This window comes from Xenopus laevis, chromosome 1S (assembly GCF_017654675.1).
Source record: "Xenopus laevis strain J_2021 chromosome 1S, Xenopus_laevis_v10.1, whole genome shotgun sequence".
NCBI classification, from domain to species: Eukaryota; Metazoa; Chordata; class Amphibia; order Anura; family Pipidae; genus Xenopus; species Xenopus laevis.
Genome location: NC_054372.1, coordinates 97,415,946 through 97,488,034, shown reverse-complemented (window position 1 = coordinate 97,488,034; position 72,089 = coordinate 97,415,946). Strand labels below are relative to the sequence as shown.

The 72,089-nt window shown below is 38.0% G+C and overlaps 2 protein-coding genes across 4 annotated transcripts in view; one reads left to right on the top strand and one right to left on the bottom strand.

The window, feature by feature from the left end:
- The first annotated feature begins 22,136 nt into the window (after positions 1 to 22,136).
- Positions 22,137 to 48,791, top strand: comp.S (cartilage oligomeric matrix protein S homeolog). The gene is made up of 16 exons (XM_018243708.2): positions 22,137 to 22,586; positions 23,775 to 23,912; positions 27,518 to 27,592; positions 30,934 to 31,074; positions 32,883 to 32,987; positions 33,771 to 33,878; positions 34,789 to 34,945; positions 35,653 to 35,771; positions 36,050 to 36,102; positions 40,034 to 40,227; positions 41,379 to 41,557; positions 41,927 to 41,975; positions 43,833 to 44,029; positions 45,308 to 45,480; positions 47,529 to 47,668; positions 48,575 to 48,791. The coding sequence occupies exons 3-16, from the start codon at positions 27,518 to 27,520 to the stop codon at positions 48,625 to 48,627; spliced, it is 1,743 nt and encodes a 580-aa protein (XP_018099197.1). The 5' UTR covers positions 22,137 to 22,586; positions 23,775 to 23,912; the 3' UTR covers positions 48,628 to 48,791.
- Positions 48,792 to 69,696: 20,905 nt separating this feature from the next.
- crtc1.S (CREB regulated transcription coactivator 1 S homeolog) overlaps positions 69,697 to 72,089 on the bottom strand; it is a 66,641-nt gene continuing 64,248 nt past the window's right edge. For all 3 annotated transcript variants that reach the window (XM_041579950.1, XM_041579949.1, XM_018243706.2), the window contains one exon: positions 69,697 to 70,584. In XM_041579950.1, coding sequence (XP_041435884.1) covers positions 70,373 to 70,584 — 212 coding nt within the window. In that variant the 3' untranslated portion in view covers positions 69,697 to 70,372. The remainder of the gene's footprint in view (positions 70,585 to 72,089) is intronic.

Sequence of the window (72,089 nt, the reverse complement as noted above, 5' to 3'; positions counted from 1 at the left end):
TGTCCCCTTCCCCTCTACTAATACTGCAGTCACATATGCATATAACCCCCAGCATTCTTGCTGGCACATAATCATTTGTAATCCTGCAGCACACTGACATATAGGGGATTATTTACTAAAATCCGAAAATCTCTCACTATTTTCTTAAAACCACTTCTACCAAATTCCCATGCACATTTTTACCGTATTTATCAATAAATGATGCAGTGCAGAAAAAGACTTGATAAAATAGTGAAAACTCCAAATTGTGTGATTATTTCAGGTTTGACACACGAAAACTCAGATATTTTTGGATTATCAACTGAAAACCACAAATTAATCAGATTATTGTACAAAACCCAGCGCAGATCATTATATCTTCCAACTGCAAATGGAACATCTGCTTTTGATTTCTACATGACCTCAGTGAGATTGAGTACTTTTTTATTCGGACTTTTAGCAGCCTTGGGGTTTAGTAAATCATGAAAAATTTGAGGTTTTTTTTCCTCCGAAAAAACTGGGTTTTCCCCTTTAAAATTCCGACTATAAAACTTGACCTCCATCCATCCATCTGGTCACTGTGGGACAAATTTCTGATATGCCATAGGAATGATAACATTCATAATTTAACTGTGATTGAACTACGAATTGATTCGATTTTATTTTATTTTGTTTACATTATTTTCTGTACCTTTCATTTACTTCCTTATTTACCGTTTATGATTTTTGTTTACTTGTTGGTATATGCTTATATTTCCATAAATAAAGAGTTATAAAAAAACTATTCCGACCATAAAAAAATCAGACTTTAATAAATAACCCCCATAATCTTGAGTCATTTTTGATATAAAGTGAAATGCACATTGCTCCCAATAATCTCCACATAAAGGCTAATTTACCAACAGTAGCACAAGTGCAAAGCACAAGATTGACTTCACACTTTCTGCAATTCACTGTCCTAGCAAGGTGCAAAGTACAAGCCTCACAGGCCCAGAGGAGTTCTGGAATTAACATTTGGCACCTTACACACACAACTGACCTATTGAATTGCAATGTACAGACATTGTTGACACAGCACAACAGAAGCAACAACATTCACAGAAATAAAAACATGTGCCACAACTTGTGCATGATTTACTAATGCAAAGACTAATTTGTTCTTACAGTAATACTGGAATTCTGGGAAACATTTTGCATTGTAGGTAAGAAAAAAAACATGGCATTTTGCTGCCACCATCCAGCCTCCCATTGTCATTTTGAGCCCCTTTTTCTACCTGCCTCTCTAAGCCATTCTGCCTTTTCCTCCCATTCCACTGCTTGTTAATCAGCCCTGGTGAGAACGGTCCTTTATTCCCCTTTCATAGTTGATCCCACATGTCATGATGTGTCATTCAAGCTCAACATTTTATACACTACTGGGTCTTGATAGCACAATGCAATCATCAGATAAATGGAGGGTAGAGAAGTTGCTGAGATGGGGGAATGACAACATACTTGTCAGGTCTGACCCAGAGTAGATACTACAAGCTTAGTATTTCTAGCATAGATGACGGGGTCTATGGATATTTTATTTTAACCCTTTAAGGCCTCAGGCTAAAAGGGCAATACAGAGCACATGCACATTTCAGCTTCTAGTTTATTGGTGCAAAACAAAAAAAAATGCTCTGTAAGGCTAAATTAATTGTTATTGTTATTGCTACTTTTTATTACTCCCATATAATGGTCCTTAACTATTCACTTCCAGCTATAGTATTCAAAGGCTGACACCTCCCTGTGTAGTAGCATTTCTTGGGATGTGACCTGGACATTGGTTTCAGTCAGATGACTTAGTTTTAGAAGAGAGAGCTTGCCAAGGCCACAGCATTGGTTTCACAAACTTAGTCACCCCCCCACCTGTGGCTTTTAAGAGAGAGAGAGAGAGAAAGAGAGACTGCCCCTGGACTTAAAGAAACTGCACATGAATTAATAATGCAGTAGGTAGGAGACTACCACCTGCTTTGCTGTACAAATGATGTATTTAGTGGTGCTTGAAATTTGTGAACCCTTCAAAATATTCTATATTTTTTATGAATGTGACCTAAAACATCATCTGATTTTCAAACAGGTCCTAAAAGTAGATGAAGAAAACCTAGTTAAACAAATGAAACAAAAATGTTATAATGATCCAATAACATATCTGTGTGTGGCAAAAGTAAATGAATCAAGCTCTCAGGATTTGGTGTGACACCTTGTGCACTAAATATTCTGGTAACTGTTGATCAGTCCTGCATATCAACTCGGAAGAAATTTAGCCCATTCCTCCATACAGAACAGCTTCAGGGATGTTGGTTGGTTTCCTTACATGAACTGATTTACTCTCGATTTAGGTCTTTCCACAACATTTCAATTGGATTATGGTCAGGACTTTGAATTAGCCATTCCAGAACATTCACTTTGTTTTTCCTTCTTTCTTTGGTAGAACAGCTTGTGTTTAGGATTGTGGTCTAAATCAAATGACAGAAAGTAGTCGAGGTCACAGGCCATGGTCAAACAAAACAGCAGTGTGTTACAGAATCAGGAACCAGAGAATAGTCAAATGCAGGCAGAGGTTGGTACATGCAGCAGAATGGCAAGGCCATAAACAGGCAAGGGTCAGTATCACTAAGGGGCAAATTTACTAAAGGGCGAAGTGACTAATGCGGGTGAAAATTCGCCAGCATGACGTCATTTCGGTACTTCGCAGATTTACTAATGGTCGCTGGCTTAACTTTGCTAGCAAAGGAGATAGACTCTAGCGGTACTTCGCTCCCTAACGCCTGGCAAATTTGCGCTCTGGCAAATGGACGTAACTACACAAATTCACTAAGATGTGGATTTTACTGAACGTACCTCTTGGGCCAGACTTGCCTTCGCCACCTCAGACCAGGCGAAGTACAATAGAGTAGATAGGAGTTCCTCAAAAAATAGTTCCCAAAAAACACTGGTGTCTCTTCCTTTTTTCAGGGTAATAGGCTGTAAAAGCGTAAACTTTTTTTGGGGTAACCGGCTTCTCCCCTACATTTCCTAACATATGGCACATAAACTATACACTGGGCTCATGTGTAGGGCAATATAACAACTTTTTTTTATTTTATTAAGGTTTCTCGGGCTTAGTGTAGTGTAATGTATTTGCTGCAACAGATACATCTATTGAACTTTAACTTCCCGCTGTATGCTAGCCAACGCTAGAGCAACTTTGCTTTGCTTGGCGCAGTAACGATAGTGCAACATTGCCAGCGTTGGGCGCACTGGACGCAACTTCAGATTTTAATGAATTAGCGTTGTCATGATGCTTGGCGAAGTGATGTGCTGTGAGCGAAGCCATCGCTGGAGAATTTTCAGAGGTTAGTGGATTTGCCCCTTTATGACAAGAGAAGCGCACCTAGGAACTATTGGAATAGACCTTTAGGTTGTGCAATGAGAACAGAATGTTTGCGTCCATAAATATTTAAATTTTGTGCCAAACCGCAACAACGTCCCTCGGCACTCTGAATAAGTCTGAAGCTACTCAAGCCCGTGCGGACAGGGAACAGGCATCCCTGCTGCCCCACTAGACCACCAGGTATTCTTATAGATAATACGTATGTGTAAGGAGCACCCGGAGGCACTCCTCTCAACGACGGCACTTCCGGCAAAATGACGGCGCCCAGAGGTCGCACACATTACGTCTTGATGCCAGCACGACAAAGCGTCCACAGGCATCATGACGTCAGAGCGTCCGTTATTGGCTTGAAATTGTCCCTTTAAATAGACGTCAGTAGCTAGAACCATTGCCCGATTATAGGTTCTACTTTTGTGTTCCTGGATGTGTTATTCTACTATTGATTCTGATTTCCAGATCTTGACCTCGGCCTGTTTTACTGACTAAGAACTAAGGATGCACCGAATCCAGGATTCCGCCTTTTTGACCAGGATTCGGCTGAATCCTTCTGCTCGGCCGAACCGAATCCGGATCATAATTTGCATATGCAAATTATGGGTGAGGAGGGAAATTGAGTAACTTTTTGTCACAAAACAAGAAAGTAGATGTTTTCCCCTTCCCACCACTAATTTGCAAATGCAAATTCGGATTTGGTTCGGTATTTGGCTGAATCTGTCACGATGGATTCGGCCGAATCCAAAATAGTGGATTCGGTGCATCCCTACTAAGAACTCTTGCTGCCTGAACTGACCGTTGCTTGGATTGACATTGCTACTTCTTAAAGCCTTGGATACCTCGACCTGTGTTTTGTGCCTGCTGCTTTCTCCTTGGTCCGAAATTTCTAACCGGAGCCCTCCGGCCCTGACAGTATGTGATCCAGATTTGGTGCATTACAGGACCAGATTTGGTGCATTACAGGAATGGATGAACTGTAAACATGTTTTCTAATATAACTGGCCACATAAAGGAGCTGACACACTTGTTGGTTTTTGTGGGTGTAAAAAGAGGTGATAAAACTGATGAAGGATCTGTTGATTCGAAAAATGACATGCATTTTATAATCAATATAGCCTGCTGATTGACATGGTTCTCCAGAGTGATATTTTTGCATAACAGCAAACATTTGCTAGATTAATTTAAAAAATACGTCTATATGGTGCTGTTCCATTAAGCTTGGCATGAAGCTTGAGCAATAAAAGTTTAGACATAATAAACCAAAATTAAAATTTAACAGGAAATTATGTACCCTGTTCTAAACTTGCTATGATTATCTTAGTCAATAGCCGTATCATCTTAGTCTTAACCGATAAAAGTATTGCCTTTATACCACCTTTTTGTTATTTTGTTTTCCCTGTGACTGGCTAACACTGAACAACAACTTTCCAGAAGGATTACTAAAACTTTTAACCTTGGTTTTAGATTGTATGCACAGTACTATCTGAGTATGCCTAAAGGGGGCCATACACAGGGAGATCCGCTTGTTTGGCGAACCAAACGAGCGGATCTCTCCCCGATGTGCCCACATTGAGGTGGGCAATATCAGGCTGATCCGTATCAGCGAACAGATGTGGTCCGCAATCCGATGGGATTTTGGCCAGATATAGATCGGGGAAGCCCGTCGGAGGGCCCCACATGGGCCAATAAGCTGCCGACTCTCTGACTGTCTCTCGGCGGCTTTTATCGGTTCGTGTATGGCCAGCTTTAGCACATAAAGGCATAGGATCTCTTATTCCAAAATTAGTTTTTTTAGGATTTATTAAAGTGTGATGATGTTAAAAGTCAGATGAAAAAAGTACTCCAACTCAGACCTGCCAAGAACATGTAAAAGTCAATGGCAGATGTCCCGTTAACAATTCTGAGTTATGCTGGGTTTTTCGAAAAAAATCTTAGTATTCGGGTGCAAAATCCGAAAAAATCGTAGGATTCTGGTTTTCTTTGCAATTTAATCGTGACTTTTTATGCACAAGAAAAATGCTTCAAAATGTATTGATCAATATGGGGGAAAAGTCTGTGCGGATTTGGTCACAGTAGTTTTCAGAAAATAGTGAGAACTTTCACATTCTGATTCTTAAATTATGGGGATCCATATTGCAGAAAGATCCCTTATTTCCTCCTAAATCAGTCTTTTGTTATGAAATAGTTGTGAATCTCACCTGAAAATACAAAAAACCCTCTATCTTTGATTTTTAAAATTACTTCAATACTATTGTCCAGGTCATTGCCAAGTAACTGCGATATAGAGTAGGAAATTGTCAGAAACCAAGAAACACTTTAATAAGCTGCGTTGTAGCTCAGAGAGTAGTAGTCGTTGTGATCTGGAGAGCACAAACGTTGCAGACATGTCGTATGTGTTCCAAAGAACTCAAAGGTATATGAGAATGAGGTATACTGTCAAGATGAAAATAATTCCCTTTGTATATATAGCCCTCTTCTGCTACTGCGTGAGATCTAGCACACATTTAGTTGCGTGTGGCGATACAGGAATCCGGTGCCTCCGCTATATGGGAGAGCAGGTACACTTTAATATGGCGAGCCTCCACCCAAAGTAAGGACAGGCTGAACTGTAATACCCCTCCCTGGGAAGTTCTCTGATTCGCATTACATAAACACAGTGGAACGGTTGATGGATTTATTTTGCAGGACACTATACCTTTAAATTACAGTGATACAGGTAGCCTGCCAGGAGCAACTTCACTGAATAAATGCAGCTAGGGTTGCCACCTGTCCGGTTTTGACCCGGACAGCCCGGTATTTTGAGGGGCTGCCCGGGTCTATACTTCCTGCCGGTTTTCCAAATAAGGAAAACTGGGCGGGATTCCCTTGATTGATATGGCGATCGGGCAATCGCTGAGCCTGCGTCATAGCCCCGCCCACTGACATCAGGGGTCCGCCCACTGACATCACAGACACGCCCAATGGCGTCACAGAACCGCCCCCCCGCGCCCGGTCTCCGCCAGACATAAATGTGGCAAACCTAAATGCCTGATGATCTCTGAACTGCAGAGGGGAATCCCCACTTATGTGGCAGTTGCTTCAAAGTCCTGAGAAGGACTCCCTTTGGTTATCCGTGCCCTAAGAAGAGCACGCTTTGCTCTTCAGAGCCCTGACAAGGACCCCCTTTCCTTCCGCACCCTAAAGAGAGCACGCTTTTCTGCCACTGGGGTTCCCTACTAAGTTTCCCACACACAAACTCTGGGATTATGTACACTTCATTTGTAGTCTGCTGATTCTATCTCCCAGCAGCCCTCTCTCCCAGCAGCACTTTCTCTCTCCCTCTTCCTTCCTGTCAGCTCACAGAGGGTACAGAGGGTACAGAGGGTGGGGGTGGGCCTGTGGGTGGGTGGGTGGGTGGGTGGGTGGGCCCTCCCCCCCTCCCCCTCCCCTCCCCCCCCTCCCCCTCCCCTCCCCCCCCTCCCCCTCCCCTCCCTTGTCGAAACAAATGGGATGTTAAGATTTTGAGCAATATAAAAGAAAGGTTTTAAAGTCACATGACTGTAAGAGCTCTGAATACTAATCTTCTTTTCAGTGCATCGCTTCTTACTGTACACAGGGCCTAACTATGTTTGGGCAGAAAAGGTATTTGCCTAGGGTGCAACAGAGCAGTGGCACTAGACACAACCCATCTACCTGCCTCCAGTTGGGCCTTCTATTATTTCATATGATTGGCTGAGGAGGTTGAAAAGTTATGTGGTCACTATCATACATCACCTCTTATTCCTCCCTCCCCAACACCTGCTCATCAAACTCATGCTGCTTGTCAACCAACTAATGTGGTACTCTACACCTCATGGGGGGGACTGAGGGCAGGGGCTTGCCTTGGGTGCCCCTAAATTGAAGCCCCACACTGACTTAACACCTGACAAGCAAAAATATTTTGAAGGTCAAAGGCAGGGGAACATCAAGGTTATCAATAAATTGGTTACAGTTTCTATACTTTGCTACACAAAGATGAGTTCGAACTTCTGGAAATTATCTCAAATCCTACAGAAAAAGTAATAAGAAGGGGGGAAAATTAAGGTTGGATCAGTGTTTTATGTATTGTAGTCAAACGTAACCTCCATCCAAGAAATTACAGCAGTGGAAAAAGAGTAACTTCATAAATAGAAGCAAGGAGACTTTGGGCAGGAGTCTCAATACACCAAGCAAAGAGAACATCACAACATGCTCTCAGTAGCACTCCTGTCATCTTTCTGTATTTTCTTGGGATCATGCCAGCAGTTATCGGGAAGAGGTATGTAACATACATTGCTTTAAGTTTATAATAAACTGCACATAAGTGGATTACACAGTATGACTTAAAGAGTGTACAGAGAAGTACCAATACAAACTCTTAGTTTTATTGCTTTCATTGAAATAACTACAAAGCTTTGGAATGTAGAAGATGTAATGTATTAGCTCCACTACCAACTGTAAAATATGTTTAACAGAGGGTAAGTCAATGTGTATTAGGTAGGGTTTCTTTCATATGCTTGTGAATCAGCTAGCAGTTGGGCAGGATTCACTTAGATAAAGGTTTGAATTTTGTGGACATCAGTCTTCTTATTCTACTTCATCAACTATGCAACAGGTTGAACCACCAAAACCTATAGGCAGAGTAAACACCCATAAAGCTATACCTGTACAAAGCCAGCTGATTTTTTTTTAAACTTAAAATATTATGAATAACATTGATTTGTATGAAATGTGAATCTTTGCAAAGGTATATTTGTCTTTCTCTGCTAATCTTTTTTTCTACCAAATAATGGAAGACATTTAGCCATGATTTTTTTTCAGACGAATAACAGACTAATGCATATTTATAGAAAATGTGTCCTTGTGGTTGTGAATGCAGATTCAAAATAAGCTGTACAAAAATATCTTTATAATCGGCATATACAATAGGTATATTCAGCCTTTAGTTTACATGGTACATTTTCATAGAGGTCTTGTATAAAGTGCTTTCTACTGTCAAGTTTTAGTTTTTGCTATTGTTTGCATTCATTCTCAACCAACGTGCTGTACAGTGCTACATGTTAAAGAAGATCTCTCATTTCTGTAACCATGGAGCCAATTAGGTGATATATTGCTTACAGTTTTATGAGATATACTTGGTTTAATAGTGCAGTTCTTCAAAGTAACATTTTATTTCCTGCTGCAAGACCCCCTGTCATGCTACTGGATTGGCACCACCAACTCACAGCATGACTCACAGCATGGGTTGTTTGCCGCCAGAAAAAAAATGTTAGGTGGAAGAATTCATCAATACATCTTTAAATACTTAAAATTGGCAAGATGATAAATTAAGACTACATGTGAATCAACTTTATTAAACTAGTACAGGTATGGGATTCATTATCTGGAATCCCATTATACAGAAAGCTCCAAATTATGGGACAGCAATCTGCTGTAGACTCCATTTTAATCAAATAATTCACGTATTTAAAAAATATTTCCTAATTTACTAATAAGATAGTAAAACAGTACCTTGTACTTGATTCAATCTAATATATAATGAATTCTTACGTGAAGCAAAACAATCCTATTGGGTTTAATATATATATGTTTAAGTGATTTTTTAGTAGACATAGTATGGTGATGCAAATTATGGAAATGTCCATTAACAGGAAAACACCAGGTGATGCAAATTATGGAAAATGTCCATTAACAGGAAAACACCAGGTCCCAATACTGTTTTTTTGTTGTTGGGTTAATTATTCTATGTGATTGCTCTTTAGTTAGAGTTCTCTCTAATCTTTGTAGGCCATGTAAGTTAAAATACTTTCCACAACAGTTTGTGGGCATCGGGGACATTGATGAGCATTGTTTTTCATCCAAGTGAAAAAAAGTCCCTCATACTAGAAGTCTACAATCACATTTAGTTTGGCTTGGCATAAAATCTGCTTCTGTTAGAAGTGGCAGTTTAGTGGAAATGTGTAAATATTAAGTAAATGTCACAGGGTGGATTTTTATATAACCACATTTAATGTTTAGGAGTTATGTTATGACTATGTCCTTTTGAACATTAACTACACCATAATCCACAAATTATTACCAACAGAGGCTCTTGGTTGTTGCAAGCCTGAAACTTTAGGTCAAAGGCCTATGGCTGACATTAAAATGCTATTTACTCCATTCAAAGTTAAAAATGAACCACATTGCCTTTTGAATGCTCTATCACACGTCATGGGGTTATTTATAGGGTCACCTCTGACCATTTAAGAGCTGCAATCAATTTCCTCTAAAAGATCAGGTAATGAATATACCCATCTGTAAAAGACATTTATCTAAATGGCTTTCCAAAAGCATGGCATAAGCAGAAAATACATTTGAATGATGTGATCCCTAGAACAATTGCAGAATAATGTCTATTGGTACTTAATAGCTTAGACTGGTTCTTAATATAGTCTGTGAGACTGCTGCACACACTTCAAAGAGGGTTAATGCCCTGGTGCTATCAGATAAAGTATATACAGATTGAAGAAAAGCTGTCGACGTTTCGACTCTCACTGGAGTCTTTATCAAGATAACAACACACTGATATAAATGACAAATTTCTAACCTTGTAGGTGCACACCCCCCAGACAGGTGCTAGCGACAGATGTCCAGCATCAAGTCAATTAGTCCCATATTTCTTCTGTAGATGTAGTCCGACATTGCCACCTAAAGGTGAAGCATAGAAACAACCCAAAGTGAATGGATACAAAAATGTCACATTATATACACACACACATATATATACGTGTGTGTGTGTGTGTGTGTGTGTGTGTGTGTGTGTGTGTGTGTGTGTGTATATATATATTATAGTAGAGCTACTTAATCTAAAATTATCTCTCTCATTTCTACATGATTTATAAACATTGAATGGCCTTTATTGCAAAGACTGGCATTTCAGCTGGACTTTCTTAAGGTGAAAAGATCAATCCAACAACACCATATGTTAACTATGCCAAGATGGGGTAAACCATAGTATATGCCTAATATCAGATCAGGCTCAAGAGGTATTTGGAGTTTTGTCTGCTGGTCATCATGGACAAAATGAGATAGAAGTTGATGCTGCAGACTGATTATCATGTTTCTTTGCAGAATGCACTGCTTTCTGAGCTGCCTTGTACTGTAATTAGCCTGTATTTAGTGTGACTGCTTTATTAAATATATACAGTATATTGGGAGTCAGTCCCTAAGATTAGGTAACTGACTAAAGCCAAGAGCATGTGCAGTGAATCAGCCAAAGAGAAGATGGGGAGTTACTGAGGGTATATTCAGTTCCATAGATCTTCCCTGCTAAAGGGTTGTGGTCACCAGGGACTACTATAGAAGCCCAAAACATAATATGTAACATTTCTAGCATACTTTTTCTACAGACTATTGTTTGCTGCAGGTGTGCTGCCTGGAACATGATCACCTTGCCTTGTGGCTAAAATACTCCTGTTGTACACCATCTCATCATTTCGATGTCAATGTCAGTAGAAAAAGAAAAATCTATTTAAGACAATTTTAGAGCCCACATATAATAAAATATAAGGATATTGGAAGGTCTGAAGAATTTCCATGAACAATCCAAAAGGCACAAGGCTATGTATGGATATAATGTGTCATGGATCATATATATATCACAAAGCACCATTTATAACTGATGACATCAACATTCACCCTTTAGAAAGATATATTTGACATATTATTAAATGTATTGAAATTATAAGGTGATCGAAACCTTTAAAATCGCATGGAATGATTAAACAAATAAATATTTTCCTTTTACAGAGGACTCCACATTACAGAAGTCCACTCACAGATGACACAATACAGCAGCGCTATCCAATCTTTCTAACTACTTCAGAGAAAAATCTGATTTACCAATGGCTGCAGCAGCGTTTCCAAACTAGGAATCATGCTGGAGTAGCAATTATGTTGATAACTAAATAACAGGTTGAAATCGCTGTATTGCATGAAATTACTGCCTGTTTGAAAGCACTCTCAGTAGATTATCAGCAACATGTCATTATTCACTCTGGAGGCGAGTGTATATGGAAGACTGGTAGATGATAACCTTAGATCTTTCAGCGTCGGCCAGTGACATGTTGATCCCTGCTTTTCATATCTATGTTGAAAGCTCAGCAAAATGCCTGAGAACCAGAAGTCACAAAAGCAGTAGAACTGATGAAAAATATGGGTTTGTTTCTATGGGCGCGTCTTTATTGGACAATCTGCCATGCCTGCCTACTGTTATATTACATTTTATAATTCAAAAAATAAATGTCTCTTTTGTATTTTAAAATAGAATATAACAGTAGGCAGGCATGGCAGATTGCCGAATTTGTACAGCACATAAAGAAGTGCATATAGAAACAAACCCATGTTTTTCATCAGCTCTACCAGGTGTGTATCCGTGACTTGATTAAATGGATGCTTTATCCAAAATTGGTAAATAACGATAAAGATAAGCACTCCAAACTTTCTTACTAGTGATGGTTTATTCCACTGTGCATGCCAACGTTTCGGGCCACGTTTGGACCTTTATCAAGGATCCTTGAAAACTTAACATTGAACCGAGTATTCAATGTTACGTTTTCTCAGCATTGTAAAACAATAATTTATTGAGTTAAATACAAATGATTTTTATTTGCTTTTATTGATATTCATCTCGTGTATGGAATAAAGTAGATAAGCACATGAGGAAATGTAAATATAGGTATGGTACCTGTTATCCAGAATGCTCAGGACCTGCGGTATTCCGGATAATGGATCTTCATACCTTAGGGGGCATATTTATCAAGGGTCGAATTTTGAATTGAAAAAGCTTTGAAATTCAAAAAGACCAAGCGAAATTAAGTTTAAGGTTTTTTTTGGTCAAATAGGTCAGTTTTCGATCGAATAGGTCCATATTCAGCTGAATTCAAATCATATGTATCGAAGGAATAGCACATTCGATCGAAATTCAATTCAAAGCTTTTCCCAAAAAAAACCTTAGATTTTTCAAAGTCCACCAATTGACTCCATATGGGTTCTAGGAGGTCCCCCATAGGCTAAAAAAGCAATTCAGCAGGTTTTAGATAGCAAATGGTCAAAGTCGAATTTTTAAAGAGGCAGTACATGATAAATTTCGATATTCGAATTTCGGATTTGGACTATTCCCTAGTAGAAGTACACAAAAGATAGCTCGAAATTCGAATTTTTTCATTTGAAAATTCACCTCGACCTTTGATAAATCTGCCCCTAAGTCTACTAGAAAATCATGTAAACATTAAATAAGCCCAATAACCTGATGTTGATTCCAATAAGGATTACGTATATCTTAATTTGGATCAAGTACAAAGGTACTGTTTTATTATTACAGAGGAAAATTAAATAATTTTTAATAATTTGAATTATTTCATTATAATGGTGTCTATGGGAGACAGCCTCTCCATAATTCAAAGCTTTGTGGATAATGGGCTTCCAGGAAAATGGATCCCACACTGTACCTGTTTCTCTGTTTTTACTGGTGGGGAAAATATGCTATATTTTTCACAAAATAAATATGTAGATAAGTTGCACATGTTATGAAATATAAGTTATAAACGCTCTACATGTAAAGAGATTTAATAAGTTCTCTCTAAATAAACACTTCTAAATTCATTTTTATAATTATTTTAGGAGGAGATGTTGGACCACAGTTACTTACAGAGATGAAAGAAACAAACTCAGTGCTAAAAGAGGTTCGAGAGCTTCTTAAACGAGAGGTATATTTCATTATTCTAAAAGAAATTCTGAGGATTATTTCAGTAATCTATTTTTGATAATTTCACATTTAGTCACCCAACCCTAATCTGCTCTTAAAGAATCAAAGTGTCTCTATCCACCCAAGCCCAAATTCTTTTGCTCTTCCTTAAACTGAACCAGTAGGTGACATCATGTCATGGGAGAGTGACTTTACTAAGTGGGAAGGGCATTAAGGCCTAAGCCTGACTCCTTAGGTAACCCAGTCAACTACATTGCCCCGTCTTCTGCGCTCAAGTAGAAGCGCATGTGTGAATGCTCAGAAGAGAGCACACGTCAAAGATGCTCTGCTGGTGGGGGACATAAGAGTCCGAACTAGGGGAAGGCAGCAGAAGAGGTACATGCCTGGCGACCCTCTATCTTTACACCCTGGGCATGTGCCTCTTCTGCCTACTCCTATTTCCGGCCCTGTGAGCAGGTACAATAGCTAAAGTGTCATTTCTAACATTTGGTTCATTAGTGTGTAAGTTAGTTATACAATATTAATATAAAGTTAAATGTGGGGTTGCAGATTTTTCCAAGCGCTCCATTTTTGTTTTATTATCCTATCTGAAAACATATGCAGAAAACCAAACGTGACACTACCTGGCGAGACATGACTTAAACGCAAATAGAAACTTCTTGGGGATTATAAATTTCCTAGGCATGATTGAATAATTATCCCATAAATGACAAGAAATCTATCATTTTAACATCTGTGTCCAAATAGCTGAAACAACATACCAGCACAACATTACTAGCACAGCTATGTCTATTGAAATGTATGAAAGGAGAAAATTAGGTAAATATGATTCATTGTGTTACATCTATTTTCACTCCAGAACGTTATTCATTAAGTCCTCATTTCCCGCACATTTGTAGACTGAACGGGAAGCTTGGAACTCTGACAAAAACATTTATATAATTATAAATAATTATAATTATAATTATTATAATAATATCCTTATTCATTACCTTGTTTCATCATCCTAATTCACAAGTCACTCTGGGAGTTAAGTGAATGAACTCCCTTCTCCTCTGTAAACAAAAAATAAATATTTGTCAATTTGCTTAAAGGGGTTGTTCACCTTTAAATGAACTTGTAGTATGATGTAAAGAGTAATATCCAGGGACAATTTTTTTATATTGCTTTTCATTTTTTATTATTTGTGGTTTTTGAGTTATTTGTCTTTGTATTAAGCAGCTCTACAGTTTGCAATTTCAGGAATCTGGTTGCTAGGGTCCAAATTACCCTAGCAACCATGCCTTGATTTGAATTAGCAACTGGCATTTCAATAGGAGAGGGTCTGAATAGAAAAATGAGTAATAAAAAGTAGCAATAACAATACATTTGTAGTTTTACATACTGTAGTATCTGTTTTCAGATACTGGAAAAAGTCAGAAGAGAAAGGCAAATAATTCAAAAACTATAAAAAGGTAAAAGTGAAAACAAATTGAAAAGTTGCTTAGAGTTAGCCATTCTATAATATACTAAATGTTAAAAGGGTGGTTCACCTTTAAGGTAACTTTTAGTGTTATAGAATGTACAATTCTAAGCAACTTTTCAATTGGTTTTTATTATTTTTTTTTATAGTTGTTTTAGTTATTTGCCTTTTTCTTCTGACTCTTTGCAGCTTTCAAATGGGTGTGGCTGACTCCCTTCTAAAAAACAAATGCTCTATAAGGCTACAAATGTATTGTTACTGTTACTTTTTATTACTCATCTTTCTATTCAGGTCTCTCCTATTCATATTCCAGTCTCTTATTCAAATCAATGCATGGTTGCTAGGGTAATATGGACCCTAGTTACCAGATAGCTTAAGATGCAAATTGAAGAGCTGCAGAATAAAAAGCTAAATAACTCAAAAACCTTCAATAATAAATTAAAACAAATTGCAAATTGTCTCAGAATATCACTCTCTACAACATACTAAAAGTTATCTCAAAGGTAAACAATCCCTTAAACTAAAAGGTGAACCACCCCTTTAATAAGTGATGAGAGAGATGAAAGGGCTTACTAAAGAACGAAAAAAAAAGGTAGTACATGTGCTTTAACATTGCATTGAGGGATATACAGTAAGTGCAATTGCAAAAGGTTTTGTGGCAGAGATAATGAATGGGTGCAACTTTGCCAACAAGGGAAAGGGAGTTATGTGAGTTTGACATGGGTGTACACAAACATAAATAGGGGCTTCTTTACTATCTCCCAGTGGCATAACTAGATATTACTGGCATTGTGGGTCCCCTATACCTCCTGCACCCCCCTGCAGCGGCAGGGTCTGCTTCCTCTCTAGTTACGCCAATTTCCGATTTTCACGATTTTTCCGTGAAAACTTTCAAATTGTTTTGATTTTTTCGTGAAACCATTCAAATTGCTCGATTTTTTAGTGAAAACTTACCAATTGCACGATTTTTTCGCAAAAACGTTTGAATTTCACAATTTTTTCGTGAAAACGTTCAAATTTCACCATTTTTTTGGTGCACTTTCCAATTTCACAATTTTTCACGAATTTTGCGGGAAATTCGCAAATTTTTCGGCGAATCGAAACGGGAGAAATTCAACCATCACTACTTGTCAGATAACAAAATTGCCATTATGACACTTGCAAGTCCTAAAATTTTTTGCTATAGCAAGAGCAGCACTGTAAGTGATATACCAAAGAAACACATCCATATTGCAGCAGAATAGCCAGCCTTTTGGGTTCTATGTATTAATTTTTTGCAATATCAAACAGCCATTTATCAGTATTTATAAGACATTATTTTCATTATTTGCTTTAAAAATTTCAGATAGACAATAGCATATAATTAAGGATTTTTCCCATACCCACAAAAGCAACATTTTGTCTTTTGCTTTCTTTTTGTAGATTGAAGAAATAACATTTCTGAAAAACACTGTCATGGAGTGCAATGCTTGTGGTGAGTATATACTTTTTACCATTTTTATTTATGTGATCTCTCTACTTATTCCAGTCCTATCCAGCCTGATAATTACAGAAAGTTTTAATACTGTTAGTATTATTATCCCCTTGTATCCCCTTTTGGGAGTGTCATTGTTCTGTACTGTATGTGCTAATATCAATATATTCATTAACATGCTTAAATACTTGGCAGCTGGATCTTCTGTTATGACTCAGTTGCAGTGGAATGAGCTAGGGTTGTATCACTCACTTGGTTGGACAAGAGTGAAGAATAACAACTACTTCATGTGGAATATGGGCATCATTCTCTCACTGTTTGGAGAATGTTCTAATTGGAACATAAACAGAGACTTTATAATCAGAGGTGACAGCAAACAGGAAATTGGACATGAAGTTGGAAAAAAAAGCCAGACCTGATGTATGTCCAGCTGTATGTCTCATTTAGGTAGTTTACTGTACACTGGGAAATTAGATATACTGTCTCGCAGTCCTGCACATCATTTGCTTTCATACCGCCACAAGAAGTGCCAACACAAAGTCTTATAAACACACTCCCAGGCAAAAACTAGCTTCTGCCAATGTATGAAAAACATTGTCTGTTCCTTGATATTACTACACCAAAGGGCCAAAAAAGACCTGTGGTGAATAGTTTCCCAGGGTAACCCCCTGTAAGCAGAGGAAGGAATGGCATTTCAATGAAACAGGCAGCAATTATTGTAATTCCATCTAAAGGAGTACACAGATATATCTATAAGGAAAGTATGTATTTCTCCAATTAGTCCTTGTGGAGGTCTATTTATTAAAGGTCAAATTGAAGTGGTTTAACAGGTTTTTGAAACTACAATTAAACTGTATTCCTCTAAAGCTATGAATTGAAATATTAACTATTACTAGTTTTATGGGGGAATGTAATATGTTTTGCTAGTGCAAAAAAACCTGCGCAAAGACGCTTGAGGACATTAGCGACCATGTTTGCATCCTTTTTTTGCAGAGGAGCCCTAGGCAACCTGGCCAGCAAGAGAGACAGCAGCAGCAGGAAAGCCTGGACTAGGGGTAGGCAGACAACTGTTTAAAAGGTACCTGCCAGCGCCCCCTCAATGTTGCACCCCTAGGCAGGTGCCTACTCTGTCTACCCCTAGTTCCGGCCCTGCCTTTTGACTGATTAAAGATCACAACAATTTAATCTCAAGTTTTGCGACCAAATGGCTTTTGCAAACATTCGTAGCGGATGATTTGCAAGCACAAAGTCTTTTTAGAGTCAAAAACAAAACTCCAGAGTAGGTGTTAACGCTAAACCATTGCTAAGACTTTTTTTATTGAAAATGCACAATTTAGCAAATAAATAGAATTTGTGAAAAACATAGCAATGTTTAGTAGTATTCCGCAGAGTAGCTTTCTGCACAGTTATTATGCAACTAGCTCTGTCAACGTAGTGTTGCTAATGTACTCTTTCACTCAGAATTCATTCAGGTTCAAAACTGATGATTTAATTTTTTGCAGTAAGTCCAAGAGGTTAAAAAAGATTTTCAAGCCCTTTATGACAAATTTGGTGCCATTAAAAATGAAGAGGGCCCTTATCCACTTGTTATTTTTAAACAATTGCAATCTAAAGCGGAGACTAATCCAGTTTATCATCAGCTATCAAAATGTATTTGATTAATTTAGATCAGTGAACAAAACAGGAGTCATAACAAAACTTGGGGCAATACCTGCTACAAAATAACTTGTTTAATATCAATTTGGCCCTCTCCATATCATTATTCTCCGGAATGCGCTTCCCTCTTCTAAATAAAGAATACACCCATCAAAGTAATAAATTAAGAGTGGTAACTGCCATAAGTGTCTTGGGAATCTATCATATAAAGTTTTGTTGCCCTATACACTCATGGCCTGATGATTTTACCCACCTAGGGAACTTCAGCTTGCTACATTCTGGAGAGTATTGACATGGAGAAGCCAGGGAAAATTGTGATACTTAGCATGATTTTCTGGTCCTTTGCATATTAAGAATTTGCCCCTCCTTGGTATGGTGTTATGGAGTCTATAAAAACTTGCTATATGACATCTATGATAGGTATTAGTAATTTATTGGTTTGGTGGGTGGAATCTTCATTAAGGAGATGGGCTATCCTGGAGATGTTCAGGAGAAAATTAAGGTAGGTATGGTGCAATGCTCCCTTTTTTTGTACATTCAGTAATTGTTTATGAGCACTGGGATCATGTGTGCATGAGTAAGTGAGCACAACTTAGAGGGAATAATTTATCCCCGATGACAGACTTATTTAACCATGCTGTCTATTTAAAATGTATTTTGTTCTTGAGAGAGAGTTTATTTAATGGATTAAGAAAGCATAGGAAGCATAGTTATTAATATTTTATTAATAAGCCATGTTCCCACAAATGCTGTGGTGCTGAATGCTTATTACAAAAAACAGGACTAAAAATCCACCAAAATTTGGTGAAAGGGACTTTTTTGCACCCCAGGATAAACCTGAGCTTTAACAGGCAACTGTGCTAGTTCTAGACAAGCGAGCTTTATTTAGTCCACAGTGTGAAGGATGAATATAAGAGGAAGTAAAAGGTTATATTGCACAGAAGAATAAAACCAATAGTTTAGAGCGGGGCTTTCCAACAGAAGTTGGACAGCACTGGCTTAGAGGAATGACCGCCAGAGGAGAGAGGCCCAATTTTTAAAATTTAGAGAGAAATTATTATTGTCATAAGAACCCAGGTTTACTATACAGAACAAAGTGAGTGTCTTCCATAAAGAGTTTTCTCACCATAACGTTGTTTTGGTATGCCAACATTTATTTTATATCCATTACTTCATGATTTACGGTTCTTGTGCACCAGCTGATTCAGCATGTTTACAAAAAAAAGTAGCTTAAAAATTAGCTAAATAAAAATGTTCCTTGTATGAAGAAGGGAAATAAGTACTTATTTCAGGAATTGTGTTTTCAAAAATGACCACTGTTCTCTTTCCTGTCACTTATCCAAGGGCCAAGAATTACTATTGGAAACAAATGCAACCCAAATCCCTGTTTCTCTGGAGTAACATGCATTGAGACAAGCACTGGCTTTCAGTGTGGGTCTTGTCCAACAGGCTTTTCGGGAAATGGAAGTCACTGCACTGACATTAATGAGGTATGGAAAAACCCTTTATATGGGAAAAAAAGGGTGTCCAAGCATTTTGGAAAATAAACCCTAGAACTGCACAAGTTTATAAAGGTCTTAAATGATTCAAAGTTTTTCTCAAATTGTACCATAACTGCAGACACCTCTCTTGTGTTAGTAATTTTAAGGTATTGGAGATGCATTTTTAAATAGAGTTCCATATTTGGTCAATACATGTTTTAATATGGGTAAGCCGGAGTATTGCAGCTTATGCGTAAAAGGGATATACACATGAGATAAATGAATGTGGTTACCCATTCACTACTTCTTAACTGTATTTTACCGTCCTCTGGGCATGGCCTGTAAATGCTAACCAGACCCAGAGAAGAATTAAATATTTTTGACACACCTACTTTGTAGTCACACCCCCACAATCATGTCCACGTAACAAGCCCAATTTACATGGTTACAATGGCAGCATCAGTGTAACAAAGCACTAGGTACACCTGCATTTTATGTAGGGTTGCCATCTTCCCACGCGTAGGTGACTGGGCAGAGGGGTGGGGCTGTGACATCAGTGGGCAGAGTCATGACATAGGTGGGAGTGTCTGTGATGTCAGGGGCGGGGCTATGGCGTGGAGATCGGCGATTGCCCGATCGCCGTGTCAATCAAAGGAATCCTGTCCGGAAAAACCGGGCAAGAAGTTTTGACTAGGGCAGCCCTTCAAAATACCCGGCTGTCCGGGTCAAAACCGGACAGATGGCAACCCTAATTTTATGATAAACACAGTTTAGCCCCCACCATTTAATAGAATAGTCTGGCCCACAGCATTTCATGGCACATTTTGTCCCCAGGCATTTCACTGCATAGCCTGGCCCCCAAGTATATAATGAAACAGTCTGGGCCTAGGCATTTCATTGTACAGGTATGGGACCTGGGGGTTTCCAGAACACTCGGGACCTGGGGGTTTCCGCATAATGGATCTTTCCGTAATTTAGATCTTCATACCTTCCGTCTATTCGAAAATCATGTAAACATTAAAGAAACCCAATAGGGTGGTTTTGCTTCCAGTAAGGATTAATTATATCTTAGTTTGGACCAAGTACAAGTACTGTTTTATTATTACAGAGAAAAAGGAAATCATTTTTAAAAATTTGGATTATTTGATTATAATGGAGTTTATGGGAGATGTTCATTCCGTAATTCGGAACTATCTGGATAACTGGTTTCCGGATAACATATCCCATACCTGTATAGTCTTGCCAGCTAACATTTCATAGCAATTTCATGGCACAGTTGGGGCCTAGCCATTTTAATATATAGTCCTGCTCCCTGCATTTCATTGCACAGTTTGACCCCAGGTAATCATTGCATAGCCTGCCCCCCAGCATTTCATGGCACAGTCTGGCCCCAAATGTTTATTGTATAGTCTGATCTACTGCAGACTAACAAACTGCAAAGCTATGTTAAAAATATGGCTTTTTATGAAAATTCTGAAAATAATCACAAGGCTTGCATTTTACCCCATTATATACTCCTACTGAATGTCTACTTAACAGTAGAAATGAATTTACAAAATAAATTTACCTATATGGTGTATAGAGACCCCCAAATGGATATACAGCAAACAAAATTACCATGAACAAAACCAAGTCAAATCAAAGAATAATGCGGAATGCAATAAAATTGCTAAAATTCAATAAAACCACTTAAATCAATGCTTTTTTCTCTTTTGTGTAGTCAACAGTCAGAAACACAGTTTAAATGAATTTTGGCTTGACCAAATAAGTTTTAGGGACAAAAACAAGTAAACAAAACCTATGCAGAACTGAAAATGCAATACAATGGCTAAGAATTCAATGAAATGGCTAAAAATTCAACAAAATCACAGAAAATGTAATATAATAACCGAAATAACATACAAAATGTATTGTGCAGTGCGGTTAGTGAATATGTTATTCACAATGGCAATAAAAAAAAGTTTTTCAGGCAAAACAACACATGATGCAGTTGGAAAAAAAAGCTGCTACATTGTGTAAGTGTGTATCTCTGGGTGTACCCTAGGCAAAATGTGTGCATGTGTGTGTGAAAGTATGTGCGAGTGTTATGAATGTGTGAACCCCCCCCCCTGATCCTCCATGTGTGTAAGTGTGTAACAGTGTAAAAAGTGTGTTTGTGTGTTAACACTAACCTGGGGAGTTGCAGGCAGCAGTTATGTCCTCTGCGATGTAGGACCGGCTGGAGGAAGTTGTCCCACAAGATCCAGGTTGAGGGTCATCACTTGGGGGTGGCAAAGTGCGGGCAGCAGGCACACGTGTCTGCTGTGCCTTTGGGGCCCCTGGGCGATCGTGCCCCAGGGGCCACTTTTACGACAGCTCAGCTTGTTGCCTAGGGGCTTCTGAGCAAACAAGGAATGAGTGAGCAGCTTTAAAGGAATTGTTCAGTATAAAAATAAAAACTGGGTAAATGGATAGGCTGTGCAAAATAAAAAATGTTTCTAATATAGTTAGTTAGTCAAAAATGTAATGTATAAAGGCTGGAGTGACTGGGTGTGTAACATAACAGCTACAACACTACTTCCTGCTTTTCAGCTCTCTTGGTTTACACTGACTGGTTACCCTGGTTACCAGGCAGTACCCAATCAGAGACTTGAGGGGGGGGGCACATGGGTTATATCTGTTGTTTTTGAGTCTGAGCTGAATGCTGAGGATCAATTACAAACTCACTGAACAGAAATGTACCATGTGGCCCCCCTTCAAGTCGCTGACTAACTCAAAGTTATAGAGCTGAAAAGCAGGCTGTTTTATTAGACATCCAGTCACTCCAGCCTCTATAAATTACATTTTTGCCTAACTAACTATATATTAGAAACATTTTTTATTTTGCAAAGCCTATTTACACAGTTTTTACTTTCACACTGGACTGTTCCTTTAAAAGCCACTCCTCTGCTCCCCCGCCCAGCAGTGCTGCAGAATGTACTTTGGGTACTTTTATCCACAGAACGTAGATTCTGCGTTCGGTGGCACTTAAAGGGTTAATTACTGGTAGTCTGTCCTTAGACATTTCATTGAGCAGTCTGCCCCAGGTGTTCATTGCATAGCCTGCCCCTCAGCATTTTATGGTACAGTCTGCCCCCTCCCCCAGGCAGTTCATTGCACATGGCACAGTCTGGCCCAAGCATTTCATGAGACAATCTCTGCACAAAAGACTGCTCCTCTCCAGGCAGCTACAGGTCATACCTGCTACATGGAATCTACTCCCTTTTCAACACAGAGCTCTTTCACACCAGACCACAATCCATTAGGTTCCTATTTCCTCTTCCTCCTAACCCTGGGAGGAGTCTTCTTCTCAGCCCTCAATGGAAACAGCACAATGATGACATCATGTGGAAGACATTAAGCAGCAGCCATTACTGCAGGTGACTCATCGGTTATATCCTTATATCCAGTATACTCTATTTAATCAAATGCCAAAAAGTGGCTAGTAACTGAAAAACATGACATTCTTTAGGCTCTGCTTTTGGGCAGGATGAAAATCTTTCATATACACTGAGTAAAGATTATTTGCAGTTGATTCATATATTTGCACTTGTTTAATGTGCAGATTCAAGTTTCTCATAAAAAGATCATTACAAAATAAGGATGTGTATTTTATCCTTTACATGTTATGTATGCATCTGTGGTATTTTAGCATGCAAGTACAAAACACATCATAAAAGGAATCTGCAGTGGGGAATAATAGCTTTTCCTGGTAATAATATTATCATTTCCTCTCTGTCAAACAGAATGTCTGTTGTGCCTTATATATACAGGTATGCGATCCGTTATACAGAAACTCATTATCCAGAAAACTCAGAATAACGGACTAGACTATATTTTAGGCAAATAATCCAATTTTTAAAAAATGATATCCTTTTTCTCTGTAATAACAAAACAGTAGCTTATACATGATCCAAACTAAGATATAATTGATCCTTATTGGAAGCAAAAACAGCCTATTGGGTTTATTTAATGATTACATGATATTCTAGTAGATTTAAGGTATGAAGATCCAAATTACAGAAAGATCCATTCTGGATAACAGGTCCCATGCCTGTACATATATATAGTTTCAGCAGGAGAGCCAGTGTACCACAAAAGCACAATGACTAAATTAAACAGAAGCACTTTATAATATATAAATACATGAATGTAACCTGCTAATATGGCAAAAATAACACAATACTGTTAAACGTTCATAAAAAAAACATTCACACTAATAATAGTGTATAAATTAGGGATGCACCAAATCCAGGATTCGGTTCGGGATTCGCCAGGATTCGGCCTTTCTCAGCAGGATTCGGATTCAACCGAATCCTTCTCCCAGGCCAAACTGAATCCAAATCCTAATTTACATATGCAAATTAGGGGCGGGAAATCATGTGACTTTTTTGTCACAAAACAAGGAAGTAAAAAATAGTTTCCCCTTTCCACCTCTAATTTGCATATGCTAATTAGGATTCGGTTCAGTATTCAGCCGAATCTTTCGCAAAGGATTCGGGGGTTCGGCCGAATCCAAAATAGTGAATTTGGTGCATCCCTAGTATAAATTGTATTTTTTTCCACAGTGCACAGTGAACCCATGTTTTCCCAGAGTACGTTGCATCAACACTTCTCCTGGCTTCCACTGTGAACCCTGCCCTATTGGTTATATAGGGAAGAACGTAGATGGCATTGGATTGGAGTATGCAAGAGCTAATGAGCAGGTAAATATGAAAGAAAGGAAGCACTACACTAATTATTTAATCAAAGGGCAAAAGTAATGTTTGTCTGTTTCCAGATCAGATTTGAGTGACTGGACTAATATTGTGGAAAATGAATTGGATATCTGTGTAGCATAAACTACTGTGTATAAAATAATTCTCTTACTCACAACAGATTTAGCCACTATGGAAAATTCCAGTTGTTATTCCTGTACAAGCAGGTTTAAAACTTCCTGCCCAGATTCAGAAGTCTGAAATCCAGGACAGGAAGCAACCCTGATTGATGCACATTTTGGCATCATCGCATCATAGCTCCACCATTGATGTCACTGCTCCTGTCAACAGACATCATCTGCCCAGCATCCCTATCTGGAGAGTCTTACAAAAGTGGCAACCCTAGTTACATTATTAGTGATATATCTACATTCTTATATAACCCCCCCCCCCAAAAAAAAATATGGTAAACTAGAAAGGGGAGGAGGGTACTGACTTTTAAGGGCCCTATGCTTGTGTTTCAATTATTTTTTTAAACATAAAGAAGTAATTTGAGGAATACCCAAAAAATAAACTGCATGGAAAGCAAAAATTTCAAGAACATATGAGGAAAATAATAATTATTAATGTATTAATAGAGTACTAGCATGTTTTAATACTGTTGTAGAATAGAAGGGTGTACTACTAAACAGATTTCGCAAAAATACTGATAGATACACAAGTTAAGGAGAGCCCTTCCTAAATTAGTTTAGTTGCATGAAAGAACAAGATAAGAAATATTTAGTCATGAACTTTACTCTTTAGGAACAGGAACTTTTTTCAAAAAAGATTTGAATTTTAGTTCAACTGCACTTGTCAAACATGCAGAAGAAACTTGAATTTCAAGAAATAACCATCTGCATTTGTCAATGGATCCACTAGGTGTCAGGATGCAAGCAGTTGTCACAGAGTATCAGAGCCAAAGGGTATTTTTCTGAATAATAAGATGGTTTTGGCATCTGGATCCCTTGTAGGAGATTGGATTTAAGAGCCTTAGTTGTATAATATATGACATTAATTTACCATCAAACATTAATAGTTTTAAAAAAATATATTAGTGATATTGAAACTCTGGGAAACACATGTTATGATGTTCTTTTCATACTTCTATTTCCTACTGCTGACTATTATTGGTTTCTTTGTAGGTCCTAAATGAAACAAGTGTTATATATTTTTATTGCATACATCAAGAGTGGCCAAACTGTAGGCCCCATCTGCCATTAACAGGTTAAATCCAAATATAAAAAAATGCCAAGGTTTCCATAAGTTCACAATTCTTATGCAGCTTGCACTTGTATCCCTTCAAGTGCAATTAATAGTGCCTAAATTACAGCCAGCGCATAAGGCTCAAGGAAAAACAAAAAAAACATAAAGGGACCGATTTACTTAAGGGCGAATTGACTAACGTTAGCAAAAAATTCGCCAGCGTGACGTCATTTCGTTACTTCGCCAATTTACTAACGGGCGCAGGCGTAAAGGAGATAGACTCTAGCGGTAATTTGCTACCTTACGCCTGGCGAAGTTGCGCTCTGGCGAATGGACGTAACTACGCAAGTTCACTAAGATGCGGATTTTACTGAACGTTACCTCTTGTGCCAGATTTGCCTTCGCCACCTCAGACCAGGCGAAGTGCAATAGAGTAGACAGGACTTCTTCAATAAATAGTTGAAAAAGTCCCAAAAAACGCTGGCGACTTTTCATTTTTCAGGGTGAAAGGCTGCAAAAGATTGTAAATTTTTTCTGGGGTACCCAGTTTCCCCTCCTACATTTCCTATCATATCGCACATAAACTATACACTGGGCTCATGTCTAGGGCAATATAACAACTCTATTTTCTTTTATTAAGGTTTCCCGGGCTTGTGTAGTGTAATGTATTGACTGAAACATATACGCCCATTGAACTTTAACTTCCCACCGTATGCAAATTAGGCAACGCTAATGCAACTTCGCTTGCCGCAGTAATGCTAGCGCTACTTTGCCAGCGTTCGGCGCCCTGTACGCAACTTCGGATTTTAGTTAATTAGCGTTGTCCTGGCGAATCTACGCATGGCGAAGTGTTGCGATGTGAGCGAAGCCGTCGCTGGTGAATTTTCAGAGGTTAGTGAATTTGCCTCATAGTGTGACATTTTTTGTTATATACCATCATTTATTGTGTTAAAATTAAAATCAATATAGACACCACATGTACAGTACACCTTTAATGGGTGTGTACTCACGGCACTCAAGGCTGGTGGGTCGCCAGAGGGAGATAGAAGCCACAGAGCAGTCTGTTCCTGCTTGATCCAGGGAAAGCAACCTTTGTTTTGGTTTATGCTGAAAGGTGGGTTTATACTTCAGGACAGGATTTTCTATATGCAAGCTGTGAAAGTGTATGTTTGTGAGTACCCACCTATAAAATGTGTACGTTAAGAGGAGTAAAGTTCTGGGTGTAACGGTTATTTAGCTCTTTCATATGGAGGGGGTGTCCATATTGATTTTATTTTAAACACAATATCACACTGTACTATGTCTATGTTTTATTTGTTTGTTTTTCCTTGAGCCTTGTGCTCTGGCTAATTTAGTTACTCCATCTGCCATTACCCCACATCTCATTGAGAACTCAACTACAGATGGAGAAAACAGATTGGACAGTGATTTATATAACATTTTTTCTGTCAAATTTTCTCCAAAGGGGATATCTTTTCAAACTCGAGCTGTGGAAATAATATGGAAGTTTAGTTGACACTTTAGGATTAAGTCAGGAATGTGTTAGAATACCTAGTGGTGTGGGGGGACGCTGCATTTGATGTCATTGCGCATTGATGTGAAATTTGAATATTTACAGGGGCCACGACCAGTAACACATTGGCTAACGTAGGTCTACAGTATTTCTAATAGTTCCTGGTTGTGATTCTAATGTGTTTAAAATGTTCTTGATCTTGCCTGTCCCTGACCTTGTCTAGTTTGCTGCCTGTCCTGACTCTTGCCTGTTTTTGACTATCCTCTTGGATCATGATTCTGTACTGCGCTACTGATGTGTTTTGACTTGGCCTGTCACCTCGACTACCCTCTTGCCTTCTGATTTGTTACTGGTCTGCCCGATTGGTTTTGACCCGGCCTGTTCCATAACTACGCTCCTAGTTTCCCATTCTTCCTGTCCCATTCTTTTTCTTGCCTGCCCAGAACTCTCTCCTTGGTCCTCTCACTTTAAGACCTGGCGGCATCCGAGTAGCGGAGGGCTCCTCCTGCAGGCAAAGGCGGAAGCGTGAACTGAGGTTGGGACCATGGGGTTTGTTCTGGGTCTGGCTTACCATACATAACACTAAGCAGTTAAAGCAATGGGGTGCTTTGCTGAGTGTCCAAGTCACCATTCAGATTTATTGGAATCACATGATGCCTTTTGAAATTACCCACCCAGACACATATTCTAATAATATAAGTAATTCATATTTAGTAATATACTAAATATAAATACTTGATTCATTTATTTACTCATTTATTTATGATTTACATAAATATGATGGTTGACCATCCTCTAATCATGATTTTTATTTTGTAAAAGTAAAGTGCAACTAATAGTTTGTTTTATTCTCCAGATGTGTGACGATTTAAATGAATGTGAGAGTGAAGCAAACCCCTGTCCTGCCAACTCTTTGTGCACCAATACCAAGGTAATGATGGTATCCAAATAAAATTATCTTCAAATGACAACAAAATACAGTACATCTATGCTCCATGTGTTCTGTTATTTTTGTTAGATTGATGTCATGTTATATTAGGGCACTTGTATGATAGGTTCGGAGCTTATTGTTATGTCTAAAGTCATTTTAAAGTTATATAATAAAAGACACAAAGTTCGCCCAGGTGCAGTTACCCATAGCAATCCTTGATGTTTAAAGGAACAGTAACATCAAAAAATTAAAGTGGTTTAAAGTAATTAAAATATAATAAACTGTTGCCCTGCACTGGTATAAGTGGTGCGTTTACTTCAAAAATACCACTATAGTTTATATAAACAAGCTTCTGCTTAGCCATGGGGCAGCCATTCAAAGTTTAAAAAGGAGAAAAGATAACAGATAAGCTCTGTAGTATATTATGGGATTCTACTGAGTTTGCCTGTTATCTACTATGTATTCTTTGCCCCCATGGTTATACAGCAGCTTGTTTATATAAACTATAATAGAGGTTGTAAAGCAAAGACACCAGTTTTACCAGTGCAGAGCAGAGTACATGATATTTTCATTACTTTAAATTAATTTCATTTTTTGATGTTACTGTTCCTTTAAAAGCAAACATTTTATGGGTTGCTTTAGGTTATTGTACTTAGGCAGAGTTAGTGCTTTTTATTACATATAGGGGTTAAAGGGGACCCCTCACCCAAAAAATGATTCATAATCCTATTTTATCACATCAGTCAAGCAAAATGAACTTTAATTACACTATATAAATTATTTGAATCGTGTTTCCTCCAGTCTGGGAATTAATAATTACAGCAAGCAGGCAGGAGCCATTTTGTGTGCACTGTTATTAAGGCAAGCCTTGTATCATCTCAGAATCTTGTTTGTGCACCAGAATGGGGGACCTGATGTCCATCCCAATGTCCTAGCTAGCAATTAAAAGGTGAAAAACAGGGGAATATGGGGAGAACAGCAATTTCTAGGAAGTACTAAATGGAAAGTGAAAGTAATTTATGCCCCTCCTCTATGCCCAGGGCATAGAGGAGGGGCAGACAATATTTGATTGACATCTGAGATGTTTAAATGAGCTTACAACAGCTATGAATGCTTTAATAAAACATAGAAATTGGAATTAATGTTTCATTTGATAAGGACTGCTTTTTGTGTCTGGGTGAGACAGGCCCACTTTAATGTGCTATGATCAGAAATATAGAGGACATGTTTAGTTGTTGTCAGGGCAGGCCTCATTCACAGCACAAACATTTGTACATTTTCCATAATGCATTGAATGATAGCCTTTCTTGCAAGTTGCATAAAAGCCTGAAGTGATGCTTGGACTGAAAATAAATATTTGTGCAAATATTTACTCTGTGGTCAAGGTAGTACAGGACACTTTCCAGTAACATCTGCTGGTTAAAGGGGTGTTTATAATACATTTATAGTGCCTGGCACTTGATAAAGGGCGTAGGCCCGAAACATGTTGTGTAACTCAGCTTCCCAATAAAGAACTTTGCAGACAAGTTGCTGCCCTGGATTTGTTCCACAAACTACTGAATGCATTGAACTATTGGGTATTATACACAGAATACCTGTGGAAGAAGCCAACAACTAAATTTGGTGAGCTTGCTCTGAATATTATATTTGAAAAGTATAGACTACTCAGCTTAAATGATCTCAACTGCTTTAAAATGGCAACCAAAACCTGAAAGACGTAGAAGAAAACAGAAAACTACCATTTAAACGGATAGAGTAATAGCTGAAATGGCAAAGACTTAGGCAATTATCAGTTCCAGGATGGCCAAAGAAGGCCTTAAGTCCCGTGAGAATTGTTACAATTAGAAGATGCCTATGTGAAGCCAAGCTATCGACAAGATGCCCCTACAAAGTCTCGTTGTTGAAAAAAAGACTTGATGAAGAGGTTACAATTTGCACATTGACTGGCCTAAAGAGAAATTGCACAACATTTTGTGGACAGATGACTACCAAACACTTAATTTAAGCTACAGTACAGCGTGAAGACAGTGGGGCTCGTTTATCAACACTAGGCAAATTTGCCCATGGGCAGTAACCCAATGCAACCAATCAAGTTCCTGCATCCATTGTTCTTCTTGCAGCTGGCTTCAAACAGCTAATCATTGGTTGCTATAGGTAACTGCCCATGGGCAAATTTGCCCAGTGATGATAAATGAGCCCCAATGAAGCATGGTGGCACAAGCATCATGATATGGGGATGTTTCTCATACTTTGGCATTGGGCCTATTTATCGCATAACAGGGATCATGGATCTTTTTCAATACATCAAATACTTGAAGAGGTCATGTTGAATTATGCCGAAGAGGAAATGGCGTTTAAATGGATGTTTAAACAAGACAATGACCCCAAACACACCAGTAAATGAGCAACATCTTCGTTCCAGACCAACGAGATTGATGTTATGGAGTGGCCAGCCCATCCCCGGACTTTAATCAAATAGAAAATTTGTGGGTGACATAAAAATGGTGTTTCTGAGACAAAACCAAGAAATGCAGAAGAATTGTGGAATGTAACAGATGCCAGAAGTTGGTGGACTCCATGCAACACAGATGTGCAGCAGTTCTCAGAAACACTGCTTATACAACTAAATAGTAGTTCAGTGATTCAAAGGAAAGCAAAATCATGAAACATTTTTCAGTTTATACAGTGAATGTTTGAGTTTATAAAGAACACAGACACTGCTATTTTTTTTAACAGCCTAATATTCACTTTTCTTCGCTATAAAGGAATAAAACAAACTGGATAATTTTCTTTTCATGTTTTGATTTGGAAAATAATGTGCAGTGTCCCAAATGCATTTGCATCTTAATATAGCCTGCTTTTAGTTCATGTGCTTGAGTGCACACAACGACATATTGGAGAACTAACCATAAAATGGATCTTTGTACAAAGTAAGCCCTACTTACAATTCCAGTATACTTTTCCTTGTACCTGAACATGAAACTGATAATTTGACTTACTTATACTTTGCTGCTAGCTAAACGATTAAGGGATAACAATGGCTTATCATCTATGTTCAAGATTCATTATACTGTCAAATATGACAAGGCTTATACAGTATATAAAGTAGCTTGAAATTTGAAAAGCACAAATCTTTTGCTATAATGTGCAGTTACCTGTTTACCTACAATACTCTGAATTCTAGGAGGTTGGTTTAGCACATGCAACTATGCCACTGGTTAGCCATCCTAGAGTTAAACAGTGTTTTCAGTTACTATTTGACTTTTGTTTAGGTTTGTAGTTTCTTTTTTTCAGTTTGGTGTTATATATTACTACTGGTTTTTTTTTTTTTTTACATATAGGGTTCCTACAAATGTACCCTCTGCAAGGCAGGCCAAGGGGGGGCCTGCGAAAGTGAAAAAAGGTGTCCCAATGGAGAGATAAGCAAGTGTCATGAAAATGCTGACCGCATCATGGAAAGGGATGGTTCCATAGTATGCGTGGTAAGTGCTAGCTTTAGTATTTTGCATATATATAAATAAACATCAAATTGACATACCTGTCCATAGACTGGGTCACAATGTATTGCAGAATAATAAACAATAAATGCACGGGCATGGATAAAAGAACAATCTCAAAGTGGGATTGAGATTATGTACTGTAACGGGACTATAGCAATGATAATAGCAATTGCAGTGGATTGCCTGTAAGCACTGCAAGTTACGTTCGTCCTACAGTTACCTCCAGAAAATGCAATAATATTAATTTTGGCCACAATAAAAACATTTTTTATTTATGATTTTTTGGTTTAAGTAAACATAAAAACATACATTGTTGTGTCATAGAACCATCATGTCATCTTAAGAAAAATATTAAGCATTAATAAACATTTGACAGCAACTCTTTAGGTTTGTTTTAGGCGGGGGGGGAGAGTATGGCATGGGGGGTGAGGTGGAGAAGATGGGATAGTAGAAAAGGGAGAGAGAAGGGAAGAGAGAAAGGGGGGAAAACAATTACACATTTTGATCCTTCAATGGGAAGCACCTTGATATCATTACAAAACTTTAAAATAGGAGAAAGTGGGGGGCATGGCCAATGGTGTAGAACTGAACAGACGTCCTTCTGTCCCGGGGGGGTCAATTCAGGCTAAATTTGGATAATTTGGTGAGCTGCCACCGATGATTCTAAGCCCTCAACTCTAAGCCTCCCCAAACCTATGTGACGCATGAAGAAAAATGTAAAACTGAAAAAAAAACCTGCTCTCTTGATGACTGCACGGGTCCGTTAAACAGGGAAGGATAGCCCTCCCGACTCTGTGCTGTAGAGATCAGCCGAATTCTGATTGGATATTTCTGCCAGCATTTTATCCAATCAGAGCACAGCTGTATTTACAGACAGTAAAATATACCAACCAGGGGCAGAAATAGGCGGGCTGGGTAAACTATAGCCTGGAGATACCGGTGCAAGAAGGAGCTGGGGAAAATTCATGCTCTGAAAATGTCTATCCTCCCAAATATACAATACTTATTTTGCACACTACCTGTGAACCCCCCAATGAGTAGGTTATCCAAATTACAATCTCAGTGCTTGAAATTTGTGTGGGAAGGTAGGCGCTCATATGAAATCATATGATGCAGCGCACTCTGGGACTCAAGGATCGCTTAGTTCAGCATCATCCATCTTTATTAGCACATCTGATTAAAACAGTGTCCGAGGTCTGACCTGTTTCATAACTGCATACTTCCTCAGAGGAGGAAGAAAGATTCAATTAGAAATGCTGATTTGAATATTTCACTGGAGGAACATTTGATCTGTACGATAGACCAGAAAGTAAAGTTGACAGAGATAAGGAATATAGTTAAAACATCTGTCAAAATGTGGTGTTTCAAAAGCTTTAGATGATTGAATGCAAATATGGAGCCAAACATTTTTTTAAAAGTACATTTGGAATAGGAGTCAAGAAAACATAAATGACCTTGGCATTACATCAGTTGTACATGATGTAAGATGTCCAGCTCAACATAACCGCTATTTTGGAAGCAAAGCAGACTGACAAAATACATCTTGAGCAGGTCCCTCCTTTTTACAGATTATATATATATATATATATATATATATATATATATATATATATATATATATATATATATATATATATATATATATATATATATATATATATATATATATATCTATCCCATTATGTAAGCATTCCTGCACAGATATATTGTTAAGGAACTGGTAGAATCAAGGATTTTTCTTTGAAAATTGAATTGAAAAGAATGTATCGTTTCTCTTTCCATTTGCACAGTGCGCAGTTGGGTGGGCGGGAAATGGATTATTGTGCGCAAAGGACACAGATATTGATGGATTTCCTGATGAAAAGCTGAGGTGTAATGAGGTTAAATGTAAAAAGGTAAGAAAGCAAAGTCTGTCATTACAATGTGACAAATGATATTGTGAAGAGACAAATGCAATATTGATACATTAATAATTGTAGTCCTGAACCATTTAATTCTCTATCAGCTCCATAGAAGGTTGAAACACTTGTCTTAAGTAACAATAAAAAAAAAAACTATAATAATCATAGATAAACACTCCAGTTTTACAAAGAAAGAAGCACAAGCATTTTTTTTCCTAACATTTCTTACATAATGTAACTGGTTTGCTGAAAAAAAAAATACATATTGATAAGACTCTTTTTTTATCTGTTACCTAGTAATTTTCTTACAATTTAACTTGTTTCTTAAAATGATTTTAGCAAGCACTTTTATTTACTTTGAAGAATACAAAAGAGTCAAAGTTGTCAAAAAATAAAAAAAAATATATTTAAAAAAAAATCACAAATAAACAATGTGTTTAAATCTTAATAAGTTTATCTAACAGTATCATCCGGAAAAGAATGGCTGAAACATTAACCTGCAGAATGAATACTTAACCAACAGAGTTTCTATATGGGAAGTCTCATGAATTTTTTATATAATTTGTATTAATATGAAACGTTATCTTGAGATTTGTTTTTGTGTTACATTATACATTACTAGGTCAGTTCTAATTAATCACCGCTTTTTTGCCTGAAAAAAAGAAAGTTTGATACACCAGTTAACAAAAACACGTAGTCACAGAGATACTCTGTATTTCATTTTTAAGGCCAAATCTCCCACGCATACTCAGATATCTATTTTTCTGACTGTTTCAGGACAACTGTGTAACAGTCCCCAATTCTGGTCAGGAAGATGCCGACAGAGATGGTGTTGGAGATGCTTGTGATGATGATGCTGATGGAGATGAGATTCCTAACATGCAGGTTTGGAAATGCTGAATTTCTATTTTAAAGAAGAGCCTTTAGTCAAGGTAAAGTTTAATACTGAGGAATCGGATCTCTTTAGCTAACCAGGGAAGCTGCGCCAATGAGGTGAGTTGAAAAAGCAGAGTTCCAGGGGCGGCAAAAAAGCTGCTGCTGTACCTTTAGGAGCGAATTTCTGGTTTTTAAACTGGAAATTCGTCTTTCTAGTGCAAAAGAGCGCAACTGCACTCTCTATACCAGTGATCCCCTATCAGTAGCTCGTGAGCAACATGTTGCTCTCCAACCCCCTTCGATGTTGCTTCCAGTGGCCTCAAAGCAGGTGCTTATTTTTGAATTCCAGGCTTGGAGGCAAGTTTTGGTTTCATAAAAAACAGGTGTACTGCCAAACAGAGCCTCAATGTAAGTTGACAATTCACACAGGGGCTACCAAATGGCCAATCACAGCCCTTATTTAGCAGCCTAATACCATTTTCATGCTAGTGTTGCTCCCAAACTCTTTTTACTTCTGAATGTTGCTCACTGGTTCTAAAGGCTGGGGATCCCTGCTCTTCACTATCAATGCACCCCCCCCAACCCCTTCCAGCGCAGAAAAGAGTAAGCAAGAACGGCAAGGTGGGGCCAGGGGCTCCTGCATTACAAACGCCGATGTAGCTAACCCAAGGGCTTTGTTTTAGTGAGAGAATGGAGCAGGTGCATCCAAAAAAACCAACCAAACACTTTCTTTAATACTGACACTAATAACATTATAAAATTAAAATGGGTAACATACAAATGTCGTATTATTCTACACTTTTATGCATGTACATATATAAATATTAATCACCAAATGAAACATTTCCAACCACAATAACAAGTAAGTTCCCGACTAGACAATATATAGAATTAATTTATCTTCCCATTATTAAAACAGGATAACTGTGTTTACGTACCCAATCTGGACCAAAATAATGTTGACCAGGATGACTATGGGGATGCTTGCGATAACTGTCGTAATGTTAAGAATGATCAGACAGATACAGACCAGGATGGAAAAGGAGATATCTGTGATGATGATATGGATGGAGACAGTATGTTCATTTCACTTGTAAACGTATAGTATAGCAATGTGTATAGTAACATTAATGTGTTATACTGTAGATAGAACAGTTGCAACATATCTGCAAACAATATCTGGAAAATATTTCATAATAACAAGAGCTTAAATTCTAGCAGTGAAAAGAAAGAACTATTTTTTTACCCAGCACCAAAGGCATTAGATGCCTTCATAAAGCATATGTTTTTGTTTGGCCGCCATAACATATTATACATTAAAGTCTTACTTTTTTTCTCTGGGAATAAGTCCTTATGTCCGAGAAAAAAAATCACTTAAATTGTGCCATTTAAGAAAGGAGAAAAAGGTGGAACTAATCATCAGACAAGTGTGCTGACTCAATAATACACATACGTAAAATATTTGCTTACAAAAGCATTCTTCATATAGAACTCATTTTAAAATGTGCCTCATTCATGCAAGAGGAGGAAAGAAAGAATGGTTTGCACCAAAAGGCTGGAATGTGTTTTTTTTCCAAATTACTTATAAAGCACCCAAGAAATCCTTCAAGCGTGAGTCAAATGAATGTATTGAAATGTGTTCTCTGACCTTTATTTGAAAAACGTTGCTGCTTTTTCAGCTATATTACTTGCTTTTAGAGAATTCATAAAATGGGGTTCATCCGCAAAGTAGAAATTTGGAGCAAACTGCATTCATCTTCTAATTTTCAATGCTTTTTTGCAGAAATTAAAAATACAGTCGACAACTGTAAGAAAGTTCCCAACTTTGACCAGAAAGACACTGATGGGGATGGTGTAGGAGATGTTTGTGACAGTTGTCCAACGATCAGGAACCCAGACCAAGTAAGGAAAGAGTGTACAAGGCAAGCCATCACAAAAGCAATTTAGAATGCTGTCACATGGTTGCACATATGCATCTGTCTAAATCTGGTAAATCTAGCCCCAATTTAGCTTTAACCTTTGTGAAAGCTCCTCATATCTAAAGTATCAATGAATTTAGAATTATAAAGAATTAAAGCAATACAAAGGTATTTTTAAAAAGTTGTGCGCCCTTTTGACACACAACAAGGTTAAAATCAATGTGTGCATCAAATTAATAGGCTTCTTATTTATTCTTTCAGTCAGATGCTGATCATGACCTGGTTGGTGATGTCTGTGATACCAACCAAGATAGGTAAGGTAAAAACACCAACCAAGATAGGTAAGGTCAAAACATAGAATATGATGTTGAGTTATGTACCTTGAATGCAACATTTTATTTTAAATGCCCATCATTCTCTATTGTTTGCTTTCCTGATGAGTTATATTATATGGATCACAAGTCTTTGGTGTATTGTGCATCTCCCAGTTATGTAATGCATTAATCTAAATAATCACTCATATAAATTAAGACCCATGTAAGGTTTATATGGCTTAAGAAAAAAGGAAGAACTGTACAAATGATTGATTAATTCTCTTATAAACAAGGACTCATCAAATTGTAGGATGGATCTTATTTCAATGGTCATCATGAAAGCTGCTGTATGAAAGTCCTTTAAGATACTAGAAAATCTTTTGTAAAGGTGACATTATTCTGTCTTGGTTTTGATTGGTAACAAAAGTGGCCTCAAGCACTGAGAAAATTAATAAAACCCTAGTCCTTCTAGGCTTCTGTACTGGATGTTACTCCTTATCATGGAAGAAGGAAGATAAGGTGGAATAAGAGATAAGAGGAATAATGTGAATGAATACAATCTATTACACATACAGTATGCAAGTGGGCTTGTTCTTGAAATTATTTTGAATCTATCAAAAGGGAAGGCCTTAAAGGGGTTGTTCATTCTGAGATAACTTTTAGCATCATGCAGAGAGTGATATTCTAAGACAATTTGCAATTGGTCTTTATTTTTTATTTATTTTGTAAACTCTCTTTATTGTTTTCAAAAAGATGAGTGGGTTGAGTACAGAAAAAAGAAGGGAAAAGGGGGGGTCATTCACATGCAAGAAAGTCATTATACATCTTACAGATAGATTTAAAGGCTTTCACCGACAACAAGTCAGTACTCTGATATTTAATCTGCTAGTAAGAGGTCTGATGAATAAAAAAAAACAAAAAAAACTCCAAACAAATATCTCCTGCCATGCCCGATTGTAGTCTACTAAAGATGGAAAATGTGTGGGGGTGATACGCAGCTTATATATCTTCAAAGTCTAATGTATGGGTTTTAGCCTCTACCTTGTGTGCTGATGTGGTTTATCCACGGGGACCAGTTTTTCCAATATTTGGAACTGTTATTGTGCAGTATATGGGCTAATTTCTTATTTCTTCGCCTTTAGCTACCCATTCCGCAAATGTAGGTGGTTGATGATCTTTCCATTTCCGCGGGATCAAGGCTTTTGCCGCCTGTAAACGGTGTAGGGTAAGGGGATCAAGAGCCATAGTTTTAAGGTTAATTGGTATGTTCAGAATAATTAGAGCTTGATTATCTGTTGAAATCGCTGTTCCTGACACTCTATATATGTTGCTTAAAACTTCCTTCCAAGAAATATTTAATATGGGGCACGCATTGCATCTCCAGCATTTGTTTGATGAGCTAGAGTACATTTTACTTAGTCTGGCTGGTGTGTAGTGCCATCTTGAGGTCAATTTATAGATCGCTTCTGTTGCCCTTGAGGCGCTGGAAGCTTTATGTATACTCTGAAAGATTTTGCTCCACCTTGGCTCAGGAGCATTAATTTTTAGTTCCCTTTCCCATGCCGAGCAAAATGCTGGAAGGATTCTGGGAATGCCATTCAATAATAGCTTGTAAGTATTAGACAGCATTTTAACATTTTCTATTGGTGATGTTAGAATTTGTTCCCATGGGGTGATTTGTCTGGACCAATTATTTGGTTTGATTGATTGTAGATATCCATGCAATTGGTTATAATTCTCTCTGGGGTGAGTGCCCCATCGCTTTTGGATCAGTGCTAATGGGATTATTTTGTTATTTTTGATAAAATCACTCAACCTAGTGCCTCGACCCTTTCAGATGCCCCATCTAGTGAAGGCACCTTTTTCTATCCCGGGGGAAACTCTGCATTATTCAATAATGTTGAGATTAAATAAGGGGGTTTCATAAGGTTGTATGATTGTTTATTCATATGCCATGCTTTTAATGTGGCTCTAATCAGGGGGTGGGCATGTGCTTCTTTAAGGTGGTTATTATCTGTTATCCATAGTATATTTTCAATGGGTTGGGAAAGAAAAGATTGTTCTAATGTGCTCCACGCCTTCATGCTTTTCCCCGTAATCCAAGTATGAATACGAACCAAATGGGCAGCTAGATAGTACAGGAAGGGATCTGGTAAGCTTAGTCCACCCCTATCTTTAGTGAGGATAAGAAGATTATATTTCAATCTAGAACTTTCCGCACAAATTTAATAACCATAGATTTAGTCGAGGAGAAAAATGATTGGGGAATAGGTATCAGTAGTACTTGAGATAAGTACAATAGCTTCGGAAGAAAAATCATCTTAATAGCTTGGATTCTCCCCAACCACGATAACTGTAGTTTCCCCCATTTTTCCAATCGTTTGTGAAGAGAGTTTAGCAGGGAAAGGTAGTTGTCTTCATAAGCTTTCCCGAGATTAGCTTGGAGTTTGACTCCTAGGTATTTAATGTGTGGATTCGCCCATTTAAATGAGAAGCTTTGTTTTAGTAGTGTGGCTGGGGCTTTATTTTTTATTATTTAAGGTTTTTGAGTTATTTAGCTTTTTATTCAGCAGTTCTTCAATTTGTGTTTTAACTAAACTGGTAGCTAATTACCCTACCAACCATGCATTGATTTGAATAAGAGACTGTATCTATTGAGAGAGTGATCTATCTACAGGTATATTGAATAGATTGGTTAATAAAGGGGTCTGACTCACGTCAGTACATTATTGTTATGATGAGTAGAACAAAAGATACCCCTTCTTTCTCAGTTATATTGTATTGAGAATAAGCTGAAGGAATCTATATTACAGTTTTGAGAAAAAACAAATTGAGTTAGTTCCTTATACCAGATAGACAAGGTAACATTTGAGAGCACAGTCACAGAAGCGCTGACTTCTCCATCTTTGTGGGGTCCAGAGGTAGCAAAATACCAGTTAGTTTCTATGGGACTTCTACACCTGCTTTTATTTCAATCTCCTACTTATCAATGGAGCAATGATAGTAATTTAACTGAATGAATTGGGATTTCATTTTCCTAATCACTTTATTATTACTTAATGGCTCATTAGTTAACCCCTTCTATATTTAGTTGGAATCATTGTTGTGAATTAATTGTTAACGAATCACAAATAATAATTCACTTCAAGTATGTTTATCAATACAGCACTTAGTCACTTTAACTCTTATGAGGGGACGTTAATGAATTTATTTAATTTATTGCACTAGCACTTTATATCAAGCACATGGTTTCTAAGTAATTGAGCTCTGTATATGTTGGTAATCAACTGATGTTATAATTCAGTTAGTTCATTTTAAGATACACTATTATTGGGGACAATTATGCAGTTTTTTGTTCTCAAAACTTATATAGATTCCATCAGCAGCTTATTCTCAATACACTATAATTGAGAAATAAGGGGTATCTTTTATTGAATAAGAGACTGGAATATGAATAGGAGAGGCCTGATTAAAAAGATGACTAATTAAAAAGTAGCAATAACAATACATTTGTAGCCTTACAGAGCAGTTGATTTTTAAAAGGCGTCAGCGATGCCCATCTGAAAGCTGCAAAGAGTCAGAATAAATTCCATTCTATAACATAATAAAAGTTACCTTAAATTGGAACCACCCCTTTAAGGAAATATCTGTTTTCTTCTATTTTCACCATCTCTTTCATAGTGAATGATGGTTGTATAATAAAACTATGTGCACTACCCCTTTTAGCCATCACAACCCAGGTTTTTGCATCGTCTCTATTATTCTTTAAGTTCCTACTTCACTATTAAAACACTGTAGCTATAATGTAAAAGATCTTTTTTGTCTTCCACTATCTACACATATAGACATGTTCAGAAAAGAGAAATAATTATACTACAGAGTTAATGTATGCAACACCTTATGTGAGTGTGTTGTCCCTATTTATGAACAGTGATGGCGATGGTCACCAAGACACAACTGACAACTGCCCTTTAGTAATCAACAGTGACCAAGTGGATAGTGACAAGGATGGAGATGGAGATGAGTGTGATGAGGATGATGATAATGATGGCATTCCAGACACTGCTCCCCCTGGGCCTGATAACTGCAGAATTGTACCTAATCCTGACCAGGCCGATTCTGATGGTAAGAAGAGATGGTGAAAAGGTGTGATATAATAAAAGGCACAGCATTTCCAATATCTAATAACAGATAGGAACCAATCAGATGTTTGCATTTACACAGACAAGGTGGGACTGGACACCAGGAAAAAACCCTGTGGACCCCGCTAGCACCACCTCCTGACCTCCCTCACAGCTGGAGGTTGCTGCTGGGGTGGGATGGGGCCCGAAGCAGCAACCCAGGAGGGCTCTGGGCCCCCTGTCCAACCCTGTAAACAGATGCTTTGTGCTGATTAGTCAGTATAGTTTACTGAACCTGAGATCAAACTTCACACCTTTTAGTTCATTGTTCCCCATTTTTGTATTTAGTCATCTGAATAAATCAATTGGGGAAATGTAATAAAAGATTAACAGGAAAAGAAGCACTGCACAAATAAGGACAAAACAAGATAACATTTGCATTAGCTATTTTATATCATTTTTTTGCAGCAATTACACTGCAAAATTAAAGTATAACTTTTTTGGCACAAAAATTATGACTTTTCAGCTTCAGTTTTAATACATACACACAACACAAAATATGTAAACTTCAATTGAAATGAGCAATTTTGTTTTTGCAAAGGCATGTTTAACACTAACTACACAGTTCATTTTAAATGCCATGTGATTTTTAGTTTGATTTTGTACTGAAGTGTATGGATTGTGCTGTATATGTGCAAATAGATCTTCCTTTCAATTCAACATCCCACTACAGGGTATTTCGATCACATTATTGAGCAGATTTAGCAAAGGATTTAGAATTCATTTGAATATTTTTTAACTCTAATGAATTCAAATATACTCGCAACTCAAATGGGAATTTATCTAAGAAAAAAAACGACCCCAAAACTCAAATCTCGAATCTTGAATGTCAGGAAGGCTATTAACATCTTCAAATGTGTCATTGGACCTCTGCCATTGACTTAAACATTAAATTAAAATTAAATTAAAATAGGAGATGCATTTCTATGCTATGAGATAGGTACTGGTTACCTCCTCCGTGAGCTGGGAAACACAGGCATTGGCTGATGAAGTTGAAAGTAGAGCAGAGTGAATTCAATAAGAAGAAAAAAAGGGGGAATATTGATTCTAGTTACAAAGAAAGTACCAAAGAATTTTCTGTAATGTGTTTTTCAGGCAATGGTGTTGGAAATGCTTGTGAAGGGGATTTTGACAAAGATTTAATTATCGACAAGGTTGACGTTTGTCCAGAAAATGCTGAGATCACGCTGACCGATTTTAGGGCCTACCAAACTGTTGTTTTAGATCCTGAAGGTGATGCCCAAATTGATCCAAACTGGATTGTTTTAAATGAGGTAAGATCACTTTAACCTAATGAGATGAGATCAATATTACACCTGTAACTTATCTTTCCAAAGTGTTCATATACAGTATGCATATCTCACAGATTTAAAGATATTGACTATCCATATAGACTAAAACATAGTTTGAAAGGAGCCAAGGGACCATGACAAAAAAATTAAGGCTCAGTTCTTTGAAACTGGCCAATAAACGTGTAAAAGTTACAACTATGGCCAAGTCGATGTTTATCTGTTCTTCCGGTACTACAATATTATTGGACCCAGAGCTTTTTCTTCTTATAGAACTGCAGTACATGTAGTGCTTATGTAAAAAGTAGGCCAGTTTACAACCATATCTTTTAAATATCTGTGTGTATGTTTCAGGGAATGGAAATTGTACAGACAATGAATAGTGACCCAGGACTTGCTGTGGGTAAGAAATCTCTACATTTTGTTGACAAGGATCTTAAAGGAGAAGGAAAGTCTTGTTAAGCTTGGGGGTGCCAAAAGTTAGGCACCCCCAAGTGATCACATTTACTTACCTGCACTAGCGTAACTAGAGTGCGCCGGGCCCGGCACACTCTGATCCCCATCCTCCCGCCCACTTCCCACCCTGCCTCCGCCCACATCCCACCCATGTGTTCTGCCTGACTCCGCCCACTCCCACCCGACTTGCTTCCCCCTTCCTCGCTGGTAAGAGAGAGTGGCTGGGAAGCAGGGTTTTTTTGTTATTAGCTAGGGGGTGCCACAGTCCAGGCCCCCTGGACACCCTGGCCCGGTGCTATTATGAGGAGAAAACTGCACTGGCCCGGGATTCTTCCAATGAGCACCACGGAACAATCGTCTTCCAGCTTCTTCTTTCTTTTCACGGCTGTGCATGCGCAATAGAACGAAAAGCCATACTTTAGCGAAGAAGCTGGATATTTAGTTCTACTGCACATGCGTCTGCCCCAGGAAATTTGAAGAAAGAAGAAGCCAGAAGAGGATTGCTCCATGGTGCTCAATGGAATAACCCTGGGCTGGTGCAGTTTTCTCCTAATAGGTGCACCAGCCCAGGGTGTCGGGTAAGTAAATAAGATCATTTGGGGGTGCCTAACTTTTGGCACTCCCAAGTAAAAAGGATTTTCCTTCTCCTTTAAAGAACCATAGTAAAAACTGTGTGTACTGGTGTTTCAGTTTGTATACATGAATGTATTATAAATTATAACAAATAATGTCTTTCCATAGCTAAGAAGTAGGGATGCACCGAATCCAGGATTTGGTTCAGGATTCAGTCTTTTTCAGCAGGATTCGGCCTAATCCTTTCCACTTTTTTCCTTTCCCGCCCCTAATTTGCATAAACAAATTAGGATTCGGTTCGGTATTCGGCAGAATCTATCATGAAAGATTCGGCCGAATCCCAATTATTGGATTCGGTGCATCCCTACTAAGAAGTAACTTTATGTACATACTACCATGCAAAAACAGGGCAAGAAATGTGTAGTGGAACCCTATGGTTGCAGATGCATTGTTAATGTTAATAGGTTCATCCTGCAGAGATGCACAGTACCGACTTGTGCTCAACAACAAAAGCATATACTGATAAAAACTGCAGGCTAATGAAATATGTCCAAAGCTTTTAGATTAGAGTGGGTAATTGGCTTTATGTTGGTCTTCATACTTCAACCTGGGATTCCGTTAGCCGGAAATCCGTTATCCAGAGAGATCTGAATTATGGAAAGGCCATCTCCAATTAATCCAAATGTTTAAAAATAATTTTCTTTTTATCTGTAATATTATTGTACTTGATCCAAACTTAGATACAATGAATCCTTATTGGAAGCAAAACATGATCACGTTTACATGATTTTGTAGTAGACAAAGTATGAAGATCTAAATTACAGAAAGATTTGATATCTGGAAAACCCTATGTCCCGAGCATTCTGGATAACAGGCCCCATACCTGTATTTAGTCCCTCACTGGAACTTCTTTATCATACGCACCAGCTTGTGTAATTATTGCTATACAGGTATTCATAATGCATCCGGGAACAGTCTTTAAGATCTAAATGGTCTACAGTAGCAGTCTTAATCAAATCCAAGTTCTTGTTCTCTGTGAGACAGCGAGACCCATTAACTTTCTTCTGCACTGAGCCTAATCTAATGTGTGCCCTTATCACTGGAGCTGTAGTTGCTCTTTGCCATGGGTCATTATATCCATAAGTCCTATGGAGTCAACAGCATTGGTGAATGGAAAGAATCTATCCACCTTGAGAAATAATATGACTTTGCTTCTATTTTCTGTATTCAGGCTATACTGCATTCAATGGAGTGGACTTTGAAGGAACATTCCATGTTAACACAGAAACAGATGATGATTATGCTGGATTTATCTTTGGCTATCAGGACAGTTCTAGCTTCTACGCTGTCATGTGGAAGCAGATGGAGCAAACCTATTGGCAGCTCAATCCATTCCGAGCAGTGGCTGAACCTGGGATTCAGTTAAAGGTAACTCATAGATCAAACACCAAGCTTTGCTTTAGTCTCTTGTATATTTTAGAGCACTTCCTGAAATTGTACAGCTTCCCTGCCCATGGAGGCCCACAGTAGTGCCTGAAGCATATTAAGGTCAGTTAGGGTAAGATTTTAGGAAACTGAAAGCAAATTATGGTGAGGTTTTTGGATGAACATCTATTGAATCGAAATCATCTTGGAACTAATGTCTAATTGAGAAGTGATTTCATATGTATGTAAGTATATAATATGATGGACCCTGACCAAATTTGAATGTATAAAAGGCAGGTTTAAAAAGGGAATACACTGTTTTAGGGTTTTGTGGTTACCAAATGGGTAAATGGGGCATGTGCCCAGGGCCACTGTATCACATTTTCTCTTTTTTTTTAATTTTTTTCTCTGGCTCCCTCATAAACTTGCATAACTTGCTGCCACAGCCTCCATTTACTCTGTTTGGAGAAAATCCAAGATGGTTGTGTGTTCCACTTTGGAAGCACAGCCATTTTTGATTTTTCACAGGTGTTTATGCATGCAGTAATCCAGGTGAAGCTGGAGCACAAGAGAAGAAGAAAACTTCACTGCTGGCATTTTGCTTGTGTGGGTAATGCTTTCAATCTATCCATTGATCTCACTGGCATGTCTGGAACAAATGATCAAGTGATCAGTCTCTATTTTCCAGTGATCTTAGAGGGCTGCCTATTGTGTGTTTACGCAGTTACATAACAGGGGGGATCCCAGAAGCCACCCCACAAAATGGCAGTGCACAACGCACACAAATGATCTCCCAAATAATTTCTCTTAAAGGTTGACAGTTCTACTGATGGAGAGCTTATTGAGCATTTTAACATTGACTATACTTGTCAGAGCTGAGGTTAATATGCTGATAATTTTCTGTAGTAATTATACTGGCATGACTAGAGTTAATATGCCAATTATCCAATTTCTGTAGTAATTTTATACTGGCACGTAACTTCCTTATTATCATTTTTGTTTTAAAGTACTATTCACTAAAACATAATATCTTACTTTCCTTTAGTTGAATGTTAAATTGTTTTTCTCATACTTTGTCTCCGCTAATTTCTTGCCAGTCCTACACTACATCATTCACTGGCTGATAACAACAGAATTTCTTTTAAATGTCAGACAATGATAAAAATATTAAATACAATTGAGATATTGTTCACATCTGCTTGAATGAATATACATGTTACCCTTGCATCTAAATGATTTGTGTTCTATTCAGTACTATTAGCTGTTACTTGCATTTGACAGGCAATTAAATCAACCACAGGACCAGGAGAACACCTGAGAAACTCATTGTGGCACACTGGTGATACTGTTAACCAAGTGAAGCTGCTGTGGAAAGATCCCAGGAATGTAGGCTGGAAAGATAAGACCTCATATCGTTGGCTCTTACAGCACAGACCTTCAGTTGGATATATTAGGTAAGGTACAGTATAAATACAATCATATGAAAAACCTTGGGAACCCCTCTCAGCCTGCATAATAATTTGCTCCATTTTCAACAAAAAAGATAACAGTGGTATGTCTTTCATTTCCCAGGAACATCCCAGGAGTACTGGGGTGTTTTCTGAACAAAGATTTATAATGAAGCTGTATTCAGTTGTATGAGATTAAATCAAATGTGAAAAACTGGCTGTGCAAAAATTAGTAATTTTGCTCATCTGAATGCATGTAACTTCTCAATATTGATTACTGGCAACACCAAATTGGTTGGATTAGCTCGTAAAGCCTTGAACTTCATAGGCAGGTGTGTCCAATCATGAGAAAAGGTATTTAAGGTGGCCAATTGCAAGTTGTGCTTCTGTTTGACTCTTCTCTGAAGAGTGACCACATGGGATCCTCAAAGCAACTCTCAGAAGATCTGAAAACAAAGATTGTTCAGTATCATAGTTTAGAGGAAGGCTACAAAAAGCTATCTCAGAGGTTTAAACTGCCAGTTGCAACTGTAAGGAATGTAGTCGGGAAATGGAAGGCCACAGGCACAGTTGCTGTAAAACCCAGGTCTGGCTGGCCAAGAAAAATACAGGAGCGGCATATGTGGAGGATTGTGAGAATGGTTACAGACAACCCAAAGATCACCTCAGAAGACCTGCAAGAACATCTTGCTGCAGATGGTGTATCTGTACATCGTTCTACAATTCAGCGCAATTTGAACAAAGAGCATCTGTATGGCAGGGTGATGAGAAAGAAGCCCTTTCTGCACTCACGCCACAAACAGAGTCACTTGTTGTATGCAAAAGCTCATTTAGACAAGCCACAGTCATTTTGCAACAAAGTGCTTTGGACTGATGAGACAAAAATTTTGTTATTTGATCATAACAAAAAGCGATTTGCATGGTGGAAGAAGAAAAACTGCATTCCAAGAAAAACACCTGCTACCTACTGTCAAATTTGGTGGAGGTTCCATTATGCTGTGGGGCTGTGTGGCTAGTTCAGGGACTGGGACCCTTGTTAAAGTCGAGGGTCGGATGAATTCAACCCAATATCAACAAATTCTTCAGGATTATGTTCAAGCATCAGTCACAAAGTTGAAGTTACGCAGGGGTTGGATATTCCAACAAGACAATGATCCTAAACACACTTGGAAATCTACAAAGGCATTTATGCAGAGGGAGAAGTAAAATATTCTGGAATGGCCGTCACAGTCTCCCGACTTGAATATCATCGAAAATGTCAAAAATTCATGATTTTCCCTGTCAAAGTCAGCATGTACGTACATAATCTTTCCAGGTCCATATTGTTTAATCCTACCCAGTTCCAGAAACAACCTTGGGCCATTTGTTATCGCTGCAGTTTCAGTGTTCTGGCTACCAAATGACTGACAGGCTAACCTTTAGGGAAAGGCAAATCAGCTTGTACTAAACCCTTAAGGGGATTGGTTGGTGGATCTCACTAAAACATGAAACAAAATTAACATCAAGGAAATACATAGTAATCCTATGCTCCTTAATCTTACTTCCCCGCACATTAATAGAAAAAAAACAATTTTCCCGCAAATTTGTTTGCTGCTTAGATGTGATAATTCATAATTTAGTATTATTATTATTAACACATATTTATAACGCACCAGCATACCCATCACTGTACAGTAAAAGTGTGTATACAATCTAAAATCAAGTTGGGTGCTTGTCATTTGATTTAAAATAGGGATGCTACGAATCCAGCATTCGGTTCAGGATTTCGAGCAGGATTCGGCCTTTTTCAGCAGGATTCAGATTCGCCCGAATTGAATCCAAATCCTGATTTGCATATGCAGATTAAGGGCGGGGAGGGAAATCGCTTGAATTTTTGCACAAAAGAAGGAAGTAAAAAAAGTTTTTCAGTTCCCACCCCTAATTTGCCGAATCTTTCGCAAAGGATTCTGGGGTTTGGCCAAATCCAAAATAGTGGATTCGGTGCATCCCTATTTTAAAAAGGCCACAGTTATTCCCCCTCCATGTTTTTCAGAAGTATGGCTTATGTTTTGCAGAGTGAAGTTCTTTGAAGGTCCTGAACTAGTTGCAGATTCTGGAGTTGTCCTGGATACCACGATGAGGGGAGGCCGCTTAGGAGTCTTTTGTTTCTCCCAGGAAAATATCATTTGGTCAAACTTGCGATTTCGCTGTAACGGTGAGGACATTTTTTAAACAAATTGACAGTCACATGTTGTGACCCAGAACATCTGTTGAGAAGAATATTGGGTAGGCTGAGCTACTGCAAATTAGTAAAGGCAGCTGTGAGAGCAGAGTCAGTGTAATAGAAGGGACTCTGGATGAGGGTAAAGCAACTGGTTGCAATCCATTTCAGCAGGTGCGGACTGAGAATTAAAATAGGCCCTGGCATTTCAGGTACACAGAGGCCTAAACAGCCCCCACCAGCCCACTAAATACTGACTTTCCATGGGACCTTATAGCAGCCCCTCTGGCATTTGCCAGAACCCACAGATTGCCAATCCGGGCCTGCATTTCAATAAAAGGTGCCACATCTAAATCATTTTTCTCTGTTACTGAAAGAATGTTGAAGCGGTATATTAAACTGCTTTTAAAACAAAGGAACAAATGACCAAGTGAAAACAATCTGAAACGGACACTGGAAACAAAGGCTATGAAATGCTCTAGGTCAAGGATCCTCAACATTTTTACCCGTGAGACACATTCAAATATAAAAAGAGTTGGGGAGCAACACAACCATGAAAAGTTTTTGGGGGTGTCAAATAAGGGCTGTGATTGGCTATTTGGCAGCTCAATGTGGATTGACAGCCTATAGAAGGATCTATTTGGCTCTATGCAACCAAAACTTGCCTACAAGCCAGAAACTGAAAAATAAACACCTGCTTTGAGGCCACTGAGTCAACATGTTTCTCGTGAGCAACTGGTTGGGGACCACTGGTCTAGGCAGTCTAATACTAGAATTTGTGGACTAATGTTAAGATCCCAAAATTGTTACTTGTTTATTGGTGTTGCCACCTAAACAGTATACTTCTAAGACAATGTTTCTGTCACAGTGTTCTTAAAAGAAAGTGTTCTTTCCCCACAGATACCATCCCCAATGATTATGAGATGTTTAAAGAACAGCTGAAGAAACTTTAATTACAAGCAGTCACACAATTGTGTTTCTTTATACCCATCCCTCATCAGTTACTAGCGCCTACTCTCCAGGACCCATCAAAGCACATTGACTGTTGATAATCTCACTTCTTTTATCTTGACATGCTAAATCATTTAGGCTCACCATATTAAAGGTGTTGACTATTGCAAAGAAGTCCTCAGTTAATGCTCTGTCATTGGCCTACCATCTGCCCATGGAACACATTAGGGGGCAGATTTTGTCTTTCACACAACATATTAACTACATTTTTTCTGAATTTGTCTTTTGCTCTTACTAAAGCTGTCAGTCAGCCATCAAACTGGAATTTTTGGAGAGGGGGTTTATTTTACCTAGGAAAATTATACATCATTTTTTTCAGGATAACCGAGGCTTTCTAAATCTGCCTACATGTTTGTGTAATTTGACATCTGTAACAAGATATAAAGGTCTAAATACAACAAATGCTATTTTGCATAATATAGCAATTTGTATCAGAAATATGTTTTATTATCTTAAGTCTAGTGTCTAAGTGTTGCTAAAATTAAAAAAAATGGCTGGGAGACTTTACTTTTCCTTTAGATATTATATTCACTCAAATTGCAAATATTGCCACATTCATTAAGCTAAAACTAGTAAAATAAGACAAGTGTGAGTTATAAACTTTTTACATATAAAATTCACTTTTTTTTGTTTAATCAGTGTTTTGCTTGCTTTTTTAATGAGGCTTTTACACCTATAGGGTTAGACAGAAACGTGTGCCCTGACTATAAAATGCTAATCCCTAATAATATGCTAATAATTCATGGGGCACCTACAAGAGGAGTGAAATGAAGACTGGTGAACCTAAGCAGAGCAATTTATCTTAGAATTGATCTGACACACGAGAAACAGTTACACTGAGCTTTACTCTAGTAACATTCAAATTTTAACTTAGATTTTGGAAAAATGGGAAAAAATAAATACTGGAAAGTAATTGAAAAAAATCTTTATTTCTGGGGAACAAAATGAAAACAACTGAACTGTAAAAAGTGTTTGGAAGGTGAACAACCCCTTTAACAAAATCAGCCATCACAACATCACCCGGCAGTGCATTCCATAACCTCACTGTCCTGACTGTGAAGAACCCTCTACGTTGCTTCAAATGAAAGTTCTTTTCTTCTAGTCTAAAGGGGTGGCCTCTGGTACGGTGATCCAGTTTATGGGTAAAAAGGTCCCCTGCTATTTGTCTATAATGTCCTCTAATGTACTTGTAACGTGTAATCATGTCCCCTCGCAAGCGCCTTTTTTCCAGAGAAAACATCCCCAACCTTGACAGTCTACCCTCATAATTTAAGTCTTCCGTCCCTCTAACCAGTTTAGTTGCACGTCTCTGCACTCGCTCCAGCTCATTTATATCCCTCTTAAGGACTGGAGTCCAAAACTGCACTGCATACTCCAGATGAGGCCTCACCAGGGACCTATAAAGAGGCATAATTATGTTTTCATCCCTTGAGTTAATGCCCTTTTTTATGCAAGACAGAACTTTATTTGCTTTAGTAGCCACAGAATGACACTGCCCAGAATTAGACAACATGTTATCTACAAAGACCCCTCGATCCTTCTCATTTAAGGAAACTCCCAACACACTGCCATTTACAATACTGGATCGTGATGAACGAATCTGTCCCGTTTTGCTTCGCTGAAAAATGAGAGAAACAAATTGCAGTCAATAGACGACAAAAAAAATGTATGCGTGAAACTTTTTATTCCTCTCTCCAAATGTATTAAAGTCAATGGGCGTTTTTTCTAATTTCAACTTTTTTGTCTCTGCAACATTATTGTCTTGTAGACTTTTTTCCCGCAGTTTCACGAAAAAATTCACAGGTAAAAAAATGTGGATTTTCGCCGCAAATCCGTGCCTGGTGAAAAGATTCGCTCATCGCTAATATTGAATAATCAAGGTGTACTATTTATTGTACATTGATCTGTGAATCAAAGAAAGGTACAATGCTTTCTGGCCTTTCAGCGGATAACTCTACTAGTTAAATCAGTAACTGTTGGATATAGACACAGCTGTTCCAACGTGCTTCGTGACTCTTAATCACGAGTACCCAACCTATAAAGTCACATTCAAATGTAAAAAGAGTTGGGATGCAACACAAGCATGAAAAAAAGTTCCTGGGGGAGCCAAATAAGGGCTGTGATTGGTTATGTGGTATCCCCTATGTGGACTGGCAGCCTAGAGGAAGGTGCTAGGTTTGGAACTCATAATTCAGCTTGGGTAGAAATCATGTACTTGAGGCTGACATGACTTAAAATGAATAATAAATGGACTACAACCCCCAAGTTTCACCCCAACGTTTACTAGTACCTTACATACCTGCACAGGGTAGTCCCATCCATGATTCTAAAGAAGATTTCAAAGATCTGAATTTATATCAGTATATGTACAGTATGTATGATATCCATTACTTTCCCGTGTTTGTGTATCACTTCTGTTTTTAAAAGCAGATTTTTGCGACCCTGCCTAATGGAACAGAATTTTATTAGTATTTATGTCTCGAGGGGTATCATTTCCTGAAACTCCTTAGGTATGTAAATGAGCCCTCAGCTTTCAGTAACAGGACCCAATTAGCAGCAGTAGCTTGAAACAGACTGCTTCTTTATAAAGCTATTTTATTATGAAGTGATATGCAAGCAACTAAAATCCCTGGCTTATTTATTTTTTTATGTTAATCTGATCTGCCTCCAGTACTTGTTGCCATGGCTGCTCAGAGATAAAATGCAGACTTCTTTTTGATCTTAGATAGTAGAGAGGGCAGCATTTTGTAGGCACACTTTTAACCCTCTTCCTTGCCAAGCAGCAGAGCATGATATTCAAGCCATAGCATGGGCTGCAACTTATAAAAAGCACTACACTACAAAGCACTACTATGTTACGGCAAACTGTGGGAAGGGTTTAACTGCCAGTATTTGGAGGAGTTTCTTCCAGGTTGTGGGTAGAAACTGGATACTACAGCCTCTGCGCTCTATGACCCAGTAATTACACTCTCCACAATGGGAAATAATATTTAGTGATGTAACAATACAGCACTTTATCTATACAGGTATGGGGTCCATTATCGAGAAACCTGGTGTTCAGAAAGCTCGGAATTACTGAAAGGCTGTCTCCCATAGACTTCATTTTACCCAACTCTTCCAAATTTTTTAAAATGATTTCCCTTTTCTCTCTAATAATAAAACTGTACATTTTACTCGACCTAATCCTTATTGGAAGCAAAACCAGCTAATTGTGCTTATTTAATGTTAACATAAGTCTCTAGTAGACTTAAGGTTTTGAAGATCCAAATTACAGAAAAATCTGTTATCCGGAAAGCCCCAGGTCCTGAACATTCTGGATAACATGCCCCGTACCTGTACAAGAATACAGTACAGCCATAACCTTGTGACTTACAGCATGCAGCCTGACCTACTCTTGTCAACCAGTAGTGCATGGGCTGAGAAATAATCAACCTGCACCCAACCCTAGTGTAGTATCTCCCAACCAGATCTACCGTGCCGTCATTACTTAAAGGAATAGTTCAGTGTGAAAATAAAAACTGGGTAAATAGATAGGCTGTGCAAAATAAAAAATGTTTCTAATATAGTTAGTTAGCCAAAAATGTAATATATAAAGGCTGGAGTGAACAGATGTCTAATAAAACAGCCAGAATCCAACTTCCTGCTTTCCCACTCTATAACTCTGAGTTAGTCAGCGACTTGAAGGGGGGCCACATGGTACATTTCTGTTCAGTGAGTTTGTAATTGATCCTCAGCATTCAGCTCAGATTCAAAAGCAACAGATATAACCCATGTGCCCCCCCCCCCTCAAATCTCTGATTGGTTACTGCCTGGTAACCAGGGTAACCAGTCAGTGTAAACCAAGAGAGCTGAAAAGCAGGAAGTAGTGTTGTAGCTGTTATACACCCAGTCACTCCAGCCTTTATATATTACATTTTTGTCTAACTAACTATATTAGAAACATTTTTTATTTTACACAGTCTATTTACCCAGTTTTTATTTTTACACTGAACAATTCCTTTAAGTCCAAAACCCACCCATTGCTGATATCAATGGAAGGGCAGGGTGGTTGCAAGTATGTACGGTAAATGAAAGTTGTCATGGTGGGCATTGGAATAGGCAGTGTTGAAGTTACAGGTAGGGTGGGCCATGGGAGTCAAGTCAGGTCCACCACCCGTCCGTGAACTAGAAACACTATTGTGATATTTGTATAAATAGTGAATAAAGTACCCCCTCTTATAAAATATAAGGATATTATAAGTTACCGAGGAGTTTCATTCGGCCTCGTGTTTTTATACAGGTCATGGAACTCCGAGGTAACTTATAATATCCTCATATTTTACAACTGGGGGTACTTTATTTATTATAATACACAAATTTCAATGAGTCATGTGACTGAAATGACATCAGAACTCACCGTTTATAACTGATGACATCAGAACTCACCGTTTATAAGGATATAATTTACAAGATATTCATGGCTTTTGTGTATTATAAGTATTTATAGCACATCACACAGCAACAGAACTAACCTTTTTGTTCCCCAGTAGCACATATTAGTTACTTTTAAGGCATTGTTAAGGGCACACAGCAATCACATTAAATGGCAGGTACCATATTTACCTTCTCATCTATCAGCTCAAGCAGCTTTTTGTTAGAGACTAGTCTGTACACTCCTTTTTACTTAAAGTCTAGCAGTGGCTACACATCTATATAGACACACTACTACTATATGCTATGTCTACTAGTATGTTTTTGGACCACTGGCAGGACAGCGAGGCTAGTGCCACTGTGCTATCCGTATGTTCCTATCAGTCACCAAAAACATTTCAGGACACAGCATTTTAGACTCCTTTGATTCAGTAGTGGGAAACATTTATTCTTGCTTCATCCTCAGATCTTTAGAGTAAACCTATAAAAAATAACAAGTTCATCTATGCAACTTTTAATTGCAAGATTCTAAGTTCTATAAACTTTAGTAGTGTAAAGGAACCCCCCCAAAGTTCTTTCTTTGTTTAAGGTTTCATTTGCTACATATTAAGGCCTTAATTACAAAGTAAGCAAAATTGCCTGCATGTCAAATGTTACTGTTGCCATGCTTGGTCATTCAGGGCTGTGAATAGCATCTATGTATGAAACTACTAATATGAGAAGATACTGTAGATGGTGAAAGAGTCTGTGCCCATTGTTGTAATCGGGGTCAGACTGGGGGGGCCCCTGCCCCCTGCTGCGTGTGCGCATTTTCTAATGCATGTTTTTTTCCTGGTGTCCCTTTGGCCCAGTCAGACCCTGGTTGGAGTAGAGACCCCACATGTAAAAATCAGAGAGAATATTACATAATAAGTCAGGCTGTTCCTCTATCCAAACTTGTTCAGCTACAGCTCCCTGAGAGCCATTGGCTGCTATACATTCCAGACATTTGTAACACAACATAAAATGCCTTTATTATTTTAATTATGCCTCCTGCTCCTTCCCTAGTAAATGCCCTTCCTGACCCTAAATGTGGCCATTGTCGCACCAATAATATTGCATGAAACTAATTTTCGTACGATATTCAGTGTGGGTATGGTGGGAGACAAGGTGACCGATATCGGCAGAAGACTTGGATATCAGTCAACTCGTGAATCCAGCCATTTGGAAAATTGTGACGAGGCCCCTTTGAAGGCACCTGAACATTGGCCGTTAGTGCTGAATCGTCAGATACAGGTAGAATTCTATTGTTTCTCCCTGTATATGTGACAATTCAGCTCTACACATGTGTATTGAAACAAACGATCTTCCCTGGAATGATCTTTTCCAAGAAAGATCTTAATTGTAACGTCTATGGCCACCTTTAGACATGCCATGTTCTCCAACTCATCTGTGTTGCCATTTGAGTCATTCGAACAATGAGCATTTGTGTGAATGCATCGCATGAGTGTGGAATATCAGAGGCTGTGAAGTGAATGGAGACAACTTAACTGTTGTGTCAGTAGTGATTGCTGCACTCAGAGCTCTTTCATCGTGAATACATTATCATTCCTCTCACCCAATAACAAAAGTGTCACAGATCAGAAATCCTCTTTCAAGCCTCTCGCTGTTTCCATGAAGATGAGAGAAGTCACAGGCTGCTTGTCACCCCCATGTTCTCACCTAGACAATAAGAATTATTTAGCGTGCGTGGGATTGTGAGCAAATAGGACAGTGTTGGGCGTTTGCTTTGGAGGGATTCATGATCTTCATATTGTATATGTATTAAATACATTTAAAGGGAAACAATAGCTATAAAATGAATATGTTGGTTTCTTACAAGAGACACATTATCTCCATATCAGCTTGTTAGAGGAAAGAAGTGGGCTTTTATTTGAAGACTGATGTAAAAATACAAAGTGACTGCTTTCAGATGGAAAAAGTACTCTGCCTCTCTCTAGTCTGAAACACTAAGCTGCTCCTTCCCTTACCGGGCACCCAAAAAGGGAATCATGGTTTCCTTGCCTGAGTGCTAAGGGGGTGGTGCATGGTTGGGGTAAAAGTTTAAACAGTCTCAATGATTTAGCAAAGGTGGAGAGGGAAGCAGTTTTGCAAACTTACATTATCATGAAAAGCTCTCCTTAGGGAACTGTTACTGTTCAACAGGAGGAAAGCCCATATAAGGGCCACCCTTCCCCATTATGAGTTTTGGTCTTATCGCTCTCTGTCTCTCACTTGTGTGCAGTTATATTCTGCTAGTGACCTTTTCATCATTGTATATGACAGAAGCACAGAGGTGCCTGCTTGCTTTTAGGTGTATTTAGCAGTGGTGAAAACATCCATCCACTTTGGTTCAGGTCAGAATAGAATATTTGTAGCAGGTCCCAGTATTTGCAATAAGTAATAAGCCAGCAGGCAAACTAGGATGAAAACTATAAATCAACAAAGAAGAAAGACCGCTCCAAACGCACTTTCTTTAAATGGCAGCTTCCACAGCTCTGTCCTCAGACCACCCCCCCCCCCCCCACTGTATCCATGTATAAAATAAAATAAAAAGCATATGGACGGCACTCTGGTTTAATGTTTATTTCAGCAGGCTGCAGAGGTATAATCGAATGCGTTTCAGGGTTTAAATCTCTTAATCATGAGCCTAAGATTATGGGGGTTGATCCCGAAACACAGCCTGCTGCAATAAACCTTTTAACCAGAGTGTCGTCCATACGCTTTTTATTTTATATATGTATAAATCAATAATTGTATTTTATCTGTGGATCTAAAATGCAGATATTGATGATTGTTTGATATTTTCAACTGAACCTTTCCATTTGGTGTCACTGGTGTGGGTGGGCAGGATTTCTATGACATCTCCAATTAAAGTTGTAAAGCTGTAACATGAGCAGCAAAATAGCAAACACCCACCTAACAGGAGCACTGAGGCCAATTCTTAATTCCTGTGAAACAAGCAGAGGTGCAATCCTCAGTCCTCATTCTTTGTAGCTCATTCTTATTGACTTCTCAAAGTGTTTCGTTGCTGTGTCACGTCTTGGAAGAACAACAAGGAATACTCACACTATACTAAGCTCATTGGCACAGAATGTATATATTTTATTAGATGTGTAACTAGCTAAATGTGCAGATAATGTACAAAATAGGGGTGTGGAAGCACTCTAAAGGCTAAGTAATAGTATATTTAAGTATAATGGAAGTGCTAGTTTTAATGCACATTACCTGTTCCCCTGTCTCAAAAGTAAGTGTAAGTAAGTAAGTAAGCAAGCAGATAACAAATGAACAGCTACCACACAATCAAAACAGAAAGTCGGGTTAGCTAATGAACCTAATTAGTGTATTTATCAGTAAAGCTCAAATGCATTCAATTCACTGAGCAGAGGTCCAATTTGCCATCATATTTCATCATAGATCATATTTGGTCAGTGGAACAAGGCTGTGGAAGGCTAGGAAGGAGAACACCTTGCTGACATCTACAAGAAGAAGAACTCAAGACAAATTAGATGTCTAGTATAGAAAGAAACTAAGCTAACTTTAGCGTGAATTATTGCCCCTCCTAGTGAGAGAGAGTGGATGCATAGATTGTTCTTTAGTTTAGTGGTAATTCTCAACCTTTCTGCCTAGTTCAGTGCTATCTAATCTTTTTTCCTAATCCACAATGAGTGAATTATCCAGCATACTGTATGCATTATTTTCTATGATAATACAAAGAAGAATGTTAGCTCACTGGCCAGGCAATGGCCTTATAAAACCTCTTGTGAGACGTGATCAAATTTCTAGCTGCACAGAACTAGAGCAGTTCTAGTGTACTTTGTGCAAATTACATTATTAACAGACTATTTCTGCTCTTTTTAATGAAGCATCTTCTATATATGTCCAAGGAAGCAGCATCCAATGACATTTTTTGGGAAAATCGTTTTAGTTTGAGCTGAACACAAATAGTTATTGCAAAGGAATTGTTAATCTCCTCCTAGCCTTTGTCCTACACTGACTCATAAAAGTGTTAGTGCGTGTGTAGGCGAATCTGCTAAATTACAGCTGAAAGAAAGTGCTACACCCACCGAGGAAAGAAAGGTAAATGACTGATTTTCCCAATACAGTTACTGAAATTTATTTTCAAAGAAAATGTTAACTCACAAGGACAGTATTTTTATATCAGAACTTGATGTTTTAAAGCGTTTCTAGAGCTGCAATGGGCACTAACAGAACATCACATATAGCAGCAGTGAAGTCATGTGATCAGAGCACTGCCAAGAGAAACACTGTCATAAGCCTTCTGTACTAGTGACGTAAGGGCCCACAGGTTTAAACACGGGTCAGGTGAGTTTGGGCCAACTTCATGTTTGCGGGCAACAGATGGGTGCGGGGTAGACAGAGGCTGACATTCAGCACGCAAACATTGTGCAGAAGCCGTCTTGAGTCACAGATGGGTGCGCCTATCCCACGGGTAAACCTGCAACCCTCTAGTGCACCACTTCCAGCTAGATATGTGCCTTTTTATATACTCAAGAATGCGTGTCCCACCCCTTCGGTAATGCCACAGTGGGGCAGCGTAGTTATATAAACAGGAGAGCGCACCTGGTTAGGATTGGCCGCTGATTCTGCAGGGCTGGGTTAGGGACAGAATTACTATTCTGTATATAATAGTTTGTCAGTGTTGCACTATTCTGCAAAAACCCATGTTAGTGCCAATAACATATTTCAGTTCAGCATTGTAGTGCTTAATGAACTATTGCGTTCAGAGATTGCAGTAAATCTCAAGGAAACAAACACCCACACACTATGGCTTATAACACATACTACTTTACTATTAACTAATAATCCTAAACAATACTCACAATACTAATACTATTGCAGTGAATAAAACAGTTAAACACTTAGAGGCAAATTTACTTAAGGTCGAATATCGAGGTTTACTTAATTAAGTTAAATCCTTCAACTTTGAATATCAAAGTAGAAGGATTTATCGCTATTCGTTTGTTCGAGCGATTTTTATCCATCAAACGAACGATTTTTCTTCGCCCAAAAAATACTTAGAAAGCCTATGGGGACCTTCCCCATAGGCGAACATTGATTCCGGTAGAATTTAGGTGGCAAACTAGGGGGTCAAAGTTTTTTTTTTAAAGAGATAGTACTTCGACTATTGAATGGTCGAATAGTCGAACGATTTTTAGTTGGATTCGTTCGATTCGAAGTCGAAGGTAGAAGTAGCCAAAAAAAACATTCGAAATTCGAAGTGTTTTTTATTCATTCCTTCACTCAAGCTAAGTAAATGGGGCCCTTATACTTAGCTTTGTTTATGAGGTGAAGTTATAGCAGAGTTTCTTGAACTGCTTCAGTCCTTGCAAGAAAAGTAGAATCTCCCAGCCCCTGTACCTACAGGCCAGCTTCCACCCAAAATTACTTGTCCAGGCACTTCAAAGTCTTAGATGAGATTCTCCTGAGCAATCCTGTGGTAGAGGGAGCAATGGAACTTTAGGGGAATTAGGTGAGTGAATCAGATTCCAAGAGCTGGGTACAAGAACTGTTTTTAGGGGTTTCATTTTAGTAATATTTCATCATTAATGAATACGATAATAGATTATAAAGGATAACATCCAATCAGATGAAATGTAAAAGTCTATTAGACGTCAACTTGGAGTTCTATATGTGCGTGGAGCTCCTAGGGGACCTCTAATAGACTTCTAATCATATATATATTGTACAGGTTATTCTTAATGTAATATAATGAGATACAAATTATTGTAAAAATCACCATCAAGGGTAAATGGCCATTTTGTGCCAATATACAGTATATGGAAACAGCGACCATGGATATTTACAGAAAAAGTAGAAGCTGAAGCATTGGAAGCTTTGAGGCAGAAGACTGTGTCCATATTAGCACATACAGCTTCACCTACCAGCTGTAAATAAGTCCTGACACTGGCATTTTGTGCATGTTTAAGTCGTTTTGAGGGCATTTCAATGTATGAACCAGCTGACTACACTGTATGGTGCCTGGTTGTACCCATGAGCTTTTAGATATATGTTTTCGAAGAACTCTGGTAAATAAAAAAGCGTTTATGATAATGCAGGGGACCACAATCAGTTGATCTCCCCTACTGCTCAGGAAGTCTCCAGTCTGTAACCTATGTCCTGTGGGAGGGAGGATTCCCAGTTGGCTCAGGGGTGTTGTGACTTTTTCCTGTCCATAGAGAAGGGAGCACATGGCTCACCCTCTTTGGTCTTCAAAAGTAAATACTTCTGGTGAGTTGTATGAAAAACATCAACAAACATATGCCTTACTTCCTTGTTAGCGCTCTGTGCTGCACCCAAATTAATCAGTAAAATACAATAAAGAAGAAGGACTCGCATGATGAGTAACCACTACCCATAAATGAATAAATTCACTGCATTTAAGTCTTTTTGGTCTTGACCTAACTGAAGCCATGTCTGCACAGATCCTAGGCAGTTTGAGTCAGATTGTTTGGCACCTGCAAAGTCTTAAAAGCAGGTAGAGCACTGTACACTTGCTATTGCTGAGCAACAAAGACTAGGTTTGTTCCTCTGATAACATGTGGCCTGTGTGGGACAGTAAATAAGGCCTCAACTTCCAAGCATTGCAACTTAATCTTCACAGTGTCTTACTTTTCTGCATGCTTATATTGAGATGAGGAAAAGCAATGTCTGAATCTCCCCAGATACTCCAAAAATAAAAACAAAACTGAGCAGTGATGCTATCCCCCTAGGCATAAGGAGAGTATCCAAACAAAACCCAACATGCTGATGGTGTATTGGTGTTAATAAATGGGGGTGAAGCTTCCCTTCAGCAGTCATAAAATGTGCATCTCCTGCCTCATTTTCTGCACAAAGACATTTCTAAAAAGACAGCTTTATTATGACTTCTTTCTATAGCTCTGCAGCTGTGTTAGTTTAATAACCTCAGAGGTTATTTCTAGAGCCCACATAAACAAGTGCATCTTTATGAAGCTTGGCTTCCTGGTTTTGCCACACTGCTAGAGTAGTAGTTGCTGGTGTGGCTGTCCACCCGCATGAGAGGGACGACTTGTTGTGCCAAAGTACTTCACACACTCATCTTTTTCTAGCTATATGGCTCACTGAATTAGTCACCAGTCTATCAGAATCAAAGTGGATAATGTAATAATAAAAGAAATGTTTTCCCCAGTTTTCTTAACCCATAGTAACCAGCTTGGAGTTTGGTCTGCTGTTCGAAAGTAGACATTGAAATGATCATTATGGATCACAAGACCTGGGAGAGTATTACCTTAACTCCCCCCATCTCTGCAAGAAAGCGTTATCATTGGCCTTCTGTTCCTAGATACTAAACACTTTTGGGCCCTTCAGAATCATAACTGATCTACAGTCTCTATGTTCCTGCAAACCCTTTTCACTAGGGAGAGTACAGACAACTAACGAAAATAATTTTTCATTTACTTTTTTTCAATTCATATCAATTCCAGCCCCGGTGGAGTGTGCAATCTAATTTCTCTAGCACATTCATATTTCATATTTCAGAAATCCAACTGGGTGGTGTACGCCAAAACCAGGCTTCAGTTAAAAGCTCTCTTCTTTATTTCATACTAGTAAAAACACATAGCATTCAACTCCTGATGCGTTTTGGGTGATTCCGCCCTTAATCATAGGTATGTCAGATATAGGTTATTAATCCACCCACAGCTAATAAATGGATTGCTTCAGGTGTAAAAAGACCAACAATTTTCAACACTATTTTTTGTCAGTGGATTCTGACAAGGAGTAGTAGTATTAGCAGTAGTTAGTAGTAGCAGTAGTAGTAAGGGAAAAAAGTTGACACAAAGTTGCTTCAAAATGAAGCAGTTCTGTTAACTTTGTAAGCAAATGAAGATGGCTACATTTGCTTACCTTGTTCTTTGGTCTGGTGCTCCTCTTCACTGTGATTTAATGCAGAAGCCCTGTGTCAACACCTAACAGCACTGGGCCGCCATCTTCAGCTGATCTCAATGGTCCTGGGAAGCAAACGTAGATGGTGGTGCTGTACTTTTGCCCATGGAACAAGGTCAGAAATTGTAAAGGTATCTGGCAGAACAGGCACTCCTAATGAGTTTCACTTTACTTGTACTTTAATATAGCTCTGCCCTGGGGTGAGCTATATACTTTTCTCAACTTCACCTAATCAGAGATGCACAATCATAAAAATGAAATCAACGACAGAAGCATGTGCCCTTTATACATTTTATTTTGTAAATCTGTGAAGCCTACATATAAGGCAAAAAACACCACATTAAAAACAAACAGCCCCCTGTCATTCCCATAAAAAAAAAGAAAACATAAATAAAAAACACAAATGAATACAACATAATAATATAGTGTTTGCTTTACAAGAAATAAATTCCACAAGATTGCTTTAAAAAGTTAGAAATGATTTATAATACACAAATTGTAATGATGCCGGGTCAGCGTAGAAGATGCACATGCATCCATGCCTATTCTACGCTGTATAAATAATATGAAACTAAAACTACATTGGGCAACACCAGCACATTGAAAAAAAAAAAAAAGAAAGAAAATTAAAACAAAAACAAACAGAAAAAATAAAACAGACTGCTCACAGTGACAGAGAGATAAAACCATTCAGACTGTAACATTCAATATTTAGACCTTTTTGAATGTACACTTTTCTACCATGCTGTTTTGAGTGTGGGGGTTTTATTTAATGTTCTGTATAGTTTCTTAAAGAAATATATATATATTTTTTAAAATTACATTTAAGACATATCGTGTCTATGTGGGAAAGCATACCGGTCTCAACCAGATTCTTTAAAATACTGTGAAATCCAGTGCTCTATGCATTAAAGAGGGTTGTACCATAAATCCAGAGAAAACACATTCTTGCTTTTAAAAGAAAATCATACTACGACACGCACTTCTATTAAGAGCTGTGTTTGTACAAGATTTGCTTTTATCAAATGATGGGGGCAATGGTTTCATTAACATGCATTTGCAGCACATAATATAGCAAACACATCTTTTCCCAGCTTCTATGCATGTTCTTCATGCGCGCTGAATACAATAGACCGCTTAGGGAGAATAATACACATGTTGCACAACTCCATAGAAAGCAGTTTTACCCCCCAAGTCTCAGTACACCAATAATACATTGCAAATATTTCCTTTTTTTTTTGTATAAATCACAGTTTTGTGTTAAGGTATATTACACGTTGTAAATACCATTCGTTTTCCAAATATAGGCAAATTCAACAGTCTATTTTTTTTTAATTTTTTTAAACCCATCCCTAAACCTATTCCCTTAAAACATTAGGAAATGCATAACATTACACAGCAGCATAAATGATCCGACAAAATCCTTTTGATATAGAGTGTCATAGAAAATATAGATTTCACATATATTACCATTATTCACAAAGAACTGTAGATTCAATTCCTCACATAAAATACCGTTAGAAACAAAAATGGATGAGCTGACAAAACACTAGATACATGACAGTCATGGGGGCTATGGTTTAATTTGCAATGACACATGTAGATATCTGGCATAGGATGGGGTTTTGCTGGAGACTATATACTCCAAGCCATTAGCTCCTAATAATACATTTTTTTGCTTTAACAATCTTAAAGCAATAGGACAACGCATCATACAATAAACTAGATTTTTAAAGCTGAAATGAATAATGTATGTTATAAAATGTGGAATGCATACAAGCCTGCATAAAATTATAATTCAAAGAGGCAGTTAATTAAATAAGCTGCTTGCCACTATGCTTTGCACAGTACAAATGCAAACGTGTATGTGTTTTTGCCCTCAATATATGAGATTTTCCAGCAATGTGGTATAGTTAATATGTGTGTAAGGCTGGGGCATACCATATAGGCAGATGCAATTTTGAGTGGATTGAGGGCATGGCCAGGGCAGATGGGGGTTACCCTAAATTTCCCAGTGTCACAAAAACCCTATAATCTCCTGGACAAAGGCCAAGCTCATTGTATTGCTGATCACTGGCACGTTTGTGTTGTATCTGCAGTATGAAAATAAATTAGCGGGGGTAAGTGTGCAAAATAATTCATTTTACAGTTTGAATGTTCCCGAACAAATAGGCAAAGCCATATACTTGCCTGAAACACCTTGAAATCTGTATTGTCTTTTTTGGAAGAAAAAAAAAAATTACTTTCTTAAAGCAATTGGTTAGAAATGTGCATGCACTGCCTGAAAAGAGCAGCAGTATTTTCAAAATAACCTTAGGCAAGATTAAGTCTGCTTAAAAATTCAAGGTAATTGGGTAGGTTTATAGTCAACTTATAACAAAAAAGTGTATTCATCAAAATGATCCAGGTCTGACCATTGTTATATAGACTATGTTAAGATGGAAAATGTGCAGATATGTGAATATTTTCCAGGATATTGGCATATGCAATCTTACCCTAGCTGCGAACCCCAAAGAGGAGCACATGCGAGAGCTCTGCACTTTATTTCTAGGCCCTTGGGGGGGAAGGGATGTCACGTCCAGTACAGTTCGCTCTGGATGTTCCAGTAAATGGCAAACACAAATATACTGTTAAGCATTGCAGCATGCATTAAGAGTCATTTATGGCCCTTTCTGTATGTAAATATAGATTTCATTAGACAAAAGCACCAATATTGCAAATAAGCAAAACACAAAGGCTAAATGATTGATAGATGTGCACAAATAGAAATGGTCTTAAAAAAAAAAAAAAAAAAAAAAAAAAAATCAGTAGCAGCTAATGAATAGAAGGTAAACAGTAACAGAAACCAACCTAAAAGAAGGTCAGATAATATATATATATATATATATATAGTTTATCCTGGGCAACATAACAAAACATAGGTGCCCATTCTTACGTGGGATCATAAGTGTAAAGTTCATTATTGTACCATAGCTATCATCGATACTAATTTGAACCCAAATACAAAAATCAGTCAACGTAAAAACATATAACAGTATAAATGTTACTTTAGTGTAGGGTTGCCACCTTTCCCCCCCTAACTACGGGGGTAGGCGGGGCCGTGACACAGGTGGGAGCGTGCCATAACGGGGCGGGACAGTGACATTGGGGGCAGGGCTATTACATGGCTTTTGGCAATAGGCCATTCGCCATGACATTCTCAGGAAATCCTGCCCAGTTTTCCTAATTTGGAAGATTGGGCAGCCAGATTTGAACCAAACAGACCTTCAAAAAATCAGGCTGTTTGGATCAAAACCAGACAGGTGGCAACCCTACTCTAGTGTTGTGTTTTAACTGAAAGAAAAACACATTTTTCAGAAAACTTGTCACCTGACTTCATTATTAATTCTCCGTCAACATCATTGGGTAGAGATGGATTCCCATCGTGGAACTCCCACTATGTTCTGGGAAGTAGGCACAATGGTTTCAGTTTCATTCTATCAAGAGTAGAAGATTTTTAGCCATATTTTTAGGCATATTTCATTGTGTTCTTCAGGTTTGCTCATCATTTTATTTCCTGATAAGATACAGTATGGTGAAGCAGTGCAGGCCAGTACTGTCAAGTCTCCAGCTAAGAAGGAAAGCTTCTTACAGAGAGTTACTGACACATGCATTCACTGGGAAAAACAAGATCTACTCAATGATGCTTAAAATGTCCTTGCTTTACACTATAGTACTATAAGAAAGCTACCTTGTGTTCCACTAACAATGTCACCTTACTTTAGATCTACACGTACCCCAAATAAGTAAGTCACATATTTTCTGTTTAACATTTATAAAACTGCAGAAGGAAAGGAAAAATACCCTACAAGTTAGAATACATTTCACTATACAAGACTCAAACTTTAGACATTCCAGACTGCAGACTGTATCACCACATCTGGGATATAATGAGGCAGCAATAAGACTCAGAGCAGATAAATCTCTGCATTATATATGCATGTTCAAGAGGGTCATTTAACATCTAACCTAAAGACATGGCGATATAAAATGTATATCCCATATAACAGTTTGAGGATAAAGCTCTCTTGAGAACTCACCATCAAACCACAGGCAAAGAAAATGCTTAACCAATGGGCAGGAATAGATGTACATGTCTGAGTTCTGAAATTCTGGCCGACTTTGGTGTCATTGTCTCCAATATAACTACAAATGAACCCATTCTTGGCCATAGTAACTGTGTTTAATCGCTCTTCAACTTTTACATTTATGTGAAGGTAACAGATCAATATCGACAAGGTTTTACAATGTAATAAAGTGTTCAGGATTATAAACCCATTTTAGTAAAGTATACGTTTTAAAGGGCCATTATAAACGTTGTTTTCCCTTTCATGCGTTCTAATTAAAATATTGCACAAATATAGAATCATTTTGCTGTTGATTAGTTTTACATAAGCTGCCATTTGCCACAGTCCACTGTATAAGTTCCCATAGGGTCTATTGCCATATAGATGACACAGTGCTATCAAGAGTAGCTGCTGGCAAGGGACATGGCTACGTGAATAAGGTCAGAAATGGAAAATAGAAATAAAGCTTTCACACACACCATTCGCTTCTGCTGTACATGTACAAAGTAACATAATAAAACTATGTTAGCACAGACAATGTAAACTTACAATGGCCTTTTAAAAATCTACATGTGCCCTTATAAAATTCAGACCAATGGCTTATTTAAATACTTATTTAAAGTGATAGTGACACCTCTAGTTTTGTCAAGTCTTTAGAATTGTGGGCAAAGAGGAGCAAAAACTGCAGGTGCACAGAATTGTTTGTCCACAATTCTAAAGACTTGGCATTTGCACTCTCTTCTACAGCTGGCCATAGATGTAAAGATTTTTAAAAGATCCGATCGTCATCGTGACACCACGATAATCTCGAAACGATAGTACGATCATACGAATTGTCCATCAACTAAAAAGACCAATTTGATAGGAAAACAAAGGGGAGCTGCCTGCTTGGCCCTGCAAACATAGATAGATTGCACTGGGACCAACAAAGATTTTTTAACCTGGCCAACCAATTTCCTGACATTGTATGATGTTCGAATCCCACTAACCGCATGATAATTTCGAAGGATTGGTCGGACTTGGCTAAAATCGGTCGTTGCATCTATGGGGACCTTAATTGGGACAGAAGCTGTGGCATTGGAGCTCGATCGTGCACTTTCTTTTTCACCTCTAGTTTTGTGCATAGATCTCTACTATGATGGCAATAATAACTATTAATCACAAAATTACTACCCATAAATGTAAAATATATTATTATATTACTGCTTTCAGCCTCTCATCTCCTGCAAAAAATAAAAGCCTCCTCTTGCTGAAATTCTCCTCTCCCACACTGTTCAGGTTTGGGTTTTCCTTTCAGATGATGCTTTTAACTCATTCCCTCATACTAGGATATATATGCATGTTCCTATCCTGCCTGCTTGACTTTTCCTGCACTAGAACAAAAGAACTTGTTAGAGTCCAACACTATCTTAAAGGAGCTAAAACCTGAGAATTGTCACTATCCCTTTAAACACAAACCATACGTGTGGCTTAATGAAATGAAGCAATGCTTAAGGCATACCTGAAGATATCGGGCAAACTTGCACTCTGATTCAGCACAGAATGGATGTTGCTAAAGTTTGAACAATTAAATGCAGTATGGTGAGATGAAACAGAAGTTAAAACTTAAAGGCATGAACAGTAGTTTCTAGTATTTTACACATCTAGTAAAAGCTCAAAATCCAAGGAAAATCTCTTGGCTCTTAAACAACAAACATGCTGGATCTCTTTAATGCTTTATAAGGAAACATGAATAAAGATATGCTTTTGCCAGACTTGTATTATGCACAGAAAACTGCGCTGCCCATATTTAAGAATGTAATGCAAATATCAGCATGGCTTAAATAAACCGCCTTTTTTCCCCTAAAGAGCCCTTCTGTATTTGAAAAGTGCATGCTTTATGTTTGAAACTGCATATTAAAATTTACAAAAATACGTAAAACAGCAGACTTTCATAATACACAGATAGCATTGTTTCACTGTAGCTTTGAAGGACACCTGTGTCCTAACTTCCTTAACCCAAGAAGATACAGATTACATACAATATTGTGTTTTCTTAAAGCTGAGACATTCTTTTAAGATTTTTATTTATCCGATTGGCTAGTTTTCTACATTTGTACACTGATAAGCAGCGAAATGTGATACTATCTGTTTTGCTGATATCTTGATACAAGTAACGCATCTAATATCACACACTTATAGGAGTAAGACATTTCTGATTAACCAAAGAATGTGAAAAAGTTATTACTGTATTCCCTCTCCCCTTCAAAACTATTTTTGCCTACTTGTAAATGCTGACTGTCATCATGAAGTGACTCGCTGATGAAGTACTGTACTAAGCTGGAGGCACTTGAATTATTTCCCATTTATAAGCCTTTTAACACCAATGCCCCTGGAATTAAATAACTTGGTGCGCTTTGTAAGGTAACCACTCAGAGGTGACAAAGCCTCAGAAATGTGAGGTTGTATTGTCTCCCGTGACAAACTTTATACTCAAATGTTAAAGTTAAGATCATATATTTTAATGGAGAGACTTTCACTTAAAGGAATTGTTCAGTGTAATAATAAAAACTGGCTAAATAATATAGGCTGTGCAAAATAAAACATGTTTCTAATATAGTAAGTCAGCCAAGTCACCTATAAAGGCTGGAGTGACTGGATGTCTGACAGAACACTACTTCCTGCTTTTCAGCTCTCTTGCTTTCCACTGACTGGTTACCAGGCAGTAACCAATCAGAGACTTGAGGGGGGCACATTAGTCATAACTGTTGCTTTTGAATCTGAGCTGAATGCTGAAGATCAATTACAAACTCACTGAACAGTTATGTCCCACATGGCCCCCCTTCAAGTCGCTGACTAACACATAGTTAGTTTCCTGGTTATATTCCATCCCTTTCCTCCCTAAATACACTTTGGTTTTTCTGCAGTTTCCACCTTGTGATTAACTCCATGTAGACCTATCCAATAAGGCTCATGTTCTGTTTTAAAAAAAAAAAAATGGTTTCATCTTGACTGCAAACCTTAGATGTTCTATTTGGAAAATAACAAATGTGGGGTTATAGTTAGAGCTGGGTAAAATAAGTTACCTTTCTACAGTACAGTCACCTTAAAGGTGAACTATTGCGAAAAGGAAAAGTTAATACAAGCTTCAGCATACTGGAACTTTCTAAATACAACCAATTAAATACTCTGCATTGTTTCTGAAATAATCTTCAATATCGCTCTCTCAGTATTTTTTTCTCTCTTCATTCTGTCTTCATGCAGCAGTTGGATGTCGGGTGAATGATCCAATTTATCTGATAGGGGGGATCCCTTTTCCTGTCAGATGAATTAGAGCTCACTCAACGGATTCCAGTACAAACAAAATCTAACAAAATAACTATTTTACACAAACCCTGCATGTAGAGAGTCCGGATATCTCGTGATTTAAATAGAGTGAGCTCTAATGTATCTTCTAGGCAAAAGGAACCCACCCTTAAGATATATTGGATCTGTCAATGAATATCTAGCACCCAACTACTGCATAAAGAAAGAATGAAGACAAACAGATGTTTAGAGATAGTGGGGGTCATTTATCAACACTGGGCAAATTTGCCCATGGGCTGTAACCCATGACAACAAATCAGAATGCTGCATTCATTGTTCTACTTGCAGCTGGCTTTAAAAAGCTAATCACTGATTGGTTGCTATAGGAAACAGCCCATGGGCAAATTTGGCCAGTGTTGATAAATGAGCCCCAGTGAAGATAAACTTTCAGAAACGGTACAGAATTTTGAATTGATTATATTTAGAAAACCTCTTATTTCAGTGTGCTGAAGCTTATATTAAATTTTTATTTTCTGAATAGTTCCCCTTTAACAAATCAATATATGAAGCAGTCGTTGCAATCAGAACAAAGTGCATCTAACCATGTAGCCTCTGAACTAATACATGATACAGGACATTATAAAAATACTATCACAAAATGTAAATTCTGAACCAATATGCAGTTTTGCTTGTAAATGCAGTAGATCTACATTTCTTCAGTAAAGGTAAGCAACTACAATCAGCCGTTACATTTCAGGGGTTAATGCTCAGCATGTACAGCTGTTAATAATACAACTTCATGTATTACTGACATATTTATCTGATATATCAGAAACAAACCATTTACATTTTGACAGTGTAATTGTTAATGCATAGGATAGAAACCAATGGTTTCCAGTGATAAGGGTGCATATTATGAATAATCTGGTTGGCAAAATTACAAAATTTAACCCCCCCACCCTTTTTTTTTGTTTTAGCTATGTATAGGTTTCCCTTTTTTTTCGTTTGAAAATCTCTTTTTTTGGTTTGAAAATCCAGTCTGGCCTCCAAACATAAGTAAAAAAGGAAACAAAATGCATTTGACACAATAAAGCATTAGAACTTATCCCAAGTGTGACAACAACTTTCATAAATACTATGAAAATATGACTGCTTAAGATTGTTGTTGGCCCTAAAATAATTCACAAGCTGGGCAACAAATGAGAAAACCATCCATAGTAGAAGAAGAAAAAGCTTAATAGCTTGACTAATGTTTGATTAGCTGCATAACATTTCCTTTGAAAACGATTTCAACTGGCTCCTTCACTAACCATGCAATTCTGTTTGCTGAGGCAGCCTATATTTCATTAGCAAATCAGACAATGTGTAAAGTGTCTTCTCTTGAGAAGGATGGATGCTTTTAGTCTAAATAATTGACAATATTTGTCAAGCATTCCCATGGCAGGCAAATTCCCTATGTCAGCTACAGTCAGAAACAAAGCCATCTGCAAAACCCCAATTTTGATATTCAAAGGATATAGGAATTTGTCTTTAGGTTTTGGCCTACTGTCCTTCTCGAGAGGTGAAATGCTAAACGCAGCATATGTTGATACAGGCATTAGTAAGGCCAACAACTAGTAATCAGAGGATCCAAGCTGTTTTCCTGCACCAGATTGAAACACTTTGAGTGTAAGCACTAAAAAAAAGTTAACTCAATGTCAGAACTTTGGTGGTTAATAAGGAAAAAAGAAGATAAAATCCTTCATTAGGCTGCAATGAATGGATTACGAGAGCTAAACATGGCACACAATGCGTGATTCGTAGCATTGCAAGCTTTGGACAACAAGATTTTACTCATTGTACAATAAAGAGCGACACCTCTCAGTGGTTGCCTTGCACGGTTGAATGTTTCTGCTCAGCGGGGGTTAGGGCAGCATTATATTTCCTGCATTGAATATTCAATTTACAATCGGTCCATCCTGAAAGTATCTTCTGTTGCTGGATCTGTCAGAACCATGTCTGGATCATTAAGCATATGAAGTCCATCCAATGTCAAGGGGTCAATTTTAAGTTCATCCAGAGGAAACTGTGAATCAGAATCAAAACTCACATCTCCAACACCTGCCAATGTACTGGTAAGTTCTTTTGATAAGCTTGGGGGGGATTCTCCAGTAACTACAGAAAGAAATAAGGGAAACATATCAGAAAAGAGGTTTTAGTGAGATCATCTTAAATACCTTAAAGGGAAACAAAAGTATAATCCCCGGGGGGGTGATTAATAATAGCTTACCTAAAATCTTTAGTTAGTGTTTGAGTTTGCTAAAAGCAGCACCAGACGGAGCAGTACTGAAGGAGCACCATGTTTCCACCTTCTACTTCATGAATCTTCTGTATGGCTCCAACCCAGGTGCACATGTGCAGTAGTGGGAAGTCAGACAGAGGGAAAAATACAGCTTTTTTTACTCTACTGCATATGTGCGCCCAGTTACAGATTTTCCATGAAGAGGAAGAAGATGCTGATGTGGCACTCCTACAGTAGGACCCCATGCTGGTGCCCAATTATCTATGTTTCTAAGAGTATGGCCAATATGGCCAAATAAGCACAAATCTAATATTACGTATCAAAAACTGCAAAACAAAGCGCGTTTAAAATTGTGAGCTTTATTTTTACTCACTGGGGCTCATTTATAAACACTGGGCAAATTTGCACCTGGGCAGTAACCCATAGCAACCAATCAGTGATTAGCTTTTTTCAACCAGCTGCAGGTTGAACGGTGAAAGCAATCATCTGATTGGTTGCCATGGGTAACTGCCCAGGTGCAAATTTGCCCAGTCTTTATAAATGAGCCTCACTGTGTCTGAAAAGTTCCATATACATTAATTTATGCTATCTTATCACTATGGAAATAAAAAATCTGCTCTGTAAAAATAAACTTCCTGGCAAACAGCACAGCGGTGTCCATTCATTGGCTAATGTTACATAGCATGTACAGTATGTGTGCCCTTGATTTGTGTGTGAGCATAGTGAATTGTATGATCCAGGGGGCCTTTAGTATGTAAAAATAGCATTTTTTAAATTCAAGATTATCCAATAGCACATGATACTAAAAGAATATATTTTTATGAAAATGGTTAATTTAGATGAAGAACTGGTTTACACAGATTCTCTTTAAGTGTTTAACACTAAAAACTCCATATCATCATATCGCTAAATTAGCACCATCAATCCTTAAATTGCTGCAACTAAAGTAGAGATGTGTGTAGTCTGAAGTCTTTTTTTCAAAGGTTTTTATTTATTGCTTTTATAAAACATACAAGTAACAAATAAACAGTGATTCTACAGTACTCAGTGCATTGTCTTCATTTCAAGTGCAGTAATACAACATTACAGTCAGCTTTCCTTGGTTACCCTAGCATAGTTCTTGGTGGCATCATTAACAAGTCAAGGAATTCTCAAGAGTGTGAAGAGGGCTCATTGTTTAATTGTGGCTTCAATCCAGTCTCATAATACACCAATTAGAATGCCCTTAATCCTTAACACCTTTAAGAACCCATTTACAACATGCAGACTTAATAAAGGCAACACTCACCCTATGACTGAGAGGATCCGGGTACCAATGCCCCAGACCTGTATCTTAGAACCAATAATGTGTAGGCAACTAGTAAACATTGAAGAGCAT

Excerpts from the sequence above, each read along its gene's own strand:
- comp.S (XM_018243708.2), top strand. The coding sequence starts at position 27,518 with ATGTGTGACGATTTAAATGAATGTGAGAGTGAAGCAAACCCCTGTCCT. Across the intron at positions 34,946-35,652 it reads TGATGATATGGATGGAGACA|AAATTAAAAATACAGTCGAC; the intron begins GTATGTTCATTT and ends GCTTTTTTGCAG. Across the intron at positions 45,481-47,528 it reads CCTTCAGTTGGATATATTAG|AGTGAAGTTCTTTGAAGGTC; the intron begins GTAAGGTACAGT and ends TATGTTTTGCAG.